This window comes from Scardinius erythrophthalmus (genome assembly GCF_964197995.2).
Source record: "Scardinius erythrophthalmus genome assembly, chromosome: 2".
In the NCBI taxonomy this organism is placed as follows: Eukaryota; Metazoa; Chordata; class Actinopteri; order Cypriniformes; family Leuciscidae; genus Scardinius; species Scardinius erythrophthalmus.
Genome location: NC_138222.1, coordinates 53,198,354 through 53,270,442, shown reverse-complemented (window position 1 = coordinate 53,270,442; position 72,089 = coordinate 53,198,354). Strand labels below are relative to the sequence as shown.

The window sequence follows — 72,089 nt, the reverse complement described above, 5'->3', positions numbered from 1 at the left end:
CCGAAGATGAACGGAGGTCTTACGGGCTTGGAACGACATGAGGGTGAGTCATTAATGACATAATTTTCATTTTTGGGTGAACTAACCCTTTAAGCAGCTCTGTGTGACAATACAAAGTCATTGTTTTAATAGAAAAACATGAATGTAATTTAGAATTATTGGAATTACTAATAGGAATTGTTTCACTGTTTGAATTTTTGAGAGAAGTTTCTTGCTTTACCAGTTTTCATAATGTAGAGGGTATGTTCATTTTTATGATAAATAGCCTATAATAAACCAGGAAACAAGATGAGGTAAAATAAACCATGCGTATGAGTTGATATTCTCTTGATTTCTGCTTATATGTGATTAATTCTGATGAGATGTAAAAATAAATGTCCTTAAATGACAACAATCATTAGTTACAATTGTAATTTTGAGCAAAATATTCACGATTATCAATTTAACCATTATGCAGCATGATGAAATGTGACCCAAGTTTTCATTAACTAAAACTAGACTAAAATTGCCAGACATTTAGTCGACTGAAACTTGACTAAATAAAAACAGGACAAGGTTGACTAAATATGATAAAAACTGTATATAAGTATGTATGACACAGGACTAAGTCTAAATTAAAAAATAGCTGACAAAATTAATACTATTCAAAAAATGAAAGGGTGGAAAGGTTATAGAAGTTTACGTTTACTGTAAAGCAAATGTACTGAATAAAAAATATATATATACAAAATTTCTATTTTACAAAATAATTTGGGCTCTAAAGATGCTACAAAGCTGTATGTCTAACCAAACTGTGTTCCAAATTTGAAGTTGATATCACAAAAATGTAGGTTTTAAGGTACCATTTTCATGGTAACGCAATGCTAAATTTCAAAATGTTTTTACAGGATGAATTTTGAGTGTTTAAGGTTTAGAATGATACCTAATTTATGATGATTACTAAAATATCAGAGAGAGAAAGAAGATAATAAAGCATCAGGTCACTGACAGTTAACAGGTTAAATAGATAGAAAATGCTATCATAATTCACTCACCCTCATGTCATTCCAAACCTGTATGCATTTCTTTATTATGTGGAACACAAAAGAAGATGTTTTTGTGTTTTTGTACCCTTTCCCTTAAAATTGCAAGCATCTAGTTTTGAACAAGACAAGAGTGATAAATGTTGCTAAAAGTACCAAAGTAAACATCCAGAGAGATTTATTTTATTCCAGCATAAGAATCGATATATGTAGCTACGCAGAAAATCTATAAGGATTTCATACAATGGAGAGAAAACATGTAACCGCTTTTCCATTTGGCTTGAAAAAGGCCAGCAAAGTCTGTGCCATTGCTCATTGTCACCACGGCAAACCCATTTCCCAGCAGCCCTGAAGGAAACTGCGGTTCGACATTTTTTACACAACACATGTCACATCGCGCACGGACACACGTGCACGCCGCCCTGACCTAGAGCAACAACTCCGGGTTTTCCGTGAAGTGCCTTCCCGTGTTCTCCTTCACCGCCTCCCCACCCCTCTTTGTCCCTGTGCTTGTCTGTAGCTTTTCCGATTAGGATTCAGTACTCAAACCCGCTCTTCCAAACGGTGGCAGAAACGGGATTCTCCAGCTTCACACTCCAGGTTACACATGGCTAAAGAGGGAAAAGACGCCTTTATCCTTCGTTATCACTGGGAAAGCTCCCAGAGTGTAAAATTGAATTTTGATGAGATCATGTGCCGTGCCACAGCCGAGGGGAGACATTAGGGAAGAGTTTGGGAAGTGGATGAGGGCTTAAAGGAGAATACTGAAGCAGGTACCGTATATCAGCAGCGTCGCAGCCCCCTGCGCTAGAGACTGAAGATAACAGCCTCAAAAACAGCTTCCAGGGATTCTGGGAAGGCAGTCCATCCTTGTGCTGATGTGGAGAGAACTGTTAGTGGAGATCAGCAGGAGAGTCTCGCCTCGGGCTTGTTTGGGCGGATGTGCTGTGATGAATGACAGAATACATGGCTATTTGTCTCCGTGCACAAAAACTCATTTACCATTAACATTGTGTTTACCGGAGCCTGGATGCCAGTAACAAAGACCCTTTGAAAGGTCACACAATAAATTAAAATTGGGAATAACACTCCTGCCTATACTATGACAGGAATTTCATAAGCCGATGAAACACCCCAGATACGCACAAAAACGTGTAATGTCTGTCAACCAACAGTCCATTCACAGTATCTCTCAGAAAATCTATATGAATTACAGTTCATGCCATCTTAAGGGGATTGCAATGTTCTTGCGAATACAGATGGCATATAATAATCTGATTAATCCTGTAAGAACATGCATGGCTTGTCAAGTCCATTATGTGTCTCCGATATCCAGAATGTCCAACTGATGGCTCAAATCCGTGGTTTATAGCAGCAGCACAGTGAGACTCTTGAAGGTTGTATCCAAGACCTAAGCGCTAGTGTAGTTTAATTAAAAGATGTAGATGAGACCTACAGATTCAAGACTGGTCATGCTCAGCTTCAACCTTCCAACTGGGCCAGACCACCTGTCCCTCCGTGAGGAAGAAGAGGGGACTGACAGATGGTGTCAGAGAGTCAGAAGCCGGTTTTTCCACTCTCCACCCTCACGTCACATTCAGCGGCTCATCAGTGCCACCTGCCCTGACCGACAAAAACACTTTCCCCTCACTGACATTGTTCATGGAGAATCCAACAGACCAGGATGAAAAGAGGTCTCCTGCACTTCAAAATTTAAGACATGGAGGCAAAAATCCCACATATTATGTGTTTGTGTTTTGTGAGTTTAAGCTTTTAGACAAAATATAGTCAGTATTGTCTGTTTTTGCTCCATTTTGCTGACTAAAATGGTTTCAAACATATCCACAACAGAACCGTTGTGCATCAACAGTGCAAAGATGGCTTTTCTTGATGCCAATTTAATTTGACTGGTAACAACCCTGTGTCTTATTATTTTAATTGAATTTATTGATTAAATGTAAGAATTTCACATAAAAGTTGATGCATATATCTAAGAGGGAAAATATCACCCCTTAATGGAAAAGTTAAATTAACTGTCCAGATAGGAAAAGCTTTTGGACAGCTTAGATGGCACAACCAGCCAAGCTACAAGCACTAAAACACACTCAGCAAAATACAGTCTAATTATCTTTATTGCTAAAATCCAGGAAGATAGATATACTTGCATTAGCAGTGGTGGTTCACAACATGTTTCATGTGGCGGACCACTTCAACAGTAAAAGAAAAAATGTGGACCAGCAAAAATCAAAACAATTACTTAGGCTATTTTAAGAAGAACAGCCTCTGATTTACTGATTTATATATTTTTTTTACCAGACTGCTGTTTTGCTCTCATTTCACTAAAATGAACTAGAATACTTTTATCTGACGAACCTTCTGTAAATAATCCAACTTTTCATTAGCTTAAATGTTGGACTTAAATCTTATGTTCACAGTTACATCACTGAACTGACACGAATGAGACTCCTTTTTTACAAATAAATGTTACACAATCCGTGTATTAATTGCAACCGGTTGATTAATCATTGGTGTTTTTGGTCAATTATAATGATTTATCTAGTTTTTAAAATCAGTCATTCAACTAGCTGACAACTTGAAATCCTTCACGGACCACAGTTTGAGAACCAATGGTGTTATAGTACCTTGTACTGTGCTGTACTTTAACATACTACAAGACAGCACTTAACCATACTAAAGTATACTATACTGCCCTTTGTTGCTTTAATACAATACTGTACAAAAATAATGCAAACAGCAAGCTAGGACAAAATAATCAGAAAAACATTCACACAAAATCCTGTTAAGACTAAAATATGCTGTATGATGTTAAATGATACAATAGACTGTAACATCCTAAACAACGTTGTAATGTAACTGTATACAGAAATACACTATAATACAACAGACATCATTGCACTAGGCCTGTCACGATTATGAATTGTGTACTGACGATTAATTGTTATACAAATTATTGTGATTAACGATTTAATTAAGTTTTGCTCATCACAGTGCAAGTATGTTATTTTTGTTTTTCTTGGAATTGTATGTAATATAATACAATGTACTTCAATGCTGTAAAAATCTATGTTTACATAACTAGGTAATAAAATGTAATGTACTATAATATAATATAATGAACTTTCTTTACTTCTACCAGATTGTGACTATCTCCACACCGGAAAAGCAGACACAATATCACACATTGTATGGCATTTTTTTAACCACTTAAATTTTCCTTATTTGGATGACAGCATGCAATTGAAATAAAAGTGAAACTGCACAATTATCGCAATCTTGTATAATTGCAATAAGATCAAATAACCATGATCAGATTAATCAATAATTGTCACAGGCCTACATTGCACTACAGTACAAATACTACACTATGATCATAATACAGTGCGCACTATCCGCATACTGTAGCATCAGTCAGAAACCTTACGTCTCGTCTCACATCTCTGCTGGCAGGGAGCAAGACCTTCCTCTACGGATGAAGAGCTCCACGCAGGAGTTATTAAGATGAATTGTCAAAGAGGTGTAAAGAAAGAGCGCAGCACACACTTCTCATCTCCAGTGGAGAAACTCTGGCAGGGGGAAGGGGAAGAAAACCTGATTACGGTGATAATGGCTGGCTGTAAATAAAGAGGCTGCGACAGTCATTTTTCAATGTGCTTTCCAGCCTCGCTGATATTATGTTCAATTAGGCTCAGATATTTCTATCATGGGCCAGTGGAAAACGATCAATCAAGGCTGTCAGCAGTCTCTCTCGCTCGCTTTACATCTCTGGGAAGGAAGCCAGCATTACTAAATAAAGGTGCACACACAGAGATATACTGTTCAAAATGGCAATTACTGTCTTTGATGCAGTTTTAGCACTCCAGTTAAATCTGTAATAGTCAGAAAATTACAGTAAGGAAAGAGATATGGCTTGCTCGGCATATCCCATGCAAAAGTAACAGGAAGTAAAAAGGCGATATGTCTAAATAAAAAAAAAATAAAAAATTCAGGATAAATAATAATCAGCGGGGCAAATAGCACAATAATTATTTTTGATTAATCAAAAGAAGCAGAAATCGTTATCACGATTAAAATACAATTAATCTTGCAGCCCTATACCCAAGGTCAATATACAAAGTAAATATTTTCCAGATAACATTTTAATAATTTATCACAACAAAAGCAAATTACTTAATTTAGGAAAAAAAAGTATCAAAAGTATACCACTTTTTATCATAATATTTTTAAAAATCATAATATTCATATTTAAAGGTACACTACATTTAAACAATGAGTTAATAAATTATTAATCCTTCTTCCAAAACATGTTAAAAAAAATGTGTCTTACCCTGATTCACTATGGTAATATTAAAGCAGTGTTGGGGAAAGTTACTTATAAAGTAAGCTAATGCATTACAATATTGCATTACTCCCAAAAAAGTAACTAATTGCATTACTTAGTTACTTTTTATGAAAAGTAATGCATTACATTAGTTTTGCGTTACTTTTTCTCACCTGGACTGGGTTTGTTTGTTTGTTTTTTCATACCAAAAGTGAAATAATAAGCGTCAGGCTGAAGGAAATGCATATTTATGCCTGTACAGTAGAGGGCCATTCCATGTTTTGGCCATTCCATTCTGGTTTGTTTGATTCTGGATTTGCTTCCACTCTGGATTAAAGAACAATAGGATGCAGGAGAAGGAAGTTCAACACTCTTATTCTAAAATAATTTTTGCATTAGTATGGTTGAATTTGATCATTGAAGGTCAGCAGCAAATACATTGGTTAATAAAGTGAGATTAAATACATAAAATATATTTGTGCAATTTAATATAGTTAATTATAAAAGTTTAGCGTAAAATTCTGAGATTGCATTTGACTGTTTTTATTCGTTTTGAGGAATAATGAATGTTTTTGTGCAAGTGAAATGAGTAAATGCATGTTCATATTTATTCTAGAACTAAAATAACCATCACGTTCACACAGCGCACACAACACCTCCTCACTTTATTTCTCTCAACATGGGGACAGGAGAGCTGTCAGTCAATAAATGTGAAAAAGTAACAAGCGTTATTTATTTGAAAAAGCTTAATAGCTTATTAAAGCTCTCTTAAAACTTAGATATTTTGTTGTAAATTGAAAAAGTAATGCATTACTTTACTAGTTACTTGAAAAAGTAATCTGATTATGTAACTCAAGTTACTTGTAACGAGTTACCCCAACACTGATTGTAAGTGTTTATATTTTATATTTTATGATTTTCGCAGGAAACTGTGTACATATGTCGCTAGAGAAAAGTTGCTCCAGCTACTTTGACGCTGTATGGTGTTGGAGTGGAATAAGTTAGTTGTCACAACGAACGAGAAAGGTTGACATGGAGCCGCTAAATCTCCAACCTCCGGGGAATCACCCGTTTAAAACAAAAAACGTGCAGATCAGAGGAGAGTCTCATGGCCAAAAGAGAACAAGACAGAGCTCCGCAGTCGTAACAAAAACCAACATTAGCTTGGCTTTTCACAGATGGAGAGAACTGAGGGATTTTGAAATGTTGTAAAAGCGAAGCGGAGATGTGTTTTTATTACTCAACAGGTGAGTAATGTATTTTATTGAACGATAAATTGCCATATGTCGCTCTCTAACAGAGTTCATTGTAAAGCATTATCTGTTGTGAAGGGTCATTTTGGTTGTTGTAGCTGTGCTGGAATTGATTTTCAAGGAAGTACCGTGTCTATTAATGGGTAAAGCTACAGTAACATCTTCAGCTTGAGATCATTTCCATCTAAACTGGTTATATCTCTTAAGTCTAGTAGTGAATGTTTAATGAACAGTGGATAACCATATTCATCCACACAGTCACACAGAGATGAAGCACAACCAAAACAATCTTCTGCAAAATGCATGCAGTTTTGTTTTTTTAAGCACGCTGGAGGGCCAAAAGTTGCAACTGTACCTTTAATTAGAAAAAAACTGTATAAATGAGTTAAAAATTCATAGCTGCATTTACACATGGAAGGGAGATCATCATAGTTGGGGTTATTTGGCATCAAAAATATTGAAAACACCATTAGATCTCTTTACTGTCAAATTTATCCCAAAGAGTATCAATATCAAAGAAATGGCAGAGGCCTTAATAAGTCAAAACACATATGCACTTTAACACTTCACACAATATGACTCAAAGTGAAGACGATCAAAACAAACAGCCATGTCAACAGCTCAGGCACAAACACACAGGTTTCTCATCCTCCTAATGAGAGCTATCTGATGTCCAAGATGTCACAGCCAAGCAGTTTGATGTGCAATTAGTGTCACTCTTCCATTCCCATTAGCACAGGGAATCTCTCCCAACTCCCAAGCATGATTCAGAAGAAAAACACATGCAACTTTTCAATCTGTCAAACTTTTGTCCTGTTCTGTCTAGAACCTTAGTTCCTAAAAATCAATATTTGAAATTTTGAACATTTATTTGTTCATCATTTTTTCACCGGTTAACTCTCCTAAAATTTTTAATAAGCCGTAAGATATTGAAGGGATAGTTCACTCAGAAATGAAAAATTCTGTCATTAATTAGCCTACTCACCCTAACGTTGTTCCAAACCCGTCAGACTTTGGTTCATCTTTGAATTTGAATTTTCATTTCTGCATGAACTATCCCTTTAAACTTCTTCAGTTTCTTCAGAGTCTTCAGGCAAAAAAACTACTCAAAATAGTGAAGGAAAGATAACAGCACTTGCTGGCTCTGTCAGTTTCCACTGTGTGTGGCCTCGACAAACACAGCCTTTGGTCTAGTGTACACTACTGACACAGTAGCCATGTCAACCAAAGAGGGGTTTTGCAAGTGAACCAAAAATGTTGTCAACTAAACCACACGTGTGCTAAGGTCATCCATTCATTGGACAGAAATTCAAACCGTACCAGAGTTCGTTTGGAACCGGACCGAGACACCTCTTCAGCTGGGTCTCAGTACGGTTGTTTGTCCGCACCCGAGTGCGATTGCTGTATTCCCACCTGTCCAAAAGATCCGGGGGAAACGAACTTGAGTTCGAATCAATTAAACCAAACAAGAAGGTGTGAACACACCCTTAGTTTCAAAAAAAGTTCAGGTTATGAATCAAAAAGCAAAAAAAAAGTACTGTCTGAGTACTGACTGTTTGTGAAATTAACCATTGCAAAAGGAAAGAGCTAAGGTTCTTCAGCAATCAGAAGGTTTAAGTGGTTGATAAAACAAGCAAAAGATGAACCTGAGAGTCTTGAAAATCTATAATTTAACAGATTGTTCCTAATAATATAATCAAATTATAATTACAATTATTTAAGTACAAGTACGTTTTAACAACGTTTTCAAACAACATTTTAAAATTCCATCAAATTTAATTGGAAAATCCTTACATATTTTAAGATTTTTAAATGAGGTAAAAAACTAGAGCTTAATAAAATATTTTGAATTAATCTTAATGGAACACGGGAATGGACCATTTAGTTCACATGATTCCTATTCATAAATTGAAACATATTTTTTTTATGAATACGAATCACATAAACTGAAATGGTCTATTCCCTTGTTCCATCAAGATTTATACAATATGTTTTACTAAGCTCTAGCTATTTTACTCATTTAAAAATCTTAAAATATGTAAGGATTTTCCAATTAAATTTGATGGAATTTTATGCAGCAATTGATATTCGTAAATCTTAAAAAAAAAAAATTTAGTGTACTTGCTGCTTTTTGTCCTAAGGAACTGCATACAACAACAAAACACAAGTACTTGTCCCTTCATTACAGATTTACATATCACAAAAACATGATTGAACCCTTAAAATTACAGACAAAAACCGTAGACCAATATTGCACACCAATACAATCAAGAGTACCCTTTTTTGGGACCAAAAAAATAATTTCCTGCCATAATGGACATTCAAAAGTATCCAATAATTTAGACAAATAAATGCAGGGCTGCATCAGGCAGCGAAGCATTGAGATAAATGGAAATGCAATAGCTAACCATTAAAATACCATTGTGTTTTTGCAGTGAGAATTGAAGAACATGCAGAAAACACAAAGCAATGAAACATTCATGAGAATATATGAAGACGCCACTCAATATAAGCCGCTATGCTTTTTCAATTATACCTATTTCATTAATGTGTTTCATCCTCTTCATTGATTCACCCCTCGTGCTGTCAATGAATGGAGGACTGGAGTTCACTGGCTCTTTGTCATTACTAGGCCCTAATCTAAAATTCATAGCTTCACATTGAAAAAAATGATGTAAGCTTCACCTCAGCGAGCAATTCCAGAATGAAGTGCATTACCTGCGACTCTCCCAGGAAAAGTCATTTGATGAACACACGTAATCAAAAAATCAGGGCCAATAGTAGAGAGAAAATCCAATTAACCAAAGCAGGAGCAGCTCTCTCAGGAAAATCTATATAGCATGAGGTAATTGGGAAACACCTAGCGTCAGATCCAGGGAGACCCCTGTTATTCCACAAACAATGGATCCTATATAGCGCACGGACAGACCTATTCAAAACCACTGGTTTCAATTAACAGAAACTATTGTGCAATACAAAATATCGTGTCACCTTCATACAGAACAAATTTCTGATTCATATCATCCTTTGGATAACTTGAATATGCAATTAGTTACTTGATTTTTGGTCTTTATGCCAACGATCTTCTTGATGTCACGGTGTGTGTTCGACTCAGTGAAGGCGTGGTGTCCTGACAAGAGTTCATCATGCTGGAAAATTGGAAAACAGCAGCTGTGCTTTTTGCTACTTTAATTAATTCATGTTCTACTAGAATCCCAGGTGATCAATTTTGCATATCTAATCGAGTCAAACCAAAGAGGACGATGGAAAAAAAGCCATCCACCACCAAGCATTTCAGTCAAATTAGTCTGTATACTTTAATAGTCCTTCAAGACTCTCCTTTAAGTCTGGGCGAGAAACCAAAATGCCCCTAAAGGATCCAGCTGGGCAACCAGGAAGCTCAAGCCTCATCTCTTCGCTTCACGCTAGGATTTACACCAAGCAAAACATGTCATACTTGGAGAGGCAAGCAAACGGGTATCCGTTTACATGTAAAATCAGATTCCCAAAGACGGAAGTGAAACATGGGCCTTGAGGAATCTCTAAGGCTAAGCCAATTAGCTCAGCTCTTGAGAGCACAATGTAAGGGGCGAAACTGGATCGGATCGGATGCAAAGCACACTCAGGTTTGTGAGAACTGCCCTAAAGTTATTGTGCATTACTAGATGTTTATTAGTTTCGTTTATCATACAACTTGCATGACTGGTAATCTGCACTGAGACAAAACAAAGCCAATTACATTACATTAACACCGAAACTCTGGCATCGTTTTTCTCACGCTTCACTGCTATAAAGCCTAAAATTTTCCATAAGCTTTGTGGTCAGCACATGCATTTGCAAGCAGTCATAAAGTAGACACACAAATCTCAACACAAGTCAATTAAGCGGCCGTTGCACCTGGTGCTATGCTATTGGGCCATATGCCAAGGGACGTGCACGGCCTCAGCTGACCATAAATCACCGGATGATGTGCAGCATGGCCAAGGTGAAAGTGTTCCAAGTTTCTCCCTTAGCATTCAAATAAAACTGTATAGCCAGGTTTCACAGACAAGGCTTAGATTAAGCCGGGATTAGGCCTTGGTTTAATAAGGACATTAAAGTAGCTTTTACGTGCCTTAGCGTCTTACCGTCAAACATGCACTGAACTCTCGGTTGATAAAAGGGATAGTTCACCCAAAAATGAAAATTAGCCCATGATTTACTAACCCTGAAGTCATCCTAGTTGTATGACTTTCTTCTTTCAGACGAATACAATTTGGAGTTATATAAAAAAAATGTCCTGGCTCTTCCAAGCTTCATAATGGCAGTGAATGGCTGTATTGGATGTCTTCAGGGTGAATAAATCATGGGCTAATTAAAATTTTTGGATGACCTAGGCCTATCCCTTTAAACCAAACCTTGCTTACTCGAGGTATGCTGGTTCCAAAAGCGTGTCTGGGAGAAAGTTCATCCAACCCAGAATATGTTAACGGTTAACACACCAGGCATTCTCAATCTCAACAGAGCGACGAATCGTCGAGTCGCCATGGAAACGGACGTTAAAGGTATGGCGGAGGATTTTCTTTTTCCGTTTGGGTAGTGTAAACTATTGGTCCACCTAAGTGTCAATCATTCTGGTGATATGTTTACGTAAGGCCGTCGTACGTGCTCGTCCCTTAGTTTTCGCTTTCTGCGCATGCGCACTTTCAGGTGTTTATGTGTAGTGAGCTAGAGCTCAGCCATTCATTGAAGCTCGCCGTTTCACCGGGTCCTTTGAAAATGTCTGAGGGTCGCAAGAGAAAAAGTTTGTACGAACTGTATGAGAAGAAGAGAAAGGCCTCAGAAGAGAGAAACAAGATTAGAGTGTTTTTGGGAGATTGTTTCACACGATGGCGTGCGCTGAAAACACAGGTTGGGCTTCCCACTGATGCCTCAGTCGCGAAGTTTCTACTCGACAGGTAAAGTTTGGCATGCTATTTGGAGAAAAAGTGCAAATCTTCTTTTGGAAAGTAATCTTGTATGAGCAATGCCGACAGCAAGTTGTAAACAGAGCATGCACGAGTAGAACCTCGCACACGTTTAATAGGCGTTCCCTCTCGGGAGCAGGTAGAGTGTTGCGCATGTGCATTTTTTCAAAAAGTGGAGAGGGCGGTTCTTAGCTAAAATTCGGAAAGATCCTCCGCTATACCTTTAAGAAAAAGTGTGCCATACTACTTTCTTCTTCTTTTGTTAAATGCAGATTTACAAAGTGCATATTGCCACCTATTTGCTGGTTGTGCAATCATTTTTAATCTTTTTGTTTAATAATCTTAAATCACTTTGAATAGAACTATAACGTTTGTTTGATGCTATATAATAAAAAGAAAGACTGATTAAACTAAATGACAGTCTGTGATTGCAAAAATAACAAAGCTGTATAAGTTTTTTTTTTGTCATTTTGCTTCCACAGGCAAGATATACCGTATATCATATCATATATGTATTTTATTATAGAAATACATTATAGCATAGAAAACGTCCTGTTGGGGGGGGGGGGGGACCTCTGAATGCAGATCAAAGATGTGTGAGATGAGAATTATATAGCTATATATTATAATAAAATTAACATTACCTTGTACCTGAACAGAAGAACAGAACAGAAGCTGCTCTGGAGAAGGTTATGTTCAGAGAGTAAGTGCTATGGCTACTTATACCTTGAAAGTTGCCTCCGTTCTTGGAACCGAAAGTTAAGGATATCCACTTACTACCTTTAACATACTGGGTATGTCACATAACCTGCTTTCTGGAATACCCACCAGGTGTGCATCTCGAGACAAGACAATGGCACTGACATATTTTTAGATATGCCAGTGCAAGTTGCGTTCAGTTAAAAACATGCATTTTAGTCAAAGACTAGGCTTAAGGCTTGTCTGTGAAACCAGGAGTAAATGATTGAAATGCTGCAAACAGCGACTGAAGAATCAAATCCAGGCACAATCCTAGTGTCTGGAAGCTGAATATACAAAAGCATATTAGGGGAATTTAGGAAAATAGGCAGCTTTGGGAGTGGGAGTTTTGCTCTCCTCGAAAGTAAGATAGGAGTCTCTCAAATCAAAACACTCACCTTTTTCTGATCATCCAGACCATGGACTACCTGCTTCCGCTTTTGAGGCTGAGATGTAGACGCCTCGGCTCCCGACTCAGACATCTTCCTAAAACACTCCTTGAAGTATCCACGGCACTTCTTCAAATAAAAATCCAACGCTCTCAGACCTGCTCCAGTGTTCCCGAATCCAAAGTCCCTATGCAACCGAGCTAATTCCCTTTGCCACAGTAGTGTCCATTCATTCGTGCGATTCATTGAGTCTGGGGCAGGACAGACGTGCGATCACACCATGGTGCATCCCTTCAGATGAAGCCCAGCACGGCTGCTCTGTGACAGGCATCGGGAAGGGGGGAAGGGCCCCTGTGACCAGCAACCCCAACTTCATAATTACACATTTCGGTATTCACAAAGTCATTTTCCCGATGAGCTGAAATCTTTCAAATGACATAGTGTCATAATCTTGCAGCTTTACATCACAGTCGGTTCTTGTAAAATCCTCCAAATCCAGAGATCGAGGTACTTTTGCTCCAGACTTGGTCTTCTCTACATAATCAGGTGCATGTGTGACAGAAGAAAACAAGACAAGGCAAACTTAATTTTATTTTTTATATAAAAAGAAATAAGTGAGGGCAAAATAACTGTTAAACTTCAAGAGTACTGAATAAATGTTTAAACTAAATACAGTACAAGCAATTTGTCATTTTATTAGATGTGCACGTGCATTATATTGTGTTCTGCTGAACAACGCGAGCTTGCAAACGTTGACATTTATTTAATATAATTATATTATATCATAATTCATATTAGGGCATCCAATAAACAACAAACGTGTCTAGATAAACTTTCTAACCCTAGAATTGACATTTTGGGCAAGTTGGATTTCGGGAACAATGCGTAAGCCGCGACACACAAACAAATATGTATTTGAAGAATAGTTTTTAAAATACTTATTCTGACTTATGACATTTTTTCACAATCCATGCATATGGATAAAGACTCTTAATTTAAGAAATCATATCTCTGCCATCATCAAGCAACCCCTCCTTCACAGCGCTCGCATTGTAGTCGAGATCCTTTGGTTTTTAAGTGATTTAATATAAAAATGTAACATTGCACAACAATTCAAACCACGAAGCTTATAGATGAGGTTTGATTAAACATATTTTACACCGAGCATCTACTTAATGACGATAGAACAGAAGATAAAAGAGACAACTCACCCCAAACAGGAGCGCTGGGTGTCCGCTGAGGGATGCGGAGCAGCAGTGAGTGTGTGAGTGAGTGCACGCGGGACCAGCGCGCGCTACAGCAGCTTCAATCCATCACATTACGTCATTCCGCGCACACTAGGCTTTTCTCGCCGCTTCATACCGCTGAACGTCTCCATGGAAACGTCAACAGCGAATACGCACAGTGTCACCTAGCGGCAAACAAAGGCGGTGTTGGTAGCGATATATCAACAACATAAACAATAGCATGATAATTCTAGATTAGTTGAATATTTAAAAGTTAGATTTCATACTGTTGATTGGGAAAATAAAATGTTTAATTATATATAAAAATATATATTATTAATAACATATAATTATCTTACAACCAGAGCCTAACTAACTTTTTGCCCCACCAGCCAATGGCAGTTGACTTAAGAAAATGTACGTTACCGGCCATAAATCTATTTTATCGGCTATGAAACTGTTTTTGCAAAAACAGGCAGTTATGACACCAACATTTTAGATGCCAGTGGAAAAAAATCACAATTATCTATTCCGATTCCGAGACCATGGCTAAAACCACTACCCAATGTAAATTGAAAACATTCAAGTAAACAGTCAGTAATAAAATAAGAACAAGAAATCAAATTACAAACACAAATAAATACAATATAACAAAGATAAATGAAATAAACAGTGCTGTTCAGGTTTTTCGGGTAGGTCTAACAAGTTTTCAGGTACAGAATTTTATTAAATTAAACAAATGTAAAATAACACGGCATAGTTTTCACTGTATAAATTAAACATCCTTATTAATTAATCCTTAATAAAGTTACAAAAGGTATTCAGTCAAGAGCAGTGATTTTTTTCTTTGTCCTTTGGCTGCTGTCACTTTAAGAGCGAATGCACGGATCTAATATACCGATACTGATACACATGCATTTACTTTCTCAACTGTTTATAGACATAACCGACTATGTTTCCTAGGATACTCACTAATTTTTTAAATAATTTTGTGAATTTGTCCGCTCAAGTGCAAGAAGAAGAAGCTCAATTCAGTGTTTGCAAGCTGTTTGAGACGCACATGCGCGAATAACAAAATGAGCTCCATTTTGCGTCTCCTTGCACTTAAATTTCAAGTTTTCACGTCAAGGCTTAAATTTTCATGACGATGCAGCGCTGGCCCGTAAACTGTCCCGAGTATCATTGTTTTTGAAAATGCATAGTTAGAATTCATAAAAATGTTACCGGCCAACGCCGATTTATACTCGCATTTAGCGCTTGCCAAGTGTTAACTTTAGGCCCTGCTTACAACTGAAAGAAAATGTGTTTTGAAGAATTACAAATACAGCCAATAATTGAATAAACATAAAAATAAAACAAACAAATGAATAAATAAATGGAAAAACAGTGAATTAACAAATGACAAGAGATAAAGGTAAATTAAAATATTAACATGTTTTCAAATAGAAACACATTTTTCAGCTCTTATTTCTCCAAACATATTATTGTTTTTAGGTAATGTTGAACTTCTGACTTTAAAATTAAAAACAAAGGCTTATTTTCCCCAACAAGTAACAACCAGGTTCACTGAGGTTTTCACCCCCATGACCTGCTGTCGAAGTAGCAGCCGGAAGTCTGACTCCGCCTCCAGTCTGGGTTCCTCTACTGTGATTGGCGGAGAGGAGTGTGGAGGCGGGGCGGAGTGTAGCGCGCTGTGTGTCCAGTATCTAGGCGGGACAAATGGTCAGACTGAGCAAATAAACTTTTTTACTCACTAGGAAACGGACACATTCAACTTTTCCTCAGCTATGCATCAAAGGCAGTTTGTTTCCTCTTTATATTTATTCACGGTTACTTTAATGTGACTTGGGTTAACTTACAGAAGTGTTGGATCCGATATTCTTGGAAACCAGGAACTGTAAACGTGTGATACTTACAGTAACTTATCTGTAAAGTAACGTTATTCCTACGGATTAATGGGCACGACCGATGCCGAGTAGTATGTGAGAGAGGTACATTTCTCTTTTTGGGTGAGTAGCTTTTTATATTTGTCATGTTTTTGTAGTTTTATTCTATGGAGAGTAGTGTAATGTGAGGTAATGTTAGTTGGCTGTAAGCTTGCGGATAAGTTTCAGGATTGTTTGGCTTAGCCTAACTAACATCTGTTTTAGAAACTAAAATTAATCGAAAACAATGTTTTGTTTTATAATGCGTACGTTCATTTAATTATATTATCATACATTTACCCTTAGGACACCAATCACACTGGCGGCTCTCTGGATTTTTAACCCGCGCTAACTGACTGAAACCTCTAGTTTTGTAGTGTTATGAGCCAACATGACTACAATCTTGATGTAAATACGAACGTATATAAGTACATAATTCATTCCCGAGCGCTTATTATATATCATATTCTAATTTAAATGCAATATTTAGATAAGTAAATGAGTTGTTAGCTACCTATGCTAGTAATCTTTAAAAAACTCAGGAATATTAATAGTTTATCTAGACCGTTAAATTATTAAAAGCGCAAGAAAATCGGGCAGCTAAACGATTTCTTTAGAGTTGTAGGAAAGTTAGTAACTTCCGGACTAAGTATTTTGCAATCTGCTAGATTCCGCGCCAAGATTTCAAAAAGTGTGGAGGCGCGCGGGTCGTGGTGAAGTCCCGCCTCCTCGCGCCCTCTCATTGGCCGCTGTCAGTTGGGGGTGTGTTTTCGCTTAAGGTCTCCGTAGCCATTCGTTGGAACGCTTGTCAGTTATTGCTAAGCGCAAAAATATCAACACTAATTTGAAATCAAAATACTTTTTGATTTATGCACATTTATTCATATCTGTTACATTTTTTAAATTAGTTTTAGCTGTGTGTGAGTTATACCCGTGACTGATCTTCACAATGTTGTCCCCGAGACTGTATAATGCTGTGAAGAAACGGTAGGATTGATTTATTGATTGTAATTTAAACTGTGTAAGTGAACGTTGATTATTGAAACGTTGCCTCGTGTGTTCGGTTTTTTTTTTTTTTTTTTAGGTGGAAAATGTCCAGTACATTATCAGAAGGTCAAACATTAATCAAGAAGCCTTTAATAAGTCCACTGAAGGCAACATCAACAAATGACAAGGTCAGATACAAGTATTTTGGTGTAACAAATGTCAACAAAATAGTGACTTGAAGAACCAGTACAAATTATTGTCCTACTACATAAAATAAGCATTTTTTGAAAAATAAAATGTGTGATTATGATCATGATGACCTATTGTGTTTTCTATGTAACAGGGGCATGTTTTTGTCGAACCACAAACACCACTAAAAAACTCAAATAAGGCTTCAGCATCTGAAGCTTTGTCACTTGAGAGCCATAATATCATGGGGCCCCTGACAACACCTACTAAGGGCCTCGAGGCACCGTCTAGCGAGCCCTGGACACCCACCTCCAACCTGAAGATGCTCATCAGTGCGGCCAGTCCTGAGATTCGCAACCGCGAGAAAGAACAAGCCGTGGACAGTGGCGAATCTGAAAACTCACAGGTATCATCAGTGCAAGTCTGTGTGTGTGTGTGACAGTACTCAGAGTCTCACTATTTGTTGCAGTTCTGCCTCTGTATTGCTAAAATGCTTTGTGTGTTTTCCATTGTCGTGCCACACAGGAGCCTGAGCAAGGGGAAGAAGTAGAAAAGCTCCAGATAAGTCGTAAAGACAAAAGCCTGGGTTTGCTGTGTTTCAAATTTCTTGCAAGGTACCCAAACTACCCCAATCCTGCTGTGAACAACAAAATCAGCCTCGACGATGTGGCATCAGAACTGAGTAAGTCACTCGCTGATCAAACAAAACGACTTATTTTAGTCATCAATCATGTTTGTTTCATCAATCCTAATGGCTTCCATTCTCACTATCCTCTCAGAAGTGGAACGACGACGTATTTACGACATCATGAACGTTCTCGAGAGCCTAAACATGGTCAGCCGGCTGGCCAAGAACTGCTACACGTGGCACGGCCGGGTGAAACTTGCGCAGACACTTGCCGTGCTGAAGCGGGCTGGCAGAGAGAACCGCTATGAGCAACTGATACACCAGATCCGTCAAAGGAACCTAGAGCGAGAAGAGAGAGAGTTCGACTTGGAGGGAGAGGAGAAGGAGAATGAAGAAATGTCCAGTTTTGATATGGATGGAGACTCTGGTCAAGCAGAGCTTTCAGGAACAGATCCTAAAGCAGGTAACTATGCCACAGCCTCACACTGGGTCTCATTTCATTATTTTGTATTCGTACACACAGGAGAACTGTGTGTTCTTCTCATGAAAAATGTCCACCTAATTCAAAACACATACGTACGCACATAAATTTGTTCTTAATTTTGTTCCAATGTTAATATGGAGTAAGTTAAACTTGACTATAAGTCACTCCGGGTCAAAATTCCATTGTTGAGAGAAACAAAATACACAGATGGAGTCGCTTAAAAGTTCAGAAACACATTCAGAAATAATGCAAAATGCCGGTAAATAAAACAAAACATTTACAACCATTAAAATATATATTTTAGTTTCTCTCCGTCCACAACCATTATTTATATTTATTACATGGCTTGGCTGAATTCCAATGTAGAATGCGGTCTGTTATTTCTTGATAACAGACCGCTGCGAAGTATAACAGACCGTTGCCATGAAAAACAGCGCGTTGCTATGGACGCGGAACTGACTATTTTCTTTAGCGGAAGCAATACAATCGTTTTTAAATCAATAAACTCCTTTTTGAATAAATAATTTGTGTCAAATTATTTATTTATTTTGTATGTAGCCATGTAATAAGCGGGATAATGTATAGTGAGCCGGTTGTTATAGTGAAAAACAACCCCTTCAGGCTGATTCAAGATCCCTCCGCTTCGCGTTCAGCCTGTCGGGGTTGTTATTCACTATAACAACCGGCTCACTATACATTATCCCTTACTTAATGGTATTTAGAACAGAAAAGGAATTAAAAAATAATATAAGTACAAAACAAACAAATTATAGTGGCACGGTAAATGCCAAGCCTAAAATGTATTTACAGCAAAGATTAAACTACTGGCTTGTGGGAAATGCTATACAAATAAACTTGGCCTCACACATACAGTATCTCTCATCCGGCACAACTTTGCCTATGTTTTACATGCAAGGTGAATCTGTATTTTTATACAGCGAAACCTTGCAGCTGCTATAATGCTTTTTTTTTTTCTTACTGTATATGATGAGATATATTTAAAGGTGTAGATTGTAAAATTTCTGTACTAAAGCAAAAATCTACCATAATATGTTTGCAGAGATTTAGGAAACATGCTAAGTTCACATACTTGTTTCTCCGAAAAGCAATTCTAGCCAGTTATTCTACTTCGAGATGTTAGTTCTGTGTGGGAATTTTGTTTTTGTTTTGGTCTGTGTGGTTCCTCACACTGCCAAATTACCCAATAGTATTTCAACACACCTAGTTTCCAGTGGGCAGAAAACGCAGCATATTGCAGCCATGGAAGCCAGCAAACAAACTAGGTCAGAGATTGCAGATTATACCCGACCTAAAAAGCCTCAGCATCCATCTTAAAAACTCTATGACCAGAGGCATATTAAAACTCATGGCTCTCTGTTGTCAATTGCGTTCGTTCCTGTTGCGCAGGGTTCCTCAAACTCGGTCCTGGAGGGCCACTGTCCTGCACAGTTTAGCTCCAACCCTGATCAAACACACCTAGCTGTGAGTTTCTAGTGATCCTGAAGACATTGATTAGCTTGCTCAGGTGTGTTTGATCAGGGTTGGAGCTTATCTGTGCAGGACAGTGGCCCTCCAGGACCGAGTTTGAGGAACCCTGTTGTTGCGTGTTCTTAATCTGGCAGCCCACATAAGCGTTGAGTCTTTCAACCGCTAGCTGTCAATTTTACATACTGCACATTTAAGATGAAATATATATGTCTAACATTTCATCTCAACACGGTTATAATACCAGCCTTCGTACATTTAGAATGCATTTTAGTACAAAAGTAACAAATCAAATCATGATTTGTTCGTTAAAACTTTCAAACACAGATTCGTGCTATGCATACTCCGTGAATAAAACCTGTTAACTCTGCTTTTTCCCAGCAGCTTCAGCGAATAGTCGAAAAGACAAATCTCTGAGAGTGATGAGTCAGAAATTCGTCATGTTATTCCTGGTGTCCAGCCCTCCTGTGGTTAGTCTCGAAATAGCTGCCAAGATCCTCATCGGTGAAGATCACGTGGTGGATCAGGACAAAAACAAGTTCAAAAGTGAGTGCTGTTCTCATCGTACATATAAAATACACTCTGATCATTGTGATAGTGGAGGGCACTTATGTTTTCCGTTTCATTTGGTGGTTGAAAACAGATACAAATCTTTTAAAAAGTGCATAATCAAATGTACTCGACCAATAAAAACTGCTTTGAAGAAACTGATTTATTAAAACTTTCTAGTCTATGGCCGTGTGTGTCCTCCTAGTGTATTTTCCCAATTGGCGTTTTTTACCAGTCGCCTAGAGTTGAAGAATGTTCAACTTTGGGTAAAACGCTCATTACTGTCACTTTTTACCCAACCGTCCAATCACAGTAGAGGAGGGGGCAATTACAACACTGATCAACCACCACATTCTGCTTGTACGACGTCAACAGATGACAACAACAAGCATAACAGAACAAAATAATTTAAAACAAAAGCCAGAGCAAATACATTACATTGTATCGACATTTTTAGATAGAAACAATACAAAAACAAACTATCTTTGAAATATTAGATACTAGTAACACCCCCACGGATATTCCATATCATAGCAAGCAAAGCGTCTCAACTGGGAAAAAAGCTGCGTTGCCAAAACGCTCTCAAGTTCTCACAGCTAAGTGGTTTCATTTGGCTAAGTGCTTTGGTGGTTTACATGACACTGTTTTGAACTAAAAGCAGAAAACTTTTTACACCATTCATTTACATGACAACAGCTTTTTGGGGGCCTGTAAACGGGGTTCAAAGTGCACTTTTTTGAAAAAGATACTGTTATAATCTGTAAACTACAAAAAGTTGATGTCATGCGTATTACGTGTTCAGTCTATAGACCTTATGCTCCAGAGAAATAAGCGCGCAGCCATCTTTATAAAATGATCTTTTAACTTCCAGTTTTGCGGTAGCTCTGTATATTTCTATGGCATCGCTGTCCAAGAGTAATTGGCTGTTGAAGTGGATTTACTTATTGTAGAGTTAACAAAAGTTATCACGAGCATTATAATGTCTAAAGCATGTCTTAACAAATGTCAGTAAACCAGGAAGATTTTAAAACGAGAAGTTCATTCATAAATATACGTAAGATCGCTGTGGGAAATACAAACCGGAAGACAAAAGACAAACGCAGAGCTAAAAAGGGGCGGGGCTACATAAGGTCTATAGGCGCGTAATGTTTCTTTACGAAGTGACATCGTCAACCACTGGCCTGGCATGAACAGGGATCATTTTGACAATGGTGTCATCTGTACACGGAAAACGCTAAGGGAAAACTTACCGTTTTAGTACATCGTTGTCATGTAAACACCCTAAAACTCTGTCATTTTCCTGTCATTGTAGTGAATATGGAACTGATTATTCCTTTTTCTGTTTGTAGCTAAGATCCGCAGACTTTATGACATTGCAAATGTTCTGAGCAGCCTAGAGCTGATAAAGAAAGTGCATGTGACTGAGGATAGAGGAAGAAAGCCTGCTTTCAAGTGGACTGGACCAGAAGACTTGCCATCTCCAAAGGGTGAGTGTGACCTGTCTGACTTGTTTATAATCTTATTCAGACTTACGGTGTTTATGAAGTAATGTGCATGCTTTCACTTCTTATATCATTTATTGTTGTTGGTTATGTTTACAGATATGGGGACCTCTACTACATCATCAGCGTCACGGCCTCTGGAGTCTCGTTCCTCTGTTGATAACTGTGCTAAAAATCTCTTTTCCTCCCCCGGAACAAAGCGAGGTTTTACACGCCACAATTCCTTAGTCAAGCTGGTCAAGAGTATACAGAGCGACCGCAGGAAAATAAACTCTGCGCCTTCTAGTCCTGTTAAAATGACAGGTGAGCCATTATTGTTTCACCGTAAGCAAGCAACTGAGCGATCATCTTCTGTTTTCTGTGGGAATTTTCTACTTTCAGATATCAACTAAGGTCAGACATTATTAGGGTTAGTTTACCCAAAAATGAAAATTCTGTCAGTAATTACTCACCCTCATGTTGTTTCCAACCCCGTAAGACTTTTGTTCATCTTCGGAACTCAAATTAAGATATTTATGGAGAAGTGAGCCAGCTCTCAGATTTCATCAAAAATATCTTAATTTGAGTTCCGAAGATGAACGAACGTTTTACGGGGTTGGAAACAACATGAGGGTGAGTAATTACTGACAGAATTTTCATTTTTGGGTGAACCAACCCTTTAATAGTAAAAAGACTCAAGTTTGTGTTCCTCCTGCCTCCCAGCTTGAGATTGTCTCTTTGAAATCGAATCAAGAGAGAGAGAGATATATTAATACTCTTAGCAAGGATTCAACTTTGCATCACAGTAATAAATACATTTTATAATACACTATTTCAATTACTTTAAGTTGTAATAATTTTTACAATACTACTGTTTCAACACTGAACTGACTTCAGCTGAACAACAGCCGAAATCATCATGTTCCTGTCATCACTGTGAAGCTGCTTTGAAACAATCTGTATTGTTTAAAGCACTATATAAATAAAGGTGACTTGACTATACTGTATTTTGGATTAAAAAATAAATAAAATGCAGCCTTGATGAGCATGCTTTTGAATTCTTTCAAAAACATACAAAGTGGTAACACATTAAGGTCTCATTTCTTAACATTAGTTAATGCATTAACTAACAATGAACAATATATTTTAAGCAGCCTGTATTGACTAATGTTAGTCAATATAAATGTTAATGTTAGTTCACAGTGCATGATACAACTTTTGCTCTTAAAAATGTATTAGTAAATCCTGAATTTAACCTTAACTAAGATTAATAAACGCTGTAGAAATATTCTTCATTGTAAGCTCATGTTAACAAATGAAACCTTACAGTAAAATATTACCACAAAAATCTTACAGAGCCAAATAATGTTCTGATAATGATGAACTAATGATCCATCTCTTGTCTGATAGGTGATTCTGCAAACAGTGAGTTCTACACAAACAAAATGGCTCATCTGGCTGCTATCTGCAAAAAGCAACTAGATGAACAATTGACGTAAGTAAAAAAAACTTCTTAGAACAGAAAAAAATACAGTGAACTACCAATTTCAGACATAACACCTGTGGATTTGGCTTGCAGGGTCCATCATATTCAACCGAACAATGAGGTGACGGACGCTGTGAATGGAAGCCCTTCATACTCATCAGAATCCTCGTCCTCTAGCAATCATCAGCCTTATGGGCCTTCAGGAATGCAGATCCCAGTTCTGCCCGCTGGGGCGATCTCCTACCTTTCGACTAAGTGTTCCCCAATCATCCCGGTTCTGATTCCTCAGCACCAGGCAGGCGGGTCATATGCTGTTTACATGCACCCCACCTCTCTAAGACCACAGCCCACCAGCCTAGCGGTCCGTTCAATGACATTTGAGAGCCCAGGGAGTGCAAACGCAAAGACATCACCGGCTGCCACGACTAACAGTAACCAAACCAACCACCAGTCATCACACGGTAAAGAGCCGACAAGTCCCTCAGCCCTTAAACGAGCATGTGGAGAAAAGAGCTTAGTGGGAAGTCCATCCAAACTGCAGCGGATAGAGCCAAAGGTGAGGTTACTTTATGTGTTCGCTAAAGAATATATAGATATAGAATATATTGTAAATGGTAGTAACACACGACAATGAACCTCAATGGTTCTTGCTGAAGCTCAAACGTGCTGTGTAACACGAGAATGAACCTCATTGGTTCCTGAGAACTTCTCGCACATCAAGCGAACCTACTTGAGTTACGTTTACCACAACTGATGTGTGAGATTATGAATGTTTAAATGTGAATAAAAGCCTAAATTCAATCTATTCATCATATAAAGTGACTGTGTCTTCAGAAATATTGGACTAAACAGGGATTCAAATGGATTAGTTTTATGATCTCTTTATGAACCTTTTGAAGCGTCAAAGTGGTAGTTGCGTAGCTGTCAATGGAGGGACAAAGCTCTCAGATTTCATTAAAATATCTTCATTTTTGTTTCGAAGATGAACGAAAGTCTTGCGGGTTTGGAACGACATTAGGGTGAAAATTTATTTCAATTTTAGATGAACAATTCATTATTTCACTGTATAAAATAGGTTTTTACTAAATATTGCACGTTATTGCTGTGTTTTTATTTAAATGCTGTCCATATAAATAAATATGATTACATATTCTTCCTTCTATCTGAATATTTTTTTTTTAGCTAGCTTTGCAGCCTGAACTGTTAAATTAACTGCATTTCTTGTAAGTGTTGTCAAAAGTAACGACTTCAGTACCAAGTCGGTACTGGAATTTAAAAAAATGTGACGATACCAGCATTTCCCTCTAGCATTTTGAGTGCTGTTGAACGGATTCTTAAACATCTCTAATAGGCCATTGCATTCACACGCTCAACATGTATCTCTGATTGGCCATTGTGTTCACACACTCAACAGATAGGCTATGTCTTCGATTGGCTAGCCTACAATGATATGTTTGACGCTCTTCATCGAGCTCTTGCACTGATATACACGGGAGCGTTTAAAAGCAGGCGTCTATTAGCGGATCCGACTATCGGCTGATATATTTGGGATCCATTGATAGGCGCCTGCTTTCAAATGCTCCTGTGTGTATCTGTAAGCGCTCGGTGAAGACAACATGTTGTCTTTACAACCAGAGCTGTTTAAGAATCCGTCCAACAGTGCTCAAAATGCTAGAGGGAAATGCTGGTATCATCACATTTGTAAAATGTCAGTTCCGACTTGGTACTGAAGTCGGTACTTTTGACAGCACTATTTCTTGTACTGACGTTACATTTAGTAACAATTTCAACCTTCTGGTGTTTGTTTCCTATTAAGAGCGGTTCTCCAAAGCTGTGTGAGATTCTGCAAGCTCGTCTAAAGGCCCGTAGAGGGTCTTTTGTCTCCCACCGGCCTTCCCCGAGAGCCCTGCATCTGGAGTTCACCAAGCCCTGTGAGAACCAGCCTCCCTCAGTACCCACGAGCACAGCGCCTCTGGAGCACAGCGTGGAGACCTTCCTGGAGAAGGAGGAGAAGGTTCAGACTTCAGACAACGAGGCAGGACTGACCCCTGTCAGACCACCTCAGTCGCAGGCCCAGAAGATCAGCGTTCCCTTTCAGGACATGGGGCTGCCATCTGGAGCCATGCATACAGAGGTGGGAATCACACATCTTCAAAAATTCCTCATGTAGGAATTAAGGCCCGTTCACACCAAGCACGATAACTATAAAGATAACGACAAAGATAACTATATATGCGTCCACACCAACGAACGATAACGGTCTTTTTATTCTAAGCACGCGCGCGCGCGCCCCATTTTAAATGCGCGAGACCTTTAAATTAGAATGGATTCTGATTGACTGTCAGTGTTTTATCGTTTGACAGCTGAAAAAAAATCGTTCTGAAAGTGATCCCAACGATATCGTTCCTCATATCTTTATCGTTATAGTTGTGGTGTGAACTCTGTTATTCTTTAATATGGAGAACGATTTTTAGAATTATATCTTTATCGTTATCTTTATAGTTATCGTCCTTGGTGTGAACGGGCCTTTATCCTAATTGTTTTAGGTGTGTTTTGCTGGTTATTTTCATAAGAGTTACAATCTTGACTGTAATTTCTTTTGTTTGCGTCAGACTTTGATCCCTGCAGGTTATTTGATTCCGATCCCTCAGCAGTCCATCCTCAACTTCAGAGATCCACAGTATTCCAATGGGGAAATCTCCAGAGCCTCCACACCAACATATAACATCTACCACACCCCAAACGCAGGTATGCTAGTACCCAAGACAAGTACTTAACCAGATTCCAGTAATCAAACAGATAGAATCAACATGGACATTCAATGCTCAAAAAGTGGAACCTAGATGAGAACCCAAATTTGTCATATAGTCCAGAATGTTTCACAGTGAACATCAGGGAGCATTAGACTAGCCAGGTGAACTTGATTTCACAAAGAACAACATGTTACTGGATCAACATCTTTGTTGATCCTGGAACAATAATCCAATCAACCAATCAGATTAAAGGGAAACGTTTACAGTTTATGTCAGGTTTAGACTTACAACCAGGGTTAGGTGCTTCTACATCAGTGTTATTCATCTATCATTTCCCTCTGATTTTAGGGACAAGCTATTGGTAGGGTTGGGTTTAGGGATAGGGTTAGACTAAATTTTGAGACCAGGAGTGTTGTTCCAGGATCAACAAAATATCCAGTGACTAAAAAACCATGGTGACCAACCAAGCCATATGGGTTCTTGTCCAGAGCGGTATTCATACAGTTAAACTTACATGTAATGAATTGAACAATCACTGATACAGCCATTCCCATTCTTTCCAGGTTCCAGACCCCATCTTCCTCAAGAAGTTACCCCCACCCGGCTCCCTCTCCACCGGATACCGCACATGTCCCCCTTTCCTTCTCACGGCCATCGCATCCACAGCCCCAGTCCTGCTATTCTCAACTTCACACTGCAGAACCTGGGCCTTATCCCCGGCACCAGCACACCAAACTCCACCCCTGAGGCGTCCAGCACACTGCCATCTCCCCACCCAGGGCTCCCTCACCAGGGCATGATCTTTGTAAAGCCCCTGTCTCCTGCCCGAGCTCTGCAGCCGGCCTCAATAAACGGACAGCCCGTCACCCTCATCAGCATACCACAGGTACAACCACTGCGACGCAATCAAATTAATTGTAAGAGATCGTTACTTGTACGTTACAAGTTACTGTCTCAAAAAAAAAATTTGTGAAATTATATAATGTAAATTAGTATTACCAAATATATTAACAATTCATAATATGAGTTAAAATATTATAATCTACATTAGGCTAGATGGAAAACTGTTGAAAACCTTTTTTTGCTTCCAATTAATACAAATAAATAAAAACTGGGCAATAACAAAATATAAAATTGTGTTGTGCCTGTAGTTTTTTCCTGTTTGAGGTCAGTAATATTTTATTGTCCTCCAAAGAAATAAATAATTTTGTTCGGCAAGGATGAATGAAAAATTGATGGATGCGTTAAAGTGACAACTACAAAAGATTTTCATTTCAAATAAATGTTTTCCTTTTGAATTTTCTAATCACCAAAAAATATATATTATTGTTTTAAGTATATAGTAGTGTGTGTGTGTGTGTGTGTGTGTGTGTGTGTGTGTGTGTGTGTGTGTGTGTGTGTGTGTGTGTGTGTGTGTGTGTGTGTGTGTGTGTGTGTGTGTGTGTGTGTGTGTGTGTGTGTGTGTGTGTAAACTATTGCTTATATATGTTTAGAATGTCATGGAAAATTAAGAGGCCACACAGCATAAACAAATAAAATATTTCATCTTTTTGTTAGTGTTTTAATTGTATTGTTTTTATTTTAAAAAATTTAAGATTTAATCAATTATTAGCTTTTCATCATTTGGGAAACCCTGACGTAATATAATGTTTATTGCACTTATATGCAAAATATTTTTTATCGATATGGTACAAGATTATACTATTTGTTTTAAACAAGTCACATCAAAAGTAATCTAAAAGCAATCAAAAAGTAATCAAATGTGTAACAATAGATTACAATACTAACTACCATTTTAATAATGTAATTGGTATTCAGTAACGCACTACAACTTGTAAGTAATCTACCCAGCACTGCGCTGAAGACTGGAGTAATAGCTGCTGAAAATTCAGTTTGCCATCACAAATAAATGACATTTCAAAATATATTCAATAGAAAACTTTTATTTTAAATTGTACTAATATTTCAAATTTTTACTTGATTCCTGATCAAATAAATGCATCCTTGCTGAGCATAAGAGACTTCTTTTAAAAACATAAAAAATCTTACCGACTTCAAGCTTTTGGGCTATAGTGTAATTTCCATATCAGTAACTTTGAGCCTTCCTTGGTTTGTGTGAATAGTCCTCTGTTGTTTAAGACAGTCATTTGCATATTTGCTCTCTCTCCTGCAGGCTTTAGTAACCACACCTAAAGGCGGTCAAGCCCTCCAGCAGAGTTTCTTTCACACACCCGTCTCCTTCCCTACTGTAACCAACACCACAGTTCCCAAAAACTTCTACATCCCTCAGAGGAAGCTTGATGTGAGTCCAGAGGACACCTAAGACCTCCACACCCGCAGTCCTTATGCTGCTAAAAAACACTGTTCTGTTTGAGCCATTGTGTGTGCTTGCTATTTGTCTTCGAGTGTTTTGATGTTTTTGCCTATTTTATATTGTTACTTTACTGTAGGGTCTGCATTAACTACACATAAATCTGCGGTTCTTGGTGCTTTTCACTGCCGAGACTGAGGAAGGCAGGACAGCAATGCAGACATGGTGCTACGCTATTTGACAGGAAGATAGTTAAGGGTTTATTTGCAAAATGAAAAGATAATTCAGGTTGCTCTTTCTAAAATGCTGTAAATGTAGGGTTAAAAAAGTAAGAATGAAAAACAATTTTCAATAATTGTATGAAATGTTAAAAGGAAATCTAATTTCAGGGATTCTAGAAATTGCCAAAATTTTAAGATTTCGTTGCGAGTGCATTGACTTAAAGTGTTAAAGTACCACAGTACATTAAATAGCCATAACTTGGCCATTGTGATATGTATTAACATGGGAGAATGTTAGATTAAGGGTGTTATAAAGTATTGTAGATGTATTGTATTTTATGTTAATGACTTATAGTAATATTACAATATGCACATCATTTATTTGAACTGCCTTTACAGTTGGATCTATGTGTAATAAAGATAAATGAATGTGCTCTACTTTTGTGTTTATGTTAATTGTTGGTGAAAAGAAGCCACGCCCCAGACGCACGCTATTGGTTGAGCTGGAAGAGACTAACAGATCTGAGCGGACCAATCCCATGTTTTTAGGGAGATAATAAACCATTGAATGGCAGACCAATGAACATTAAACTAGGTTAAGAGAATGTACTTTTAAAGTAACATTAACGTTAACATTTGAGCATAAGTCAAGACGCATTTTATTTATTTTCACAATGCACATTGTTTCAAAGCAGCATTACAGAAAAAAATATAATGTCAATGTTTATAATATTTCATTAAAATCATGCCTTATAGTCGCATTTAGCAGATTAGAGCTGGGCAATAAAATATATAGTTAACATTTTGCACTGATACAAGCAGTTGAGATATGCTAGTATATATTGCCCTTCGCTACTATACTTCTACCGATAAAGTTGGACATACTTATACATCCACCTTTATACCATAAAAGAACATTTTGATGAAATAAAAAAATGTATTTGATATAGTTTTTCATTTCACTATAGGCTAAACTACATATATATTATAGTTCAGTGGCTGCTAGATCCATCACAGCCAATTACATTCATATGACTTGGGTGAAGGATGCTTTAATACCCTTTTTTAATTTACGCATATTAGTACACTTCACTGGTTTACCATATCACTGCAAAGCATTTTCTCTGCTTCTCACCACATACACATTGGACTCGGAGTTGTAGCTAAACTCGTCAGTAGTTCACCAGTTTGTATAACAATCCCTTAAGATATTTCACTAAAGATACGACCCCGGCAGGACTCGAACCTGCAATCTTCTGATTCGAAGTCAGACGCCTTATCCATTAGGCCACGAGGCCGGTCGGTAAGAATTAAACCCACATCACTCACATCTTTGATCTGTTCTGCTGACGAAACACTCCAAAAGATATCTTTCCAAGAAGTTTAAGTAGACACAAAAAAAAAAAACTCCAGACAATATGAACTGTGGAAAATTATAAGTGATCTAGGACCTTTTTACATCGGACGCCATTGAAAACACGGTAAGTTTATAGTCTCGCTTTCATACCTGTCATGGCGCTGCTCTGAATAAGGTCTATTATTAGGATGTTGTTTATTCTCGTTCAGTGATTACTTACCAGTGATGCGCGGGTTGATCCAAAACGGTTACCCGCGGTTACGAGTCATCCAAAAATATTTTTAATGTTATACGGGTCGCGGTCGGTCGGGTCGTTTGAAATAAAGATGACAATTAAACCTTTGTAATTTATATATAGTACCAGACACAATTTTCTATGAAATACATAGGCCTACACTTTATTGGCTGAATAACTGGCGCGAAGATGACGCACGAGCTCAGTCTGCAGGTAGAGATGGAGGCGGCAAGAGAAAAGGTGAAGACTGGGGAGAGACGCACACTTCGATTAGAACAACTACTAGTAAAAACAGACTAAAATGTTACAGACTCTTAACATGGCTGATGGTAAACACATTTTTTTTTCGTTGTTATTATTAAATTGTGTTACCTGCTTTTTTAAATTATGATTTAAATTACGAGACTGAAATGCTTTGGGTTATGTAAGTAACAGTGATGCGCGGGTCAATGTATAAACAACCCGCACCCGACCGACGTTTTCAACTAATCCGCCCGCAACTCGGACCGCAAAAAAAGAGAAGAAAATATTTTACCCGACCACTGATCTATATAGAATGACGTCATTATATAGATCAGTGTACCCGACTCTGACCCGCATTTTTTAAAAGTAGTAAATGCTCATCGTAGCGTCATTGGGCCATAGACGTAGGAACTAGGGTGCGGGGGGATGTGGCCGCTGCTGGGTTTCCTATCATTATCGGATTAATTGCACAGTTTAACCATCATAGAGTGGACGTTTATCATTTGCATGTGTTTTTAAGTCCTGTCAGTTTAACAGGGCGCGCTTGACAGGGCATATAAGAACGAGCAGAGAGAGAGAGAGCCCCGGCTGCGCGCGCGCACTCACTATTAATAATAATAATAATAATAATAATAGCTAAGTATTATTTTTTCCCGACCAAATGTGATCAAAACGGTAATAAAAATGCTGTCATTATAAAAGGTTTCTAATGTCAATGTATTGCTTGTTTTTTCTGTTTACATTTCATGGTGACACTTCTCTTCTCGGGGTAGAGTGGGGGGAAACGCCCACCTTAAGGACTGTGCAAAAAATAATCTGTGAAACAAAAACTTAAATGTGTCTAGAAGTTATCCTCGTTTTCAGAGACAATGACATAAATTATAAAGTCCAAATATTTTTATTCAACCACCTAGTTAGATTACATTTGATGGAAAAACAAAGGTTTTGATGTTTCAGGTCGCTAGATTTGCCGGTTGCCTCCTTTCACCCCCACACAGCACGTCAACTCCCTGCTCTCCCTTGGCCTCTGTCCATCATGGCCTCCTAATAATCCCCATATAAACTGATTGGCTTCCTCACTCTGTCTCTTCTCCACCAATAAGCTGGTGTGTGGAGGACGTTCTGGCACAAAATGGCTGCCGTCGCATCATCCAGGTGGACGCTGCACACCCTACTACTTCTTTTCAGATGGTTCAGAGACCATTGAGCAGTAACTTCCTCATAACAAGTGCAAAATTATAAAATATACAAAACGTTCAAGGAGTGGTCTGGTTATGTGAACGTTAACTTTTTTTCAGGTTGGCAGGTAAGACCCAGTGATTTTATTGGGGTGGCAAAAAAAAAAAAATCCTGCTTAAAATCTAGAGAAAATCTACAAGTGTACCAAACGTACCAAAACGGTCAAGTGAGAACTTAGTTCATGTGTATGTGGCCTTTTTTGCCAGTGCCATAGTTCTTTGAACCAAGAAAAGTCAGCTGTTAAAGCCGTTAAAATGCTTTCGCAACAGGGGTGGCCAAGCTTCAGTCCGAGATGGCACTTGCATAGGCACAACACATAGGCTAGCAACACCCCTGCACAAAACCACATAACCAAGAAATGCAATGCACTGACTCCAGCGTTAGAAGTATCATAGAAATGATGCTAGTCAAGGACAGACTTTCCTTTTATATAATCATCCTAAACTTGAATTAATATTATAGAGAATATGACGGTTACAAGTCGTTTGTCATCATCGGTTTTAATATTCAGCCATACAGACCGATTCAATGTATTTGTGCAGCCGAACACACACGCCTTTAAAATGGGGAACAAATGTTGTGGTGTTTGTAGAATATTTACTCTCAGGACTGGAGACCATGCAGCTACATTGCATTTGTGTGTTGTCAGCTGTTAATTTAGGAGGAGGAGGATGGACTAATCTGAATCTGTCAGCACACCCTTTGGTCCTCTTGAAATGATGAGTGTGTGTTTGGAGCTGAGGGAGTGACGTCCAGGAGCCTATATAAAGACCTACCATAGAGGGCCAGAAATGGACATCATCAGGGACAGACGAGAAAACATTACTTCCAGGAAAAAAAAGATTGTGTAAGTAGAATTTGAACATTTCTATTTCAATGGCTTCATAATTTGTGCTGTACTGACAATGTAGGGGAGAACTCATGTTAATTGGGACACTTTTTGCCATTATGGGATGACTGTGGAAAAGTGTCCCAATCAACATGAATTCACCCCTATTGATATTTAATTAAGCCTGTGAAGTGATTCTACAAGAATTCATCAGGTTTAAAGTGATTCGATTATTATTACACGATCGCTTAGCAGATAGCAATAGTAGCCTACATTTATATAGTTAGAAAGATCATGAAACAAATGTATTTTAAAGTACATTAATTCATTATTCGATATGCATTGTATAATTACCTTGTTAACGAGTATTACTGATTAATATTTTGGTTTAATATTAGTATCCCTAATGTTTTCTCTCTTACAAAGCAGAGTGATCCAATTATGTTTTGATTTTGAAATGCATGCAAAATAATAACAATGTGAATAAATAATTAAAAAATAAATGGCATTTAGTATTCCTTTAGCCACACAAAGCAGGCACTTCTTTTAATCTGGCAGTGCCATTAATAAAAGACCTATTTCTGGACTCTTATCGTGGCATTCCACACTAGTGAGGTGATATTCTGCCTGCTTAAAGAGATGAGATATGACATATTCCTTTGAGATAGATACGATACATCTATTTTTATATCTGACCTGTCACATATCACATAAATGAAGGTTGTCAATTTTTCTCCTTGTTTTCAAAAAATGGTGATACATTTTCACAGTTAGTAAACTGATTGTAACACTCATCCCTTTAAGTTGATGGTTTTTTGGCAGTTTTGGTTGATTGTCTCTCTTCCCATCCCTGTAAATGTCAGAATCTTTGCCAGAGCCGAGGATGCCAAACTGGGGAGGAGGAGCCAAATGTTCGGCCTGTGAGAAGACGGTTTACCATGCTGAGGAGATCCAGTGCAACAGCCGGAGCTTCCACAAAACCTGCTTCATTTGCAGTAAGTCCACAATACAATTCAGGCATTGTTACTCTTACTTACTAAAGTAAAAATTAAAGGTATATTAGATATCAGAATCAAAAAGTTTAAGCTCCGAGGGAGTTAAAGTTGGCATGAACGGAAGTTGTGATACACTTTTTTTCCCTATTGTGACATAAATCGGCTTCTGTAACATGAAAAGATGTAGGGCGGGACTTGATTTTGTCCATCAGGAATTGATTGGATGGTTGTGGTTTGCCATTGGTCGATCTCTTGTGAGTGACAGGTTGCCCCGCCCTCATGCCAGTAAACACGTCATCAGAGAAGACGCTGCAAGAGGGAGGGGAAGTTATTTTGATTAAAGATTATGAGGGTACCTGAAATAATGATATGCACTGATAAATCATTTATATACTAAAATATTCCATAAAAAAAGAATTTTCCTTGTTGGTTTAAGACATTTTGAAATTGCATGCGTCTCTCAGGTGAAAATATAATAATACCAAAAAATAGCAATTTTAGCCAGTTTGATGAATTTTAAAAAGCACAGATATTTCAGAGCAAAATAAGGATAATAGGATAGATGACTGAAAATGCAATTCTTTCACTATAGATCACAAAACATCAAATTAGTGTGTCCAAAGTTATCGCTTGTCTGAGCAAATGTGCATTTTCTTTCCACTGAGTCTGTTATTACACTTGAAAACAGATTTACCTTTTACTAAAATACTTACTTCAATAGCAACAATACATATTTGGATAGAGCAATAAACTTTCACTCTGCATTCTTTTATGAATTTAGCTAGTTATGTCAGAATAAGTTAGTTAATGAATCTTGATGAGGTGAAAACCCCCCCGAAAAAAAACGAAACTAACTCCCATCAATATCAAGAGTGCTCTTTGAAATGTTTCCCAGTGAGCAGACAGCTTTCAGTGGCACAGCATTAATTCTTAAACGCTCGAGTCGTGCCAGGAGGGGTGTTGAGACTGGTAGCACTGGTAGAGCTGACACCCCTGCAGTTCAACCATTCAAGGGCCTGTTTCCATCTGCTGCGGACGACAGCGGCCGCGCTACTCTCATCTCTCTCACAGCCTCTTGTTCATCCAGCCCAAAATTAGACACAATGCCAAGCTCCCATGAGCCTCTTGAGCCGTCCTGGCTGAAAGTGCAGCAGCTGAGGAACACAGACAGGAGATGACAACCCTCTAGAGGAGCTGGGAGATCACGGGACAACTCTAAGCTCTCTCTCTCATATCAGATTCAAGAATCTGACATTTTGTGTTAAATGTAGTATGCTGTCTTTTTTGTTTTGCTGGTCTCAATACAACTATTCTATATATATGAACATAATTCAAATTGGATTTTTTTTTTTTTATTATTCTGCAAGAATGCACTTAACAAAAGTGATGGTAAATATATTAAAAATGTTACAAAAGATTTCGATTTCAAATAAAAGCTGTTCTTTTGAACTTTCTATTCATCAAAAAATCCTGAAAAAATGTATCATTAATATTAATAAGAAATGTTTCTTGAGCAGCATTTTAGAATGATTTCTGAAGGATCATGTGACACTGAAGACTGGAGTAATGATGCTGAAAATTCAATTCGTAACTATTTTTTTTTTTTTTTGGTGAATTGCGTGCTAATTCATGTGAATCCGTAAAATATCATTTCTAAAAAAATAATTGTATGATCTGCTGACGCCCCAGAGACAGTAATGTTTAGGGACGCTCACTTTTTTTCTAAAAACTGTACGTTTTCAAACGATTTACTTTGTATACATTCTTATGAAATTGCCACCTTGTAAAATAGTTTGCTATTAGCATGAGATCAGGTTGGAAAATTCAGCTTGCCATTACAGGAATAAATACAATTTTTAAAATATATTAAAAGCGAAAACAGCCATTTTAAATTGTAAGAATATTTCACAATATTAATGTTTATATTGTATACTTTGGACAAATAAATGCAGCCTTGGTATGCATAAAAGACTTTCAGAAATATTGTAATATTAGTGTATATTTTTAATTCTCATATACTTGTTTATATTTGATATGGTATTTATGCCATATTTTAACACAGACTTGTTTGTGTTTTTTAGTGGTTTGTCGTAAAGGCTTGGACAGCACAACAGTTGCAGCGCACGAGTCTGAGATTTACTGCAAATCCTGCTACGGCAAGAAATACGGTCCCAAAGGTTACGGGTACGGCCAGGGTGCCGGAGCGCTGAGTTCTGACCCGGTGAATAATGAAGAACTTCAGCCTCAAGAGTATGTCCTGAAAATATCTTTCACATGATTCTTGTAGAGACAGCAGCAGTGCAGTTTCCAAGACAATGATGTAATTAGCCTAAAAACTAAATCATTACTGGTGAAGGAGTGACGCAAACCCTTGTCAATTAGCCTACACAACAGTTTTCAACTAAAAACAGAATTATTTGAATGTGTTTTGGCCGTTCATTTACATGACAACTGGGCCTGAAAACAAAACCTTTTGAAAACGGGTTCAAAGTGATTTGATAACAATATTGTCGCCTCTATGTAAACTACAAAAATGCAAATTTGTGAAAAAATCATGTTCAGTCTAGTGTTTCTTTACAAAGTGACGTCGCCAACTACTGGCCTGACATGAATAATGCAGCGTTTTTAATCATATTTGCAGATCCGTGTGAACGGGGGAAAGTTTTGACAACATTGTGGCTTGTACGTGAAAAACGCAAAGGAAAAACGTTTCTGTTTTTAGTGCATCGTGCAAATGTATCCTGAATTATGCTGTGATTTTCATTTACTGCTAATGTTGAAAATTTAAACCGACTTACCGTTTACAACCAGTAGCACCTCAATGCAGTACACGGGGGACGGAGTTGGATCCGGGGGGCGGCGTTGGATCCAGATATAAGGGGTGGAGATTGGTAGGTTTAGGGGTGGGTTTAGGGATTAAGAGGTGGAGATGGGTAGGTTTAAAGATCAGGGGGTGGAGATGGGTAGGTTTAGGTATATGTAAGGAGGGAGGAGTTGGATCTGGATCCGACTCCTCCCCGTGGATTTCATGTTCCGCAGTGAGGACCATCTCTTTACAAGACAACGATGTAGGAAAAGTTTTTAGTTCACACGAATCCGCGAAAACTACTAAAAACGCTGTATTATTAATCCCAGGCCACTAGTTGGCGTGGTAGACACTATGCGTATCACCGTTTTCACAAATTCACGTTTTTGTAGTTTACACGGAGAACAGTATCGTTTTCAAAACCTTGCGCTGAAACCAATTTTCGAAATGTTGCGTTTTCACGCCACCAAAACGCTGTTGTCGTGTAAATGAACGGCCAAAAAACGTTCCGTTTTTAGTTAAAAGTGGTGTCGTGTAAACGGCCCCAAAGAATTTAGACAGTTTTTTTTACACTTGAATTTAGAATATTGTTGTTTTGTGTTTCTTATGTTCTTATGTGTTTAACATATTAAGGTCTAAAGCTCGTCCGACATCTGCGAACTCGAACCCAAGCAAGTTTGCGCAGAAATTTGGGAGTACGGATCGATGTCCCCGCTGCTCCAAAGCAGTCTATGCAGCGGAGAAAGTCATGGGCGCTGGAAAGGTAAAACTGCAGTTACGATGAAAGCCAGAAGCTGGCTCAGAGTTTTTGCTACTATATGCTGTGTTATGATATGAAATGTATTAATATTAAACCATTTAACCGCCGGTATAAGCAGATTTTGAGGAACTGTTCCATTCTCAGCACTCCTGCAATATGCTGCTGTCACAGGTCAGTGCTGTGTGAAGCAGATTTTACCGTAGTACTTTATCAGTCTGTCACTGGTTCTGATCCAACAGCCCTGGCACAAAACCTGCTTCCGCTGTTTATTGTGTGGGAAGAGCCTGGAGTCCACCACGGTGACGGATAAAGACGGAGAGCTCTACTGTAAAGGTACGGTCAATCAAATAATCTAATATCACTTAACCAATCAATAGATGGTCTGTTCGATAGACCTAGTTATTTGTTCAACAGCCATTACAGGCCAATCGATGCAATCAAGAGAACAAATACTGTAGCCGTGATTAAAGCCTGAGTGATGTGTGTTAGTTGCATCATGATGACTGTTTTTGATCATGCTAACACAAATTTGCATTAAATGTTGAGATAAAAGAATGAGAACAACATTTTAAGGTCCCATTAGATAACAATATTGTTGTTGCAGTGTTTATTCTTCCTTGTAAACCTTAGTTAATAAAAATGCATCTGTTTATTGTTAGTTCGGGTCCATTAAATATCATTAACAGATAGAACTTTTAATTTGAATAATGTACAGTACCTGTCAAAAGTTTGGAAAGTTTACCATTTTTTTGAAAGAATGTCTCTTATGTTCACCAAGACTGTATTTATTAAATCAAAAATACAGTAAAAACAGTAATGTTGTGAGATATTGTTCCAATTTAAAATAAGCATTTTGTATTTTAATACATTTAAAAATGTAATTTATTGCTGTGATGCAAAGCTGAATTTTCAGCATCATTACTCCAGTCTTCAGTGTCACATTATCCTTTAGATTTTCTATATATGAAAATCAATCATTCTAATATGATGATTTGATGCTCAAGAAACATTTCTGATTATTGAAAACAGAAACTTAACATTTTTGTGGAAACAATGATACCATTCAAATATTTGTGGTAAGATTGAAAAAAAAAAGAGAGAGGGAAATTAATACTTTTATTCATCAAGGATACATTAAATTGTTAAAACGTGATGACATTTATGTTACACATTCTATTTTTATTTCTATTTCAAATAACTGCTTTAATAAATTTAATGACTGTTCATTAAACTTTCTATTCATCAAAGATTCCTAAAAAAGTATCATAATTTCCACAAAAATATCAAGCAGCACAACTGACATTCACATTAATAATAAATGTTTCTTGAGCAGCAGATCAGCATATTAGAATGATTTCTGAAGGATCATGTAACACTGAAGACTGGAGTAATGATGCTGAAAATTCAGCTTTGATACCACAGGTATCATAAATTACTTTATTGTAAAGTGTTTCTAAAAAATATTGGTAATTACGGAATATTGCTGAATACCAGTTGAACCTTAGCCAAGATTTATTTTATTACTCTTAAAGTTTTTGTCATCTGATTTCTCCATTTCATTTTTTTTTTTTTTTCAGTTTGCTATGCCAAAAACTTTGGTCCAAAGGGGCGTGGCCTTGGGAACATGGGCGTGGTCGAGGACGCTGATTGACAAGTTTAAACCAACCCACTGAACCCAGTCCAGCCTCCTTTTCACTGCACACAACATTTGAATACAACTGTGGGAAATCGCCTACTAGTGGCAGTCGTAATAGTAAAGGAAGGAGAGCAACAACAAGGGCATTCACCATGGTGGAATGAATAAATTAGTACAAAAACACACATTATATTATATATATCTCCTGTGATTACACCATATGCTGCGTGTTGCATAGGCTATCATCCAGTCTCTTACGTTCACATTTATTAATGCATCCAAAGCTCAATTCGGATCCAAAAATTACGCATCTGCATGACGCATTGCCCCTGCGCGATTTTCCATGGGAAATTAATGACTTCCGTCGAATTAACGAAGAATGTCGTGTGCAATGAAAAGGTGGCTTTATACTTAAAGCTGAAGTGTGTGATTTCTGCCATTACCAAACAGAACTGCACAAATACATGGGGACGCTTAAGCAGTGTAATACTGTGATGGTGCCAAATGTTTACACTTTTGGGAAACGTATCTTACCAATAGCTTAGGTTGGGAAAGGGTAAATATTTTAACAAACATTTTTTTACACACTTCAGCTTTAAACATCTCATGTTGATGCTATGCACACAGACTGCGGCATAAATCAAATGTATTACAATTATTTTACTCCTGTCTATTGTAACTGTTTTTATGCTATGACATGGTGGGATACAAAGAATAAATAAAGTCATCCAACATTGATTAAACGACGATCTGTAACCAAGAAAAAGCAGTTTAAATATAGTAATCTTATAAATTAACTAACGCACATTCACACAATAAAATACAGTATCTCCAAAACTCTTCGTTATTAGATAATAGTGGCTATAATGCAAGGTACTACTCAATATTGACTTGTTATTTTCACCCAGCAACCAATAATAAACATCAAAATATATCGTGACCTGGAGAAACACTCTTGAGCCGCAAATTATGAAAGTGATTTATTCCAAAGCACAGAGCAGGGTTCAGCACATTTCCCTTATAATGACATACTGTGTGATAAAGTATAATGAATATTATTGATAACGGCAGCAAACAGCATGAGAATGCCATCAGACATGAGCCTGTACTACATAGTGGTTATTAAAGCTAAAAAATAAGATCAACTGCCACAGAAAATATGACTGATTACTCAGAATAATAAAGAATTCTAATAACTAATGAAATATATTAAATTATGTGATTAATCTTGTATGTATAATGCTATAAATGCTGTGGTAGCTCAGGGGAGTGGTGGCGCATCTGATCATATCATTTAAAGTCATTTCAAATGCATTTTGACGCATCAAGGGATGTACGTTTCTCAAAATTACAAGAAATCAGATTTTCAGCCGATAATCAATTATCAGCAACTGAATTTGTAATTTGGCGCATTTTTAGTAATTATTCGTTTTGTAGAAATAAAATTGCTCTGATTTACAAATCTGTTCATAAAGAGGATAGTGGTCACTTCATGTAAAAGGACTCGGAGTAAAACCCAAAACAATGTGATCTTACCGTACCTTACAAAATATTTCAGTTCAAAATATATCAGTATGCTTATAAACATTATAATGTATAACTTAAGCTGTAAGGCAAAATCTTTCCATCATTACCATGAATGCACATCACATATATATTTCGCTCAAATATAAAAGGTGAATGTTCTTGCAAATAGAACAAAAGATTATCCAAATTAGCATTCAGTCTATACTTCCTTTTCATCATTAAAAAGGCATTAAAAATCAAACCAATGGCTCTCCCTGAGTGGGTGACTGGCCTCTGGTGGTCAAACCGCATCGGGACCGCTGAACATGGGATGGTCTCTGCTGAGGCCCATGGGATACTGTTGAGTCCAGTCCAGCACCATTGGCTTACAGAGACCGCAGCACCGCCACTGGAAGAAGTTCACCAGGTTCTTCACCACACCAAGACTATGAGAGAAGAAACCACATTAAATATAAAACTCACACATTTGTGAGCGTTATCACTGGAAGTTTGTTTCCGTCACAGAATAAAGCAATAAAAAAAGGTAATTGTGAGTTTATATCTCATAATTCTGAGAAAAACAGAATATATAACCTCACAATTGCGAGTTATAAAGGGAGAATTGCAAGATACAAAATTGAAAAAGTCAGAATTGTGAGATATAAACTGGCAATTGCAAGTAATAAAGTCAGAATTGTGAGATAAAAAGTTGCTATTACTTTTTTTAATTGTGATTTTATATCCCACAATTCTAACTTTTTTTTTCATCGCAATTCAGAGTGTCACACTTGTGAGGGAAGTCATAATTGCTATACAAAAAAAGTCAGAATTGCAGGAAAAAGTCAGAATTAGTGAAACTCAGAATTGTGAAATACAAACTCACAATTGTGAGTTATAAAGTCAGAATTGCAAGATATAAACTCATAATTGCAAGAAAACAAATATTTGCACATTTTTTCATACTTGATTACTTGCAATTTCAAGTTTATATCTCACAATTCTGAGAACAAAAACAGAATTGCGATTTGTAACATCAAAATTACGAGAAATAAAGCCATAATTGCAAGATATAAACTCGTAATTGCAAGAAAACAAGTATTTGCAAATTTTTATCTCACATTTCGGGTTTTTATAACTCGCAATTTTTGAGTTTAAATCTCACAATTCTAAGGGAAAAAGTCAGAATTGCGAGTTATGAATTCAAAATAAAGTCAGAATTGTGAAATATAAACTCGCATTTGTGAGACGAAGTAAGAATTGCGAGATAGAAACTTGTAATGCAAGACAGCAAGTCAAGTAATTGCGACTTTTTATCTCACAATTCAGACTTGATAACTCGCAATTCCGAGGAAAAAAAAAAGAGTCAGAATTGCTAGTTATAACCTCGAAATAGTCAGTATTGCGAGATATAAACTGGCAATTGCAAGTTATAAAGTCCAAATTGTGAGGTATAAACTCACAATCGCAAGGAAAAGACAAACTTTGGAGATAAAAAGTCAACTACCTTCGTTATTACAAAATTTAAATTAAGTTGTTTTCTTGCAATTCCAAGTTTCTATTTAACAATTGTGAGGGAAAAGTCCGAAATTGCAGGAAAAATCTCGCAATTCAAATTTATTTTCTCAGAATTGTGAAAAACTCGCAATTGCGAGTTATAAAGTTCAAATTGCGAAATGTAAACTTGCAATTCAGAGGGAAAAAAAGTCAGAGTGGTGAGGAAAAAAAGTCACTAATACCTTATTCCAAGGCAGAAACAAGCTTCTATTTATGAGCCATAAACTAGTTAAACTATGCTTACTTGAATGGGTTTTGTCTGAGAGAAGAGGCTTGAGGGAGTTTTCTCTGCCTGTGTGTCAGGTTAGCTCTCTCGACCGTCGTCAGTCCGAGGAACGCAACCTGTGAGGAAACAAAGCAAAGTATAAAGAGTGTGTCCATGCATCACAGGACAAAGTTAACACATTACGCTATTGACCAGTATTAACTCCCAACAGGAAGTCATGGCATGAGAACAGGTTCCTAATGCCTCTGCAGGGGGAACCTCTTTACACCAGGCTAATCATGTGAGAACAACTTGAGAAATTCAGTCTTCTGCTGAAACACTACAGACATATGAGGAAATCATTAGTTACACCTTTTAAAAGACTTACACACCTTTATTTGTTCATTTTAATTCAATTATACTATTCAAAAAAATAATAATAATTAAATATATATATATTATTATTATTATTTTTTTTATTAATCAGTCTTATTTTAGTATCACTTATATACTATTATAATATTTATTAATATTTTGAATTTAATTTTAGCAATTTTGTTATGTGCATTTGTTTTTTTTCTAGCTTTATTTTTATTTCAGTTTTAGTAATTTTGTACTTCATCTTAAACTTATTTATTTTATTTAGTTAGTATTTAATTTTATTTCGGCTTTATTTCAATTATCGAAAATTATTTTTAATAGTTTCAGTTAACAATAACAACAGAGGTATTAGTAATGGAAATATATCTTCATTAATAAGACCGCTAAGCAATGTTTACTCTCTACAAAAATGTAACAGCAGCTTTGAACAAAGAGCCACAAAATACCAAAGCTATGTTTCCATCTAAAGTAGTGAATTTAACTTATGGGCAAAACTGCAATATTGCACAAATCATTTTGTTTCCATCCCATGTGATCAAGAGAACAAAATCGTCAACTGGAACAAAATATCTAATAAAAATGGAAGTTGCAGCAATCGGGGAAGAAACTGTGGCTCTTTTTTCCAACATCATAAATGACTTGCGTCTCAGAGAGCGCAGACTAAACACAATAAACGCTGTCATATTATGTAGCGTTCAGAGGAACTCATTAATGTCAGACACTTCTGAGAGGGAATTAAACCAAATCATTCTGATGACAGACTTTGGCTCAGGCATTTCAAAATGATCAGACCAACGCCTGAGATGCTGTGCGATGCGATTGGTCCACTGGTTATTCCAGTTATTCAATCACATCCTCTTTTGAAGTAAAGTCACGTGAGATTTTTGGTACTCCTTGAGGGATTTATACGGTAAATGTGTTTCCATCGTAGTTTAAAAAAATGTATCCGCATAAACATGCGATATCCCAAAATGCCCATAAAAATAGCTAATAAATATTGGTCTGAGGTCAATATTAGATATAATATAAGTGCATAATTTAAATATGAAACTAGTAATTTATTCTAGGTTGTAAAAGTATTAACAGTTTCTATTATATTTTATTCTATGAAGAATAAAATATAATTCTATTCTATTTTATTTCACATGACGTAAAATACAGGTGAAACCCCAAAAATTGGAATATCGTGCAAATGTTTGTGTATTTCAGTAATTCAAATTAAAAGGTGAAACTAATATATTTAGTATAACTGCATACATATGCATGATTAAACTTTTCAGAGGGCCGACATTTCTGTATTTAAAATCTGTTTTTTTATTGATTTCATGTAATATTCAGAGATTTTGAATTTGGGGTTTTCAGAAGCTGTAAGCCATAATAACTTTTGCACGATATTCTAATTTTTCGAGTTTCACCTGTACTAGCCAAAAATATATGCCATTGTATCAGCCATCAGCTATAGCACAAAAATAATGACAGCTGTTCTCTCTGGTCCTTATATCCTAACTCCTATCCGGCCAGTAGTGCTGATATGTATCTTCATCACTGACCTGGTAGAGCTGTAACAGCAGCAGGATGGAGGCCCAGCATGTGTGGAAGAAAGCGAAGCAGAAGATGTAAAGCACCCAGGGAGAGCAGCCCATCAGAGCGGTCACCGCCCCCCACACACCCTCCTCCGTGTAGTGCAGCGGGCAGTGATTCGACCAGTCTACACACAGAGAAACACACATTACTATCATCATCCTCTAGAGCATAATGTGACGGTGGATATTGGTGAAATACAGATGAAAACTAAACGCTATGAATGGCTCATTACACTAACACTGGTGCGCAAATCACCCTGTATGGAAACTTATGATGAATGTAATGCAATGTAGATGAATTTAAAGATACATGAAATGTGTTTTTACAGTATATTTGTAGTTTATTTTATTTTAAAGCAGTAAATAATATTTAAAACTACATAAACTTTAAAACTTTGTTGCAACTTGGCTTTAATAAATAACGCAATTACTAAGATCAGTAAGATTTTTTTTAAAATAAATGAATTCTTATATTCAAAAAGGACACTTTCAATTGATCTAAAGTGACTGCAAATATATTTATATTTTCATGAAAATTTTCTATTTCAAATAAAAGCTGTTCTTTTGAACTTTCTATCATCAAAGAATCCTGAAAAACAAAATGTTTCACTGTTGCCACAAAAAATATTAAGCAGCACAACGGTTTTCAATATTGATAACAATAATAAGAAATGTTTCTTGAGCAGCAAAACATCATATTAGAATGATTTCTGAAGGATCATGTGACACTGAAGACTGGATTAATAATGCTGAAAATTCACCTTTGATCACAGTAATAAATTACATTTTAAAATGCTTAAAACAAGTTATTTTAAATTGTAATAACATTTCACAGCATTACTGTTTTACTGAATCAAATAAATGTAGTTAGTAAGAAGAAAAGACTACTTTCAAAACCAACAATCTTTCAAAACTCATACAGACCACAAACTTCAGAACGGTAGTTTACTGTACATCTGAGTTGAAGTGGTGACTTACACTTCATACTGCCGTAGAACGTCCAAATGCAGAGGAAGTTCAGAGCCACCAGGAAAAGCACAAAGAACGGGTGATTTCTGGCGCCTGTGGAACAAGTTAGCATGAATAATACATAATTAGAGAAAAAAAATGAAAGAGAAAGACATACGTGTCATTAAACATCTTAGTTTGTGCATGTTACCTATGCAGCCATTGATCCAGATGGAGTGGTGGTCCTGTTTAGCAACACAGGCATTACAGTAAAAGCAGTGATTGGCTCTCATTGGCTTCCTCATCTGTAAAAACAAGGTTTTTAAATAACCTGGCATCAGACTTTGTAGAATGTTAACAACATGTGTTCCAGTCAGGAGAATATTACACAATATTACAGCAAAAATGTGTACGTTTTTAAACCATGCCCTGACGGTTAGTGCACATGCTTGGACTCAATCAGTCTTAACACTTTTAGTAGGTAACACAAGTGTGAATTGATCTGGTTTCATTTCCCAATCTGTTTTTCTTCTCATCATTACCTGTCCTTTATATATTATAAATTAACAGACATAATAACTTACCATACATGAAGTACAAAATATCCTGGGATCCAGACAGCCCGCTTCTGCCAGAACCACAATATTCTACAGAGAGACAAGACGCATGAGACTAGAAAGAGCTTCACAGAGCCTAAATGAATCATTAGGCCAACATGTATATTATTCTTGTTAATGAAATCAAATGAGGAGGCAATGTCCTCATAGTTTCAAATGTAAATTTATGTCCCAGTTACACTTAATGTGTAAACAAGAAGATCATATCCAACGCCCCTGATGCATATAACACTTGAACATACTGTATGTCTGTGTAATAAGAACTACCTAAAATGACAGAAACCATCTTTGGAAAAAAACAATTTGATGTGTTTTTTTGTTTGTTTAGTTTTTTGGCTCACGTCCCATCAGAGTGTGGCAACACACCAGCCAATCGCAGCCCGTCCTTACCTTCTTCTTCTCCTCCTCGGTTGCCTTGACGATCCCAGGGTCTGTCCTGCAGGAGCGGAGGTAGTAGTACAGTAAGGCTGTGATGTTGACTGTGAAGAGTATCTGGACTGTAGCGCTGGGGTCATGTGATGCACGTTAAGGCCTTTACGAGATATCACTTGTATTTCCCTCAAACAATGATTTTGTCATTCTCACATTTAGATTTATTCGTAAAGCATTTAGTTCTATCAATGAGAGAATAGCAGAAATCCAATTCTTCTGTGAAATTCAAAACAAAATTTATATGAAAGTCTAAATATAATTTTATTTGTTTGTATGTTAATATAATGTTTATTTTATTTATTCATCTTAATTAGTCTTATTTTTTCATTATTATTTGTATTTGTATTATTATTAATTAAATTATTTATATTATATATATTTTTACCACCCATTTCTATATAACATTTGGTAACACTTTATTTTTGGGTTCAATTCTCACTATTAACTAGTTCCTTATTAGTATGTACATTACTAGGATATTGGCTGTTTATTAGTACTTATAAAGCACATATTAATGCCTTATTCTGCATGATCATATTCTACATCCCTTAATCCTACCCAATACCTAAACTTAAACGCTACAAAAACTACTTTACTAACTATTAATATGCAGTAAATTAGGAGTTTATTGAGGCAAAAGTTGTAGTTAATAGTTAATATGTGTTCCCCATACTAAAGTGTTACCTAACATTTCTATGGACCTCCTAACACTTCCTTGCAGCCCCTAGTTTGAAAACAGAAAATCACATTTACAAGTGTGTGTGTGTGCGTGTTGTATGTGTATTATACAAGGATATCAGGTAGAAACCACAAGCCCCATGTGACCACCATCCAGAAGATAGAAGCCATGAGACTGGCCGAGGGAATCAAAGACCGCACCGCCACAGTCGCCAGCTGCCTACAGACACAAACAGGACAGCATTGTTAGAACAATTTCAAGAGTGGAAACAACAGCTCAACTTCTTTTTTCCTGAACTTTCCTGATCTTTTTGTTCTGACCTCTAACGGTCTCTGTAACATTTAAAGGGATAGTACACCCAAAACTGAAAATTCTGTCATCATTTACTCACCCTAAAGTTGTTCCAAACCTGTATGAATTTCTTTCTTCTGCTGAACACAAAAGAAGATATTTTGAAGAATGTCGGTAACCAAACATTTGACAGCAGCCATTGACTTCCATGGTATTTTTTTTTCCATACTATGGAAGTCAATAGCATTAACTGTTTGGTTACCAACTTTCTTTAAAATATCTTCCTTTGTGTTTAGCAGAAGAAAAAAACTCATACGTGTTAATGACGACAGAATTTAAATGTTTGGTAGCCTGGCTAACGTCAGACCTCGTTTCATTGAGACGTGGTCTGGGAAGCACATGTTCATTTTCTCGTATTTGAGGCGTGGTTTACGAATCCGCAGAGCCGTTTATTGGGCGCTACGAATGTCTATCAAATGCGCCTGTACGTAGCTCATAGCCAATCGTTTCAATTATACCAGATTACGTATGTAGAGCGGCAGAAATTCGACGAGGAAGAAGACGAAATAAACTTGCGTTCTAAACTACTTAGAACACTATCTAAGGCTGCATCGAAAAGTAACTTCGCATCTGATGCCATGTTGGATCCATAGATATAAACAAACTGCTTCGGTGTGTCGCATAGACGTCGTCATCGTCTTGCTGCTCCCTCCCTGTTCTGTGATTGGTTCCCTTTTTGAGGGGAAAATCTGGTCCATGGTGTCCAGGCTGCCTAGCAGCGTGAATAAAATCGTGCTGCTGCAAGGCAGCATGGGGAAACCCAGGCTAAATGTTTGGGTGAACTATCCCTGCAAGTAGCACTCTCAGGCTAAACAGAGAAGCTCTACTGAGCTTACAGCGCCCTCGTGAGGAACTAAATATTATTGCACACTCGTACTTGACTAGTTCACATATTTGCATTTGCTTAAATGGGGGGGTGGCTCCTTTCTCTCTTTACATACATTCCTTTCTCTCTTTACAGACGTACATCAGAGTAAAATGGCCCCTCAAACGAGAAAACATGTAGGGCGGGACATGATTTTGTCCATCAGGAATTGATTGGATGGTTGTGGTTTGCTATTGGTCGATGTCATGTGAGTGACAGGTTGTCCCGCCCCCGCGCCAGTAAACACGTCATCAGAGAAGAGATGTTGTTGATCTTTAATGACCTTTATCTGGATCATTTATAAAAATGCTGCACTATTTCATAAAAAAAAAACAAAGAATTGCTTTAATGGTTACTTTAACCATCTGTTTCAATCTGTTCTTTCATCTGAATCCTTAAAAAAATAATTTGCTTAAGTATCTGATGTATGTGCAATGGCATCGCAAATTATATAAACAGATTCAATAAGACATCATATTTAATAATCAATACAATTTAAATACATTTCAATAAAATCAAAATGTAATACTAAACTAGTTGCTATGGTATTCTCTATTCTGGGTTGCTGCTTATTAAATTATTCTTTAATTTGTCTGTTGTTGTTTTGTTTTGACCTGCTTTGCCATCGAGACAGATAAATTGAGGCAATAATTACAAAATTAACCAACAAAGACCATTCACATCTTTTCTTTTCTGCCAAAAACATCCAATTGATTTTAAACTATCAAAATGGTGTGCATAGTTTTAGTGAACAAAATGTTAGTGAATATGTTATAGGAGCAATTTGTGTTTAGTCATTTAAGACATACAATCAGTCACATCATATCCAACGCAAATGCATCTGCTGTGAAAATGGTAAATATTGTAGCAACAGGGCATTTTAAATCTATATGAAAAATGAATGAATAAAGGCAGTGTGTTTGTTGCACCTTGACGTGAGGTTGATCACAGCCATGATGCAGGCCAGCAGAACACCCTTCAATAACCAGGACTCGCTCTTCATGTCTAATATGGCACCGATGGCTCCGACCGCAACAACACTGAACACAGACTGTAGACACACCTGAAACAGACAAGCACACACACTCACACTCTGAATAATGAACTCTTTTCAACAGCAATGAAAAATCAGGGTTACAGCAGAGGAATGTGGGTCAGAGAATAAGTGGAATGTTATTTTCTTGTTTAATAAAAAAAACTAAAAATGGAGAATTCTCCAGGGCCAAACACACATTATGAGAGAAATTGGCTGCTTTTGTTTCTGAAAGCTTAATTCAAGGTTAAATACAGCCCTGGGATTTCAAATAATCGCCTCGCGTCTTCCTTAATAAGGTTAGTGAGAGTGGTGTGTGTGGGAATGTGTGTGTATGTGTGTTTGCCTGAAACGGTTGTAACAAATAAAACTGGGATCCACATGCAATGAAACACTTTTTTTTTTTACTATTAAACTTTATGCTTTACATTTTCTTAAGAAAATGTTATTTACTATTATGAATGTGAATTATTATTATGATTATTTATATGTATACATTTATTCATATTTTTAACATTCATTAATGCTTTTTGAAACAATATCTAAAACATTACACTTAAATTAATAAAAACATTCATGTTTTTGTTAATAATAATAATAATAATAATAATAATGTATAGACACATTTTATAGATACAATTTTTACAAAACAATTCAGTAATAATAATAGTAATTTTTAATTAGAGGTCATATCCACAATAACATAGCATCCACATCATATTCAATAATAATAATAATAAAAATAACAACAATGTTTATAAATTAAATATTCTAATCTATGAAATTTACTGTAATTACATTACTAATTTTAATATGAATTAAAAAATTAAAATAATAATTGATATTATTAAATTAATATAATATAATTAAAATCATATCCATTTATTATAACATTCACATCATATCCAATAATAATGAGTATATTAAAATAGACAATTTAACCATTTATTTTTATTAATTTTTATTTTATTTTATCTAATAAATTCTGAGTTCTATCTATAGCACAAATGCTTAATTAATACTACGTTAAAATTAGAGGTTTGTTCAAATCCAAAATACCTACATTTTTAGAGCATCAAATCTACATCACGAAGTGAAACCTTATTTCTAAATATTTTAAACATAAATGGGTTTAAACTTGGCACGTGTGTGTGTGAGCATGAGGTTACCTTGTATCTATTGAGCAGTTTAAAACATGTGGAGTTGGCTTTGATTCGTTCCGTCTTCGTCGCACTGAGTGTGTGAATGAGCAGAGGGCTGTGCACCTGGTGCGCCAGGTCAATGGGAGTGTGACCCTGAAAATAACACAACCACATCAGCAACACAAGCTAATGCTCAACTTACAAACTGAACGGCCAGGTGAGTGAAGAGCACTGCTTCAGAACCAGTTTACAGCTATTGTTCTGCTGGTTTAAACAGAATCATAACAGCTTTGGATTTAGTGATGGACATGTAATAACTAACAATAACACATTTAAGATGTATGTGGAACGAATGCAAGTACTTTCACATAGGAATAACTGTTAAAGGTCCCATTGCATGGATTATTTTAGAAAGTTTCCTGGGGTGCCCTTATAATGTTAGTATGTTTTTTTAGATCAAAAGTTGTTATAATTTCCTAGCCTGATTTTAGCCTCTGATTTGAACGCTCTGTTTGAAGGGGCGTGTCTGCTGTGAGACTTCAGTGTAAACGCCCACTGCTGTGATTGGCTGTGAGACTTCAGTGTAAACGCCCACTGCTGTGATTGGCTGTAAGACTTCAGTGTAAACGCCCTCTGCTGTGATTAGCTGACATGCTTGCATATGAAATATGTAGCATTACATGTGGAACTCTCTCGAAAACTTTTACTATTACAGCTATTATACGTTTTTACTATTACAGCTATCGGGATTAACGAATTGTGAGAAGTTTAAGTATTTAGATCTATTCCCATCACATAAAAGGTTGCAGTGATGAGCATTGAGTAGATGGCAGCCCGTTGATCGCGTGAATGAAGATCTTATCATTGCAACGCAGTTTCTGCACTCTCACTAATGATTTCACAATGCAAAAATTAGGTAAGTACAGTAAGAGCTTCGTTGTGCAGTGTAACAGCGTCATTGATTTCATAACGAGTTTTGGCAAGTGTCCAGATAAACTCGCGCTGTGTGATTGACAGCTTGGGGGATTGGAAAGAGATTGTTCTTTGATCGCTTTCTGTATATATATATATATATTAATCACAGTTTAAGTAAGATTATTTTCATCCTACTAAGAGAAACGACGTGAATTTGATCGTTTAGTCACTGGCTTGATTTACTGATGCATAAACAGTATTGAACGACTTTGAGAGAAAGATTATCTGTCTGAACTTGAACAATTACACATCAGAAATTCACATAACCCACTGGTTCTTCAGAGGCTCGGATGAAGGAACTAAAAAAATACTTTTGTGTTCATTTGTACATCCAAAAACTGCCATGCTTCGCTTCGTTTGCAAGCCATGATGTCTCTCATGGAAAAAACAATATTGTGCTCGCACAGCTCATTTTCTCATTGGCGGGACACATTATTTTTGCGGGCAAAGAAGAGAAAGGGGAGGTAACCTTTCCCCTTATGACGACATAAGGGGAAGATTTCTAGATTCGCCCGTCTGAGCTTTCATTTTCTCAAAAATACCCAGGGCTTGGTTTACACCCATCAAAACGTCTAGCCACTGGGGGACCATAGGCAGGCTAGGGAAACTCATATTAAGGTTAAAAAACCTCAAAGTGAAATTTTCATGCAATGGGACCTTTAAACAGAGAGTTACTGACAGACTGGGAAGAAAGGTGCTGCAATGTAAAATATGTGAAAAATTATAAAAGGCCATAATAGGTCCTCTTCAAGGCCAGCCTGATAACTGCTGTTATCTTATTCGCACAGATAACGTGACATACTTAAAACATAAAATCAAAGTTGACCCGATTTAATTTCTTAATAAATAATAAATAAACCAAAAAATTTAATAACATTCTCCCTCCATGAAATGTAAGCAAGCTGAAGGGTGTGTGTGGACACTTACATTGGTATTCTCCAGGTCCACGCTGGCTCCAGCCTCCAGCAGGATGTGGGCCGCATCCACATTGCCGGCCAGTACAGCACAGTGTAGAGGAGAGTTTCTGTTCACTTTATCCACCGCGTTCACTGAAGCGTTGCACTTTATCAGGAAGTTTGTGGGTTCAGGTCTGTGTTTTAGCAAACCACAGCAACAAGGTGTGAGAAGAGAGAAACACCAGCACAGGAAAGTGTTTAACTACAGCCTACATCAAAACACACCTTGTCAGCCAGGCCACATCTGATATACTTTATGATAGATGTTCTAGAGTGAAGGTTCTTAAAATTAACACTAGCTAAATGCCAAATGTCAGTAAAAGATAAAAAGATGACCATAAAACATGAAAATACAAAGAAAATTTTAATTTTGTGAAATATTATGACAAATAATACTGACAGTATTAAACTGTTTTCTATTTCAATACATATTTTAAAATGTAATTTATTCCTGTGATGCAAAGCTGAATTTTCAGCATCATAACTCCAGTCTTCAGTGTCACATGATCCTTCAGAAATCATTCTAATATGCTGATTTAGCGCTCAAGAAACATTTCTGATTATTATCAATGTTGAAACCATTTCGGAAACCGTGACACACCTTTTATCAAAGATTCTTTGATAAAAAGTTACAACAAACATATATACGCTAAAATAAAAATTTGCGATTAAAGATTTTTTAATCAAATTGTGATATTACATGATGAAAAATGAAATAACTGACTTTTAGAATTGACTATGTTACTCTACTAAAGCCAAAGGAAATATTATAATATAATACAGGAAACCATTGACTTTGTATTAATTGTGTCTTTTTTCAACTGGTCGTCTTACCCAATTATTTTTTGTGCCCCCAACATCAGTGGGGTTTGTCCATTTATGTCCGGTGTATCCACTTCCTGCAACAACACAGGAACAAGAAGTGTATTCAACGACATTACTCAGTATTCAATAGGGCTGTCACTTTTGTGAAAAAATCCTGTTCGATTTTTGAGACGTAAGTGTTCATTGAATCGATTGTAAAATCGATTTTCCATGTCTAAAGACGTTTCCATTTTAAACGCAAAATAGCCTATGGGCAAATCCACGGACAACGAACAGGCATTAGGACGAACGTAAAGAGGGCGCTTGAGACGCGCACAAGTCTGCAATATTTCTGATGATTTATTGGCGTGAAGTTTCGTGCACAATGACAAACAGGAGCGCAATATTCTCGAAAAACAATAAGCAGAGTGGACTGCCATAACATTAATGAAAAATATTACCTCAGTCTTCAACATGGCTGTGTTTACGATTAGAAATGTCAAACAAATTTCGCCTGGTACGTAGGCGATTGTAGACGCGTAGCCCGAATTTGTATCTGAATGCATGAGACTGTCTGCATACCGGCAGAATTCACAGTTTTGTAGTAAAAAGAGAATGCAGAAGGATAATTTGCTGTTATGCGTGTTTGTCAGAGTTGCTGTATGACGCGCGTTCGCTGCAGGCGTATCGTGACGAGCTGGACGCGCTCCGAGAAAAGACCGTTAAAATCGATTCCCTATTTTCGTTTTCGAAACTTGCGTTGGTTGGTCCAATCGACTGTGCAATCGATTTTCGAACGTAAAGTGACAGCCCTAGTATTCAAACCCTTTATCGCCATTTAAAATGTCACTGTGTGTGTGTGTGTGTGTGTGTGTGTGTGTGTGTGTGTGTGTGTGTGTGTGTGTGTGTGTGTGTGTGTGTGTGTGTGTGTGTGTGTGTGTGTGTGTGTGTGTGTGTGTGCGTGTCACACCTGTCCTTTGGCCATGAGGTAGGCAGCAATGGGCATATGCTGGAAGAGCACAGCCAGATGGAGACTGCGATACCCTTCACCATCTGCTAATGATGGATCAGCTCCATAACGCATCAGCTGAATGACCATAGACAAATGACCCTGCCTGTTCAGAGGTGACAAAGAACACCATCGGGAGATATCAAACACTGTCAAGTGCAAGCAAACGCGGCAAGAATCAACATTTTTCAAAGCCATTTTTGCATTGACATTTAACCAACTGGAATTTTAGTGACTTGTATGATGTATGAATGCGGATGTCAGCTCTTCTATCATTACATTAAAGAGGACATTATGGTATGTCATTGCAAAATGATCTCTATTTCAGCTGGGAATGTATCTCACCGTATGGCCCAGTGGAGTGGTGTAGAATTCAGGTCACCGCCTAACTGGTCAATGACAGCACCTTTAGATATGTAGTATCTATGAAATACAGCAGAACATATGCATACAAATAAGAACAGGTTTAATAAACTCCAGTGAATTGATTTGAAGTGTTATAACATTTAAAAGTAGGGAAGCACTGATATTAACGTTTTGGCTGGAACGATATAACCGATAATTCTACATTTGAAAGCCAATAACAGATATATTGGCTGATAAATCTAAATACAATCAACATTTTTGAGAGCCTGATTACAAAAACCAAAAAGTCTCACCATTAAAAGCCCCAAGCACACAATTATAATGTCGCACTTCACGGATTTTTTTCTTTTTGAAGTGATTTCAATCATATTTCAAGCAATACAAAACTATCACTGTGGCTAGACTAACAAATAAACAGACGTCACCTGAACAAAATATTCCGTTACAGTTTAGTAGTAATGATTTCATGAAGTTCTTCACTGAGAAAATAGAAAACATCAGAACCACAATTGTAAATGTTCAATCCTAAATCGCGCCTTATAATTCAGATTAACCCATGTGATAATGAGCTGATGAGTTGAATCAGGTGTGTTTGATTAGGGAGACAAAGAAAACGTGCAGTGTTGCGGTGCCGGCAGGACAGATTTGGGAACCACTGCTCTACAGTAAAAGACCTGGGTGTTATATTAGACTGCAACCTGTCTTTTGAAAATCATATTTCATATGTTACAAGAACAGCCTTTTTCCACCTTAGAAACATTGCTAAGCTACGTAATATGCTATCAGTTCTCTTACGAGAGGTTCTCTCGTATTGCGTAAGTAGCTTACGCATCGGGAAAGTCTTCTTTCTTCGAGATCTGAAGCCAAAAAATTATCCTTAATTTTGTATTCATTGTCAACGCAGTGCAGCAGCCGACAGACCTAGGCAGGCTGTATAAGCGTGCTCATTGGCTGCTCGGCCGCAACTGCTTAAGCCTATCGGTGAGCGCTATGAACGCGGCAACCAATGAGGGCGCTTCGCGCCCTCCGCGCCCTTCTAACCGTCAGAATGGGCGTGGCCAGCGTGTATATATTCAGCGCTCACAGGCTAAAATTCTGATTTTCTTGTCTTCAGCGAAGCTCTTCGCATCGCTGGATCTGGAGAAGCCGCCGCCGTTGAAACCAGCGACCAGCAAGCCTAGGACAGCGCCTGAAGAAGCCGGCCGCCTTCGCCGCCTTCAGCCTTCCGTGCCTGCTACGCTATCCGGCGTCATATCCTTTCTCTGTGTGTTCGCCTACTGCAACACACCCTCTTCTCTAAAAGAGCACGGGGCGTTTTTCTCAAAATGCCCCGTTTTTCTTGCGGCTCGTGCCACGCCACGCTCAGCGACGGAGACCGCCATCTCATCTGCGCTCTCTGCCTGGGCCGCGATCACGCCGCCACCGCACTCTCCACGGGCGGCTGCCCCGAGTGCGAGGAACTTTCAATGTCGACCCTGCGGGCTCGGCTTGAAGTTTTCGACCAGCATGTCTCCCCGCCCGTCCCTGCTGGGCCGCGCAAGAAGAAGCGCCGCTCACAGCGACCGCCGGAGACCAACCAGGCGCACAGAAGCTCGCCGGAGTCTCTCCCTCGCACACAACCGCCGTTTTCACGGCGACCCAGAGAAATCTCAAAGAGAGTATTATGCCTGGTCGCGCGCCTCGCGCTGTAAGTGTTTCAAATGCAGTAAATGTGCCCACTTATCTGTGTTCACCTCTGCACACAAGCACTGTAGACCCCGTGTCTCTCACAGAGCCCACTCGCATAAAGCTGGCACAAGCCGCTCGAGTGTCAAAAGTAGGTCATGTGTCCACCCCGCTGTGCCCACACCTACCCACTGCCCGCTCTGTTACACAACCCCTCTGTACCGGTCAGGTTATAAACACGGATGCTGTGCCCGCTTCTACGCGCTCACACATCCGCTCTCGTACTTCGCCCCCGACGTCGCCTTCGAGCGTCATGCTTCACACTGTATGTTCCCCGTCAAAGACCACCGGGACGCTGTGTGTAAAACGGCCGGTCACCGCTGTGAGCGACCCGCCGTATCTAAGCACCAAGAGCGCGCGCATCACGCCCGCCCCTCCGTTTCGAGCTCTCGAGCCCGCGATCAGCGGCGATCAGAGCCCGGAGGCTATTCTGCCCCTGGCCGCACACGCGAAAGCGTGGGAAGCTATTCCAGGCGCGTCAGAATGGGTGCTGAGCACAGTAAAACGAGGCTATACTCTGCAGTTCGCTCGTCGCCCTCCGCGCTTTCAAGCGCGCGTCGAGACCAGAGTGAATGGGGAAGTAGCACATCTACTTCGAGCAGAAATAGCCACACTTCTGTGCAAAAGGGCAATAGAACCGGTTTCCCCTTCCATGAGCGAGTCGGGCTTTTACAGCCGTTATTTCCTCGTTCCCAAGAAGGACGGAGCTCTCAGACCAATTCTAGATCTGAGACGTTTGAACAAGGCTCTTATGAAAAGACCGTTCAAAATGCTCACAACCAGACAAATCCTCGCGCAAATTCGCCCGAGGGACTGGTTTATATCTCTCGATCTGAAAGACGCATACTTTCAGATCCAGATTATACCCCGTCACAGGCCATTCTTGAGATTCGCCTTCGACGGTCAGGTATATCAGTACACCGTCCTGCCGTTCGGCCTGTCTTTGGCACCTCGCACATTCACGAAGTGCATGGACACGGCTCTCGCTCCCCTGAGGGGTCGGGGAATGCGAATTCTGAACTACTTGGACGACTGGCTGATCCTAGCACAGTCAGAGGCCGAACTCATCGCCCACAGAACAGTGCTTTTAAGCCATCTGGACAGCCTGGGGCTTACGGTCAACTGGACCAAGAGCTCGCTCGTGCCCAGTCAATCAACCTCTTTTCTGGGTTTGGATCTGGACACTGTAGCGATGACGGCCCGCCTGTCGACACAGCGCGCGCGCTGCATTCGACGCCTGGCCGCGTCCCTCCGGCCGGGCAGCACCGTACCTCTCAAAACATTTCAGAGGCTACTGGGTTGCATGGCCTCAGCCGCAGCAGTGCTTCGGCTGGGTCTTTTACGAATGCGCCCGCTACAACGCTGGCTGAATGCCCGAGTGCCTCACAGAGCATGGGCTTCCGGCGGTATTCGCATCAGAGTGACTCAGAGCTGCGTTTCAGCTCTGAAGCCCTGGTTAGCGGCCGACTGGTACCAGCGGGGAGTGACAATGGGAGCTATCTCACACCGCAAAGTTATCTCGACGGACGCTTCCACCTCAGGCTGGGGCGCTCTGTTCGAGGGCAAACCGGCTTTTGGCCTATGGTCAGACCGGGAAAGATGCCTCCACATAAATTGTTTGGAGATGATAGCGGTCGAGAACGCGCTCAGGCGCTTCCTCCCATTCATACGGGATCACCATGTGCTAGTCCGCTCGGACAATATGACCGTGGTATCCTATGTGAACCGACAGGGCGGTGTCAGATCCAGGAACCTGTGCAGGCTGACAGAACGCCTCCTCGTGTGGGCTTACCGCTCGCTGCGCTCGCTGAGAGCCGCGCACGTGCCGGGCCACCTGAATGTCGGTCCAGACAGACTGTCCAGGGACAACATTCCCCCGGGAGAATGGTCTCTGCACCCCCAGACAGTCCAGTTTCTCTGGCGCCTGTTCGGCAGAGCGGAAATCGACCTCTTTGCGTCGAAAGACAATGCTCAATGCCCGAAGTTTTACTCGAAGAGCGAGGACGCGCTGTCCCAGACATGGCCCAGCCTCCCGCTGTATGCTTTTCCTCCAATCTCCCTGTTGCCACAGGTCATTTCGAGGATCAGAGAAACGCACCACTCAGTGCTGCTTATAGCCCCGCGATGGGAAAACCAAACTTGGTACCCAGAGCTAGTGAGGCTGTCGCACTCACCCCCATGGCCGATCCCGGTGAGAAAGGATCTCCTCTCCCAAGCCGCTGGATCGATCTGGCATCCCCATCCAGAGCGCTGGTCGCTGCATGCATGGGTGATCAACGGATACCCGTTGGTCTGTCAGAAGGGGTCGTGAACACGATCACGCAGTCTAGAGCCCCCTCCACGAGACGGCTCTACGCGTCTAAATGGTCGGTGTTTTCTAAATGGTGCGCTACTCAAAACCTGGATCCGCGCGCATGCGGGGTTCCGCGGGTGCTCTCCTTCTTGCAAGAGCTGTTGGAAAAGGGCAGATCCCCTTCCACGCTCAAAGTATATGTGGCCGCTATTACAGCGTTCGCTGAGACGACGCTCGGCCGGGCAATGGGAAGGAATGAGCTCATTATCCGCTTCCTCAGAGGAGCTAAACGGATGAACCCCCCGCGGCCCCCCTCGGTTCCCTCGTGGGATCTGTCCTTGGTCCTGGCGGCCCTAAAGGCTTTTCCCTTTGAACCGCTTGAATCTGCGGATCTAAGGTATCTGTCGCTTAAAACCGTTTTTCTGATAGCTTTGTCTTCAGTCAAACGAGTGGGTGATTTGCACGCGCTATCTGTTAGCCCTGCATGTCTCGAGTTCGGGCCGAATGACTCGAAAGTCATTCTCAGACCGAGGCACGGTTACATCCCCAAAGCGATTGGAACCCCGTTTAGGGCACAAGTTATTTCCCTCTCGGCTCTGCCAGCATCCGATGATGGGGACAGTGATAACCTCCTATGCCCTGTCCGGGCGCTGAGAGTTTACATCACGCGCTCCGCCGCTTTCAGGCGTTCAGAGCAGCTCTTTGTTTCCTTCGGCGGACGCACCAAGGGTCTTGCCGCCTCGAAGCAGAGCTTGTCCAGGTGGATAGTGGACGCGATAGCAGCAGCTTATGCCTCCAAACACCTGCAGTGCCCTCTGGGCATCAGAGCCCATTCCACTAGAGGCATGGCCTCGTCGTGGGCCTGGTCCAGCGGAATTTCTATCCACGAAATTTGTATGGCGGCGGGCTGGGCCTCCCCGTCTACATTCGTGAGGTTTTATAACCTGGAAGTTCCTGCCCTACAGGCAAAATATTGTCAGTATAAGTGACATGTATGCTCTGCCCAGCTCCCGTGTGCAGACTACGTTCATATGCTGGCGCTATTCTGGTTACCACTCAGGGTGAAGTGTTTGACTCAGACCGGCTGATCCGCTCTGTTTCCTATTTTCCCGTTACGCGCTGTTATCGGTGCTGGCCCGCGCTGCTGGCCGCCCGCATTATTCTCTGCCGCGTGGGAATTTTTTCTCTTCATGTGAGACCGACTATGTCGTTTTCTCCTACCCTTATGAGTGCTTATGTACTGTTTGGGCTCGCTCCGCCGGCCCTACTGTTGTACTGCTATGTTTATAGACCGGCCGCGCCGCTCTATTTCATATGCTGCAGGAAGTGCATGTACTACACTGGCCCGTCTCTCGACCGGCCACATTTTCCAGCAGAATGTTTTCCCCGGTTTCCCTGGGATTCATGGGCTGGATGCTCGGCGCACACGGCGTTGACAAAGGGTTCCCGATGCGTAAGCTACTTACGCAATACGAGAGAACCTCTCGTAAGAGAACGTACTCGGTTACTAACGTAACCTCGGTTCTCTCTAGAAGAGGGAACGAGTATTGCGTACCCTGCCGTGTCGCGCCACGAGCTTTTGCGCTTCAGACTGCGAAAACCAGAATTTTAGCCTGTGAGCGCTGAATATATACACGCTGGCCACGCCCATTCTGACGGTTAGAAGGGCGCGGAGGGCGCGAAGGATAATTTTTTGGCTTCAGATCTCGAAGAAAGAAGACTTTCCCGATGCGTAAGCTACTTACGCAATACTCGTTCCCTCTTCTAGAGAGAACCGAGGTTACGTTAGTAACCGAGTACGTTTCTGATGCAGAAAAGTTAGTTAATGCGTTCATGACCTCGAGACTAGATTACTGTAATGCTTTATTAGCTGGTTGTCCTGCATCCTCAATAAACAAGCTACAGTTAGTCCAAAATGCCGCCGCTAGAGTTCTTACTAGATCAAGAAAATATGATCATATAACACCAATTTTATCATCACTACATTGGTTATCTATAAAGTTCCGTATTAATTGGTATTGCTACTGACTTATAAAGCCCTAAACGGCTTAGCTCCAGTTTATTTAACGGATCTTCTATCGCCCTATAATCCATCGCTCTCTTTAAGATCACTAAATTCGAGGGTTTTGGTCATACCTAGGATATCTAGGTCCACCAAAAGAGGGAGATCATTTTCACATTTAGCTCCAAAACTCTGGAATAGTCTTCCTGATACTGTTCGTTGCTCAGACTCGCTCTCCCAGTTTAAAACTAGATTAAAGACGCATCTCTTCAGCCAGGCATTCATATAATACTTTTAATCTTACAGTTAAATCCGGTCTCTAGTTCATAAACGCCAGAGGAGAACTGGCCCCCGACTGAGCCTGGGTTCTCCCAAGGTTTTTTTTTTTCTCCATTAGGTCACCTGATGGAGTTTTTCAGTTTCTTGCCACTGTTGCCTTTGGCTTGCTCAGTTGGGGACATTTGGGGATATTTAATTTAATTAATCAATCAACAATACTATTTATCAGCATTACCAAACGTGGACGGTTTCCACTAGAAACAAACATTGATGTATTATTTTAATTTAATACTGTGAAGCTGCTTTGATACAGTCTGTATTGTGAAAAGCGCTATATAAATAAACTTGACTTGGCTTCAAATAAAGATTGTTTATTTAAATTGTAGGTGGCGACAAGTGACTTAAATTTGATTTGCCATTGAATCATTCATTCAAGAGATTCGTAAAAAAAGCAGATTCATTTAGTAATGAAACAAGTCACTGAATAGTTCACTCAAAAAAAATCTAATTAATGAAATATCTTTAAAATGGACTGCAGCAATTCAATTAGTGAGAACCTATAGTAAATCACGTTACTATAAAAATACTGTGGGAATGCAAATTTATTAAAATGTTTAATTTAGGTTTACATTGAATTTAGCATGTTAAGGTTAGGTATAAATTATTATTAGCAGAGTTTTCTAGCAAAAGACTACGGTCAGTCCTGTTTTACTGAAACTCTTAATGGCTCTCGGATTTTGTGTTTTAACAAGAGAGTCCTGCCAGTCCTGTACTCGGGTCTCAGCATTTGAATAGATATGCTGAGTGAATTAGGGTGGGCAGCACTCTCAGACTAGAACCGGTTCCTAAACCTGTCTTTTTGGTTTCTGCCCCTAAATGTATATAAACTGTAAGAGAACATTTCACTTATTCAGACTTGGTGACTGCAGCTACCGACAGCTCGTGTTCTCAATAAAGAATCCTGCTGAAGAAACAACCAAGTCTCCTGGTCTTTCGATTCTAAGTTCACAACAATACTATACACGTCCATTCAAAATCGTGGGAGAATAACGATCTCTAGTTCAAATTGTGATCAATTTATCCAGAATCATGCAGTTCTACCTTGAACCTTAAACTAAATCAACTTATAACTCCATGAAAAAGGCATGAAACAACAAATCTTACTTGACAATATCTGCTCGATTGTTGATGGCAGCCCAGTGGAGCAGCGTAACATTTTCTTTGTCAGGCTGCCTGACGTCATAACCAGCCTCTATAAGTTCTTTACACCTCTCAAGAGCACCAAACCTGCAATTTAAAACAAATAATGGAAAAACTTTTTTGCATCATACACACATACACATCAGGTTCTCTGCTTGAACAAGTGATAAAACAGATTAGTGTTGCACGATGTATCGATACTTCAAAAGTATCGCGATACTCGGAAATTAAAAACGTCACGATACCTAAATTTATCAGTATCGATACTTAAAAAAAAGCCTCCCTATGGACGTCTGTGTTTTTTTCCTGACGCACGCAGCAAAGAACCTGCTGCTGTCAGTCTCATGTGACAAAACACTACAGAGATGGCTGCATGTGCGAGCATAATCGTTTATATACTGTCTATGAGCACAAGTGGTCCACGACTCGTAGAAAAAGATGACGCGAGGAGGAGTGACATATGGAAGTAAGTTGCCTACTTTGCTCTGTTGCACGGTGCACCGATACTTCAAAAGAAAACCGGAAATGAAATACGTCACGATTCCTTAATTTATTAGTAGGCTATCGCTTCTAAGAATGACCGCGTTCCAGATTTGTAAAGGCCTGACACACACTGGCTGCGTGTCGTGTCCGTTTTTATTTCGGCTCCCATGATGTTAACTGCCTGCGTGACACACGCGTCTGGGTGCAGCTCGAGACGCGCGGAAAACGCGTGCATTCTAGAAATCTATTTTTCACGCGACACGCACACGTGTTGGAAGCGTTTCCAGGCAAAATAGAATAGGAAAAGATGTTTCTATGTCATTTTGACACGAATACATATTAATCAATGACATTTTGATGTTTGAAAGATTTGACAAATACAATGTAATTTAAAACATATGATCGATTTTCAAATATTGCACCTCTCAATACTGAACGAATTATTCTGTAGCCTATTTTGCAGTCAACACTGCCGACGTTGTCTTTGCTGCTATATGTTTAACATGAAGTATAGGCCTTCCACAACTCTCTCCCCACGTCAAATATATCACAAATAAGGCTTATCATACCAATATTAAACATTGTTTAATATAATCGCTGTTCATATTTTTATTCAAAGTTCAGAATCAAGATAAAGCTCTTGTGTTTATGATAAATGAGATAATGCTGCTAAATGTATATATTTTTTACCTTGAATGTCATTGCTCTAATTTATTTTTTATATTTTGATATTTCATATTTTGTTCAAATGTTTAATATATCTGCTGTTCATATGTTCATTAATTAGTGTGTTATATGATTAAATGTTGTCCCGGTTTTAAAATAAAGCACAGCAATGATATTTGAGAGTGTTTCTCCCTTTTCAGGAAAAGTATCGAAAAAGTATCGAAATCGCAATACTTGACTTGGTATCGGTATCGAAACAATAATTTTGGTATCGTGACAACACTAAAACAGATATGCACCCTCTAATGGAAATGAAGTATTTGAGCAGTGTGAAGCATGCAGGTGAGACAACACATCTGGACGCCGCTTGAGTTAGAAAACCAGATAGAAACCCAGATATTACAAAACAACATAAAACATGTCCTGAACTAGTGTTGTCACTATACTGGAATTTCTATCCTCGATACGATACCTTGAAAAGTAATATTTTCAATACCACAGGGAAAAAACACTGCATATACTGTCATACAGATATTTTTAATACTATTTCTTTTTTTGTCCATCTATTGAAAGTCTAGGCAATCAAAAAATTCTTCTGAAGAGATCACTTTATATGATAAAGCTTTTAAGCTTTTTTCATATATAAACATTGATCAATTACCATTACAATTATCTCACAAATATTTGCTAACTCAATGTATTGGGTAATTATCTTGCAATAGCTTACAGCACAAGGAAGCTTGGTTTCAAATGGTAAATTGAATTTTAAAAAGGCAAGTAAACAGTAATAAAATAACAATACTCACCAAGTAGGCATTATTGACCATGTATTTGACCATTAATAAGCTGCGAAAAAGAGCTCATTTTGGCACTTTATTATGTGCGCGCTGCGGATGTGAGTGCAAAATCTGCGGGAATCGTGCCGAAATTCAGACCCAGTCACACCAACACTATTTAACCGGAGTGAATGAGAGGAGGCGGATGTGTGTCAACTCACAGTTGGAGAGGAAGAGAGCGCAGCTGGTATCGGTGTATCGATTCGATACTGCAAAAAGGAGTAGCCTATTGGAATCGTCTCAGATATTTCAGAATCAACACATATCGAAATATCGATATTTTTGACAAGACTATCCTGACTTGAACATAATTTTTTTCATAAGATTTATGCTTTTATTCACAGGATTGCACAAATACTTTCACAGCTGTGCCCAAAATTCTCCAGGGTATCTTAATAACATCACCAGCTGTTAAGTATTCCCAGTGATGCGAAAGTGTTATCCCATTAATGTTTATTGCATTTCAAGGGAATAAGTCTTACTGTGTTGCTTTGACGATATCCCAGGAACTGCTGTCCTCAGGGTGCGAGAACTTCCTCGGCTGCTGCGTGGAATCAAGAGGTCCCGGGCCCTGGAAGCTGCCGGGCATGAAACCACCAAAGCCAGGACCTCCATGACCTCCATGACCGTGGCTGTGGGAGTGGCCACCGCCGTGTCCATGGCAACTGTCACCCATGTGACCATGGGAGTGGCACTGTAAAACAAAACATTACAGGCTATTTCTGACTGATTTTAAAAATTAACACAAAATGCAAATGGTTTGTGATAATGAACCAACTGAATAATTGACAGAAATGGCAAACTTATTTTTATTATTGATACTAATAGTAGTAGTTGTTATAGTAAAAAGTGCATGACAAGGCTGGTCATGTGATGACAACATGGCAGCGCCCATGAGGGAGAGACCCTCTCAATGTAAAATAAAACAGATATTTTTCTAGAAGACTGATAGGCAGGCCCGGCTCCACGGGGGGGCCAGGGTGGGCCTGGCCCACCCAATCAGAAGCTTGGCCCACCTTGGCCCCACACCACATAACAGCCAATCACAAAATTGTTCAATCTTCAATCGCTGCACACGCACCATGTTCCTATGCAGTGAAACATAACATCGCGGAGCAGAGAGGACACTGACAACGCACTGACAGACAGGACAGAGCATGGTACTTTTAATATGAAACAAAGTCTCAACTTTCAAATTTGGTCATTTTTTAACGCAATTTAAACAATAAATACCGTTTTGTGGCTTTTTAATGTGTCTGACAGATCGCTGTAGAGCCTCAGTAAAGCTATAGCTTGGTGAACCGATCATCTCTTCCTTCTAGTTCATTTATAGTATTAAATAAACATAAATGAACATCAGAAAGAATGTTGTTTTAACCACGGAAAGACGTCAGTAAACTCCGTTTTTCAAATTCAAATCCTCCAAAGTTAATCTACTAACTCTCCTAACTGCTTTGTCGGACGCAGATGGCGGATTATGATTGGTCAGATCGCCTGTCAATCAAACTCCCTGCGAAGTTTGAATCTTCATGATGATTTGTAATCAAGAGTTACCACACTCTGTAGCCTAATAAAACACAACATGCACAGATTTCTTGTTCTGAGAGGAAAACCTTGTATTTAGCTCATGAAAAAGCAATAACACATGAACTGGACATGGGTGAGTTTGTAACAGAATTCTCTAAAATGGGTAGAAAGCTAATGTTGTAACTTATAGTGATGAAGTAGATCTTTTTCAAGACCTGCCCCGTTTTCCTCAAATCTAAAGTTACTAAACTGATACAAGATCTGTCATGTGGTAAAAAAATAATAATAATAAAATAAAAATATAAATATAGGCTACATAAGAATGTAAAAATAAAAATGTAAAAAATAACAATGGACACAAATCTGTAATGTTATATACTACATTAACAGACGTGAGAATAATAAGAAAAACAGCATTTCAGATAAAATTAACATTTTTAGTTTGTAACAGTTTTCTAAAATGAGCAAAAAGCTGTTGCAAATAGTGATGTAAATAGTTATTTTAAACGACCTGTCCCTTTTTTATCAAATCTAAAAATCTAAAGTTACTTAATTGATGTACAGGATCTGTTAAGGGGTAAAAAAAAAATATATATATATATATATATATATATATATATATATATATATAGCTATAGTGTTACTAAATAGTAAAAAAAAGAAAACTAAACAAAATACACCCGGCCCACCTTCCATCTCATATCTGGAGCCGGCCCTGCTGATAGGTCTGGAGACTTTATGTCAAGTATGTATAATTTTAATCATATTTAATTATTTTCTTTATATGTAAAACTTTTTAAATTAGCAAAAAATATTAAGTGCACAATTAAATAACAGACAACCATTTTGTTATTGTTAGTAAACAACTGACTTGGAATCTGACGATCTAACCTTCCAATGAGCTAAAAAAAAACAAAAAAAAACTGCAAAACCAATGTTCAATTTGTAGCCCATATTTATGGTCAATAATAGATTATTAAAGGCAATGATCATGGCACGGTTTGTTTTACAGGTCAAATCTAATCATATGATTAAACGCGCCTTGAATCGATCAGCACAAACACACAGGTGATCAGTTAGCAGAAGATGCTAAGTTAGCTTAACCGTTCTTATAAATCCATCTAACGACGTAACAAAAAAATAATATAAACATTTTCTCTCTTACTCCGTCTCCTTCTGACCAATCCATCACTTCTGAGCGAGGTTATACGTGATTTAACATGAAGAATTTACTCTGTCAGATACTGAAATCGGGCGTGCGTTCAATGCATCTTCCACTTCCTCGATACGAGTGACAAATCCTGCGCTCTGATTGGCCGCTTTGCCTCAGTGACGTTCCTCTGGTTTACCTTATTTGCATTTCCTGTCATTTAAGAGCGCATTCCGACAGGAGCCATTACATCAAGATTTACACACTTCGTGTGTCATATACCTGCAAAACATGCTGTTCCAGTTGAGTTTGTGAAACGTTGTGAAAGCCAAAACATATGAATGACATTTTACTTTACATTCTATTCAGGCACTGTATATATTTTTTTCAAATTAAAATAACAAAGACTATTCCAGCTGTCTGCATAGCTAACAAAAATACTATTTTAGTACATTATCCCATGCAAATACTAAATTTGGATATTACCATGGCATTACAATGTTTAGACAATTATTATTATTATTATTGGACGCACATTGAGGTTCTTTGAAGTAGCCTACATTTGAGTAGTCTTAAACCGTAACACTACCCCAAGAAAACTTGTATTTTTATAATGTGTACATAAGTACATTTTTACTTTTTACTTTATTTTTGAATCATTTTTATTTAGATATGTCTCCAAAACCTACATAAAGAAACACTCGTTTATATTTGCCTTCATTTTACATATGCATCACTCTTGAATTTGCATTGTCGTTTAAAAAAAAATGACATTGCTTTTGTTATTTAAGGAATATTCAGGAATACTGTGATTAATATATATACACATAAAATCAATTTGTGTGGGATTATCACTGTCATCATATTTATCCTACAAAAACTCAATTAAAATTAAAAATAAAATAGGATTACCTCATGCTGACTAAAACTGCGGCAGGTTTAGTCAGTAATATTGTCAGGTCAAAAGCAGCAGTGTGGCTCCTTTTTTTTTTTTTTTTTTTTTTTTGATGAGACAACTAAGGTCTCGAGAAACAATGTGCACTGTACAGATTAGCGGTGGATTAACCCTTGTATGGTGTTCGGGTCTGTTGGACCCGTTTTCATTTTTTATCAAAAGAAAAATGATACAATTACAGTTTTTTACAATCACTTTGCTACTATTTTCAGAACCTTGATCTCATTTTTCAAAACTCTAGACACAAAACTCAAAACGGTTATCACTTGTAACACAGGCTGTCTAATGTTCAAAACACTGCATTGTGCATTCACATCTTTAAGGAAATCTTGCACTTGCACAATCATTGGTTCAAAAAACAAATTTACTGTGAAATACCATTGAAACATAACTATAGATCACCCACACACAAGCAACCGATAGTTTCACTGTGTCATTGTTCGTACAATCATTAAATATTGTAGAACAAAATAGGTGATACAGGTTTCATTATGGCACTACATGTACAGTAAATACATCTCTGTAAAAGCACTGCAGTAATAGAGAGAATACGACAGACAGTGGAATCATTGAACAAAGTTTGTAATATTGATGCAAAACACTACAGTACAATCACAACATACACTGTTAGAAAAATCTGTAGAAATTACAGTATTACTGGCAGCTACTTGCCAGTAACTTACTGTAGATTTAAATTGATGTTATTTACTGGCAACAATTTGTTCAAAATTAAATGAACATTATTCATTAACAAGTCTTTATCTTTACAGAATAAAACTAAAATAACATCCTCATGCAAAGCATTCTGGGAACCAAAATCTGAAGGAAAAAAACAGAAAAAGGTTGATGAAGATTTCTGGTTCCCAGAATGCTTTGCATTAGATTGTTATTTTATAATTTTATTCTTTAAAGACAAAGACTTGTTAATGTTTAATGTTCATTTAACTTTGAACAAACTGTTGCCAGTAAATAACATAAATTTAAATCTACAGTAAGTTACTGGCAAACAGCTGCAAAACTACAGCAAATTTTTTACAGTGTAGGGTTATTTAAATCAAAGCAAAAATAATTAGCTATGAAATAGAAAAGAAAAGACAGTACTGTAAAACATCAAATGCAGTGTTCCTCAACTTGCTTGCTTGTACTGTAAGAAACAAAAGAGTGATTATCTATACAGTGCAGTGCTGTCAATACTGTAAATAGTCTGAAAAGGTGGTACAGTATTTGGGACCATAGACTGATGAAGCATTATGATACAAATATTACAGTAGGCTACATCCATGGATATTGTAGTCTAATTGGTTCATGCTCAATTAGCGTGGAGCAAGGACCAATTAGACTACAATATCCATTGATCGTTATCTTGAAACTTTCATGATTTACTGTAAACATGGAAGATTGTTTGTCTGTTTCCATACAACTATGCATTAAGAGTAATGCAACAGTAACTTATCATTTTGAGCAGTTGTATCAATTGATAGTTAGATCAATGTAAGGAAATGAATAGACACTCTTTTGAAATGTAATGTGTGAATTGCCTTTTGAAATAGTAGTACTTTGATGTTAAGTTGTGTCATATTGAACAGGTGATTTTTGTTGAATGAACAAATGATCTAAGTTTTATGTGTATTGTATCCAAGCAATTGAGAAAAAGGTTAGAGTTTTGAAAAATGTGCATTTTGATCATTGGTTGTGAGTTTTGTGTCTAGAGTTGTGAAAAATGACATCAAGGTTCTGAAAATAGTAGCAAAGTGATTGTAAAAAACTAATTATTTTTTCAAACTGAGACTCATTGGCCTTGGCTCATTTTCTGTGAGGAATATAGGCTATATCAGAAAACATTTTTAATGAAAACACACTGTACACCCCCCCTACACATTTATATTACACACAGGATGTTCAGGTCCACTGGACCCGGGGCTAATAAAAGTGTGGAAATTGTAGGTCCTGTGTACCTTTACTCTGTCCTCCTCCTGTCAGGGCCTGCTTTTAGTGTGTGTATGTTCTTGTATATGGTTTATGAGGACACAAATGTGTATAATGACATGGGTATTACAACGTAAACATGGTTTATGACGACATCTGTGTCCTCATACTAAAACATACTAAATGGTGTTTTTTGAAATTCAAAAAAATGCCAAAAGTTTTCTGTGACGGGTAGGTTTAGTGGTAGGGTTAGTGTAGGGGGATATATTATACAGTTTGTACATTAGAAAAACCATTATGCCTATGGAGAGTGACCGTACACCACATATCCAAGTGAGTGTGTGTGTGTATGTGTATGTGCATGTGTATGTGTGTGTGTGTGTGTGTGTGTGTGTGTGTGTGTGTGTGGGTGTCTGTTTTGTGTGTCTTGTGGGTGTGTGTGTTGTGGCTGTGTGTATGTGTCTGCATGAGTGTGTGCGTGTGCGTGCGTGTGAGAGAGAGATTGTGTGTAGTGTGAAAGAGTGCAAGAATGAGTTGTGTGCTTCTACTCCTGCCATTCCCACACGAGGTTGCAATTCTTAAATGTGATCTAACAAAGGTAAAGAGAAAATATTGACCATATATGCTGTTTATATTGCTTGAAATTGGGATGAAGTAAACATCTGTTGAGTATTTTAACATAACATTTTTGATTGTGTTGAATTAAAAACCCCAAAATGCAGCGGGTCCACCAGACCCACAAACACTGGCTGAGTAACAAAAATATGAACACCACACAAGGGTTAAAGGAAAGAAGTAAAATGATATAAACATTTCTCAACTCCAAGATCATGGACCTATAGTGATCACAAGATGGCAGCATATCCTATAAGTTACTAACGGAAGCCCCTCAGCTAGGAAAAAACTCACAGCAGTTTGTTGCCAGACAGTACAGCATTATTGATTATGTTGCCACAGATCAATCAAAGCCTGAAGAGATCCATCATTTCACACTTTACACAAACCACATTGAACTGGAACTAAACTAGGAACAGATCTATCTATCTATCTATCTATCTATCTATCTATCTATCTATCTATCTATCTATCTATCTATCTATCTATCTATCTATCTATCTATCTATCTATCTATCTATCTATCTATCTATCTATCTATCTATCTATCTATCTATCTATCTATCTATCTATCTATCTATCTATCTATCTATCTATCTCAGTATGTTCTTATGCAAATGTGAAATGTATTGATATTTAAATTGATTTAAATGTATTGGTATTGATTGGTCTAATTTGAAGACTATAACTGTTGAATTGTAGGCATCTTCAGAAACCTGTTTATGAGGTTGACTTCAGATTTGGAGTAAGTAGTAGTCAGTCTTCATATATCCAGCTCATTAATACCTATGGGAGACCAACAGTTTATTAGCATAATTAATTTAATCAGCAGGGGCTCCATGTAATCTCTCTCCTTTTTTTTATTCCAGGGCTGAGAGAACATAATTACATTGACGAGATTGATGTATTTACATTGTTCTCTAGCCTCATTAACGGTAATGTATGCAAGCCAGCATTCAAACCATTGTGAAACGTTCCCTGAAGTCAAGGCCCTTTTGTCATAAAGGATATATGTATTATGGATTTATGAGAGCCTTAGGAGAGCAGCCGTATCGAAATGACAGAAACACACAAGTATGGATGGCATCTATGTAGCCATTCACAACTCCAATGGACGGCCCGCTAATATAACAAAAACATATTAGTTTCCTGCAGCAGACATATTCCTCCACCTCACACTTTATAATCCTCCCAAAACCAGCCGAGTTCATGTAATCTCATTAGTATGTAATGGCAGTACAGAGGGGTTAAAGATGTCTGCAGGCATGATGCTGAGCTCTTGTCTCCATCTGTCTAGTGTGTGTTTAGGGCTCTTACACGAGCATGTGGTGCGGAAGACATCAACTAATGAGCTAAAAATGGAGGTCTGCACACTTTGAACTTTTTTTGTATTCCATCACGCATTCCACTTTAAGCTTACAAAATATGCGTCATAATTTGTGGAGGGGTTTGCAATTAAAATGTATTAACATGCAAAAAAAAAAAAAAAACACACACACATTAGACACCATAATGCCTTGTTTTCATTGACATATTTCAACCTGAATGCGAGTGAAAACTTAAAGTTTAAAAGAGACACTGCTATCAGAAGAGATTTGATTTTTGATGTAAGCAAACAGATACACGCGCATGCACACGAAACGATCCGTCTCGGCTTAGTGTTTGTGTGCATCTGTATCCTCAATGGTTGATGTATCATCCCTCTTCATTCATACTTCACCATAATCAGCCCGGTGATCCATTTTATGTGGAATGGAGTTTTGTGTGGGCTGTGCTGGTTTGATAAAAGGGGACACACATAACTCTGGGCAATTTGCCCAGACATCAAAATCAATATTTGAAGGCCATTTGCTATGGACTTGAAAATAAAGAATGTCAAGGCCTCCCAAAGCTGCAATAAGGTTTCAAGTGCTTTCCCCCCCACCACCACCAAGTTATTCTAGTTCAAAAGCTTTTTTATTGTTTGGTTAAATGTTCCTGATGATTTCCCCTCTCATTAAAATAATCTGATCATTATTTATATGGGGACCCAAGATCATATCAAGTCCAAACTAATCCATACTGAATCTACAAAGAAAAAGATTGACATTGACCAGAAACATTCCATTCATTCGAACATATAGCCTAGTCAAAAAAATAAATGCAACAAGAGATTATAAATATTCAGCAATTTACAAAAACATCATTGGCTTTTCTTTTATACGCTGCTTAAAATAAATTGATAGACCAACACTATTTTAATGGTTGATTGAACAATGTAATGAACAAAATCCAACCTTCAGGTCACTTAGCACAAGAAACCATTTTAAACACAACACATAAAGAAGAACTTGTTACTTAACTGTGACAGACTGCACATGCTCAGTTTAAAAAGGTCATTTAGGGCATTATACATAGTTATAATCAACTTCAACAGATAAAAATATCAGTTAAAAGTTATACCTGTCCCAGGTGGTTGCAGGTAAACAGATGAAGAATGTTCCCAACACAAAGCTTTACTAACAATAATCCAAA

The 72,089-nt window shown here is 38.1% G+C and overlaps 3 protein-coding genes across 5 annotated transcripts; 2 read left to right on the top strand and 1 right to left on the bottom strand.

Moving 5' to 3' along the window:
- Positions 1-16,929: 16,929 nt before the first annotated feature.
- Positions 16,930-28,849, top strand: e2f8 (E2F transcription factor 8; the record flags this gene model as incomplete). 2 transcript variants are annotated; one of them, XM_081359968.1, is made up of 13 exons in its annotated part: positions 16,930-17,013; positions 17,169-17,420; positions 17,540-17,696; positions 17,794-18,105; positions 19,993-20,157; positions 21,510-21,647; positions 21,762-21,965; positions 23,052-23,136; positions 23,221-23,683; positions 24,944-25,261; positions 25,740-25,875; positions 26,444-26,766; positions 28,054-28,849. In XM_081359968.1, the coding sequence occupies 13 exons, from the start codon at positions 16,930-16,932 to the stop codon at positions 28,201-28,203; spliced, it is 2,787 nt and encodes a 928-aa protein (XP_081216094.1). In that variant the 3' UTR covers positions 28,204-28,849. The 2 variants fall into 2 exon arrangements, with proteins under 2 accessions (XP_081216094.1, XP_081216093.1); XM_081359967.1 differs by lacking the exon at positions 16,930-17,013 and having other exon boundaries at positions 17,244-17,420.
- A 3,417-nt stretch (positions 28,850-32,266) lies between these two features.
- Positions 32,267-40,270, top strand: csrp3 (cysteine and glycine-rich protein 3 (cardiac LIM protein)). Of its 2 annotated transcripts, XR_014028916.1 has the most exons (7): positions 32,278-32,333; positions 33,179-33,310; positions 35,392-35,560; positions 36,750-36,879; positions 37,116-37,209; positions 38,454-38,914; positions 39,106-39,710. XR_014028916.1 is itself a non-coding variant. In XM_081348566.1 (6 exons), the coding sequence occupies exons 2-6, from the start codon at positions 33,199-33,201 to the stop codon at positions 38,525-38,527; spliced, it is 579 nt and encodes a 192-aa protein (XP_081204692.1). In that variant the 5' UTR covers positions 32,267-32,333; positions 33,179-33,198; the 3' UTR covers positions 38,528-40,270. The 2 variants fall into 2 exon arrangements, 1 of the variants encoding a protein (XP_081204692.1); XM_081348566.1 differs by having other exon boundaries at positions 32,267-32,333; positions 38,454-40,270.
- zdhhc13 (zDHHC palmitoyltransferase 13) lies at positions 39,482-66,257 on the bottom strand. The gene is made up of 17 exons (XM_081348542.1): positions 66,095-66,257; positions 63,885-64,096; positions 61,382-61,504; positions 53,898-53,975; positions 53,514-53,658; positions 52,574-52,638; positions 51,711-51,873; positions 49,836-49,961; positions 48,563-48,696; positions 46,536-46,636; positions 45,697-45,821; positions 45,274-45,336; positions 44,901-44,994; positions 44,720-44,803; positions 43,709-43,866; positions 41,817-41,914; positions 39,482-40,464 (listed from the first exon to the last, which is right to left on the bottom strand). The coding sequence occupies exons 1-17, from the start codon at positions 66,116-66,118 to the stop codon at positions 40,320-40,322; spliced, it is 1,938 nt and encodes a 645-aa protein (XP_081204668.1). The 5' UTR covers positions 66,119-66,257; the 3' UTR covers positions 39,482-40,319.
- Between the last annotated feature and the right edge of the window lie 5,832 nt (positions 66,258-72,089).

Coding starts and splice junctions, on each gene's coding strand:
- csrp3 (XM_081348566.1), top strand. CDS start 33,199: ATGCCAAACTGGGGAGGAGGAGCCAAATGTTCGGCCTGTGAGAAGACG. Junction 35,561..36,749: donor GAAGAACTTCAGCCTCAAGA/GTATGTCCTGAA, acceptor TAACATATTAAG/GTCTAAAGCTCGTCCGACAT. Junction 36,880..37,115: donor AAGTCATGGGCGCTGGAAAG/GTAAAACTGCAG, acceptor CTGATCCAACAG/CCCTGGCACAAAACCTGCTT.
- zdhhc13 (XM_081348542.1), bottom strand. CDS start 66,118: ATGGATTGGTCAGAAGGAGACGGA. Junction 64,097..66,094: donor ATTGGTCAGAAGGAGACGGA/GTAAGAGAGAAA, acceptor TTTGTTTTACAG/TGCCACTCCCATGGTCACAT. Junction 40,465..41,816: donor CTCAGACAAAACCCATTCAA/GTAAGCATAGTT, acceptor CTTCTCTCATAG/TCTTGGTGTGGTGAAGAACC.